Source organism: Pseudorasbora parva, chromosome 6 (genome assembly GCF_024679245.1).
Source record: "Pseudorasbora parva isolate DD20220531a chromosome 6, ASM2467924v1, whole genome shotgun sequence".
Taxonomy (NCBI): domain Eukaryota; kingdom Metazoa; phylum Chordata; class Actinopteri; order Cypriniformes; family Gobionidae; genus Pseudorasbora; species Pseudorasbora parva.
Window position 1 is genome coordinate 32,632,405 of NC_090177.1, and position 72,089 is coordinate 32,704,493.

The window sequence follows — 72,089 nt, forward strand, 5'->3', positions numbered from 1 at the left end:
GTGAGTAAACAACTAAGAGTTAACTACCCAAAGCATCCCCAAATAACAATTGAGTTTTTGAAAAACACTCTCCAGTTCACATCACATCCAGGCTAGAACCAGCTTAGTTTCGGTGGGGAGCCAGGATTTGGCCATGGGACGCTACAGTCGAACAGATGTGTTCTGGCTTGATAAAAATGGTCCATATGGATAGGTAGCAAATTCTGAGAGGTTCAAAATGCCCCTCAGAATGAGCTACCACCTGTATTGCATTACAGTGTACTCAAACTATAGCAACTCTCTCCCGCATATTCTGCTAGTGTAAAAACACCCTACTGGCCTCACTAAATAATCTTTCAATAACAATTGAGTTTTTTCAAAAAAGGTCTCACTTTCATGTAACTGCAATACAGGCCTGTGAGTAAACAACTAAGAGTTAACTACCCAAAGCATCCCATAATAACAATTGAGTTTTTGAAAAAACGCTCTCCAGTTCACATCACATTCAGGCAAGAACCAGCTTAGTTTCGGTGGGGAGCCAGGATTTGGCCATGGGACGCTACAGTAGAAGATATGTGTTCTGGCTTGATAAAATGGTCCATATGGATAGGTAGCAAATTCTGAGGGGCTCAAAATGCCCCTCAGAATGAGCTACCACCTGTATTGCATTACAGTGTACTCAAACTATAGCAACTTTATCCCACATATTCTGCTAGTGTGAAAACACCCTACTGGCCTCACTAAATAATCTTTCAATAACAATTGAGTTGTTTCCAAAAAGGTCTCACTTTCATGTAACTGCAATACAGGCCTGTGAGTAAAAACCTTAGACTTTCCTACATAACGCAACCTCTAATAACAATTGAGAGTTTGAATAAAAACATTATCAAGTTCACATTACATCAGGGCTAGAACCCGCTTAGTTTTGGTGGGGAGCTAGGATTTGGCCATGGGACGCTACAGTAGAACAGATGTGTTCTGGCTTGATAAAATGGTCTATATGGTGAGGCAGCAAATTCTGAGGGGCTCAAAATGCCCCTCAGAATGAGCTACCACCTGTATTGCATTACAGTGTACTCAAACTATAGCAACTCTATCCCACATATTCTGCTAGTGTGAAAACACCCTACTGGCCCCACTAAGTAATCTTTCAATAACAATTGAGTTTTTTCCAAAAAGGACTCACTTTCATGTAACTGCAATACAGGCCTGTGAGTAAACAACTAAGAGCTGACTACCTAAAGCATCCTCTAATAACAATTGAGTTTTTGAAAAAACTCTCTCCAGTTCACATTACATCAGGGCTAGAACCCGCTTAGTTTTGGTGGGAAGCAAGGATTTGGCCATGGGACGGTACAGTAGAACACATGTGTTCTGGCTTGATAAAATGGTCTATATGGTGAGGCAGCAAATCCTGAGGGGCTCAAAATGCCCCTAAGAATGAGCTACCACCTGTATTGCATTTCAGTGTACTCAAACTATAGCAACTCTCTCCCACATATTCTGCTAGTGTGAAAAAACCCTACTGGCCCCACTAAGTAATCTTTAAATAACAATTGAGTTTTTTCCAAAAAGGACTCACTTTCATGTAACTGCAATACAGGCCTGTGAGTAAACAACTAAGAGCTGACTACCTAAAGCATCCTCTAATAACAATTGAGTTTTTGAAAAAACTCTCTCCAGTTCACATTACATCAGGGCTAGAACCCGCTTAGTTTTGGTGGGAAGCAAGGATTTGGCCATGGGACGGTACAGTAGAACACATGTGTTCTGGCTTGATAAAATGGTCTATATGGTGAGGCAGCAAATCCTGAGGGGCTCAAAATGCCCCTAAGAATGAGCTACCACCTGTATTGCATTACAGTGTACTCAAACTATAGCAACTCTCTCCCGCATATTCTGCTAGTGTAAAAACACCCTACTGGCCTCACTAAATAATCTTTCAATAACAATTGAGTTTTTTCAAAAAAGGTCTCACTTTCATGTAACTGCAATACAGGCCTGTGAGTAAACAACTAAGAGTTAACTACCCAAAGCATCCCATAATAACAATTGAGTCTTTGAAAAAACGCTCTCCAGTTCACATCACATTCAGGCAAGAACCAGCTTAGTTTCGGTGGGGAGCCAGGATTTGGCCATGGGACGCTACAGTAGAAGATATGTGTTCTGGCTTGATAAAATGGTCTATATGGTGAGGCAGCAAATCCTGAGGGGCTCAAAATGCCCCTAAGAATGAGCTACCACCTGTATTGCATTTCAGTGTACTCAAACTATAGCAACTCTCTCCCACATATTCTGCTAGTGTGAAAACACCCTACTGGCCTCACTAAATAATCTTTCAATAACAATTGAGTTGTTTCCAAAAAGGTCTCACTTTCATGTAACTGCAATACAGGCCTGTGAGTAAAAACCTTAGACTTTCCTACATAACGCAACCTCTAATAACAATTGAGTGTTTGAATAAAAACATTATCAAGTTCACATTACATCAGGGCTAGAACCCGCTTAGTTTTGGTGGGGAGCTAGGATTTGGCCATGGGACGCTACCGTAGAACAGATGTGTTCTGGCTTGATAAAATGGTCTATATGGTGAGGCAGCAAATTCTGAGGGGCTCAAAATGCCCCTCAGAATGAGCTACCACCTGTATTGCATTTCAGTGTACTCAAACTATAGCAACTCTCTCCCACATATTCTGCTAGTGTGAAAGCACCCTACTGGCCTCACTAAATAATCTTTCAATAACAATTGAGTTTTTTCAAAAAAGGTTTCACTTTCATGTAACTGCAATAGAGGCCTGTGAGTAAACAACTAAGAGTTAACTACCCAAAGCATCCCCTAATAACAATTGAGTTTTTGAAAAAACACTCTCCAGTTCACATCACATCAAGGCTAGAACCAGCTTAGTTTCGGTGGGGAGCCAGGATTTGGCCATGGGACGCTACAGTCGAACAGATGTGTTCTGGCTTGATAAAAATGGTCCATATGGATAGGTAGCAAATTCTGAGGGGCTCAAAATGCCCCTCAGAATGAGCTACCACCTGTATTGCATTACAGTGTACTCAAACTATAGCAACTCTATCCCACATATTCTGCTAGTGTGAAAACACCCTACTGGCCCCACTAAGTAATCTTTCAATAACAATTGAGTTTTTTCCAAAAAGGACTCACTTTCATGTAACTGCAATACAGGCCTGTGAGTAAACAACTAAGAGTTGACTACCTAAAGCATCCTCTAATAACAATTGAGTTTTTGAAAAAACACTCTCCAGTTCACATTACATCCAGGTTAGAACCCGCAATGTTTCGGTGGGGAGTCAGGCTTCGGCCATGGGACGCTGCAGCAGAACAGATGTGTTCTGGCTTGATAAAATGGTCTATATGGTGAGGCAGCAAATTCTGAGGGGCTCAAAATGCCCCTCAGAATGAGCTACCACCTGTATTGCATTTCAGTGTACTCAAACTATAGCAACTCTATCCCACATATTCTGCTAGTGTGAAAACACCCTACTGGCCCCACTAAGTAATCTTTCAATAACAATTGAGTTTTTTCCAAAAAGGTCTCACTTTCATGTAACTGCAATACAGGCCTGTGAGTAAACAACTAAGAGTTAACTACCCAAAGCATCCCTTAATAACAATTGAGTTTTTGAAAAAACACTCTACAGTTCACACCACATCCAGGCTAGAACCAGCTTAGTTTCAGTGGGGAGCCAGGATTTGGCCATGGGACGCTACAGTAGAAGATATGTGTTCTGGCTTGATAAAATGGTTCATATGGATAGGTAGCAAATTCTGAGGGAATCAAAATGCCCCTCAGAATGAGCTACCACCTGTATTGCATTACAGTGTACTCAAACTATAGCAACTTTATCCCACATATTCTTCTACTGTGAAAACACCCTACTGGCCTCACTAAATAATCTTTCAATAACAATTAAGTTTTTTCAAAAAAGGTCTCACTTTCATGTAACTGCAATAAAGGCCTGTGAGTAAACAACTAAGAGATAACTACCCAAAGCATCCTCTAATAACAATTGAGTTTTTGAAAAAAACACTCTCCAGTTCACTTTACATCCAGGCTAGAACCCGCAATGTTTCGGTGGGGAGTCAGGCTTCGGCCATGGGACGCTACAGTAGAACACGTGTTCTGGCTTGATAAAATGGTCTATATGGTGAGGCAGCAAATTCTGAGGGGCTCAAAATGCCCCTAAGAATGAGCTACCACCTGTATTGCATTTCAGTGTACTCAAACTATAGCAACTCTCTCCCACATATTCTGCTAGTGTGAAAACACCCTACTGGCCTCACTAAATAATCTTTCAATAACAATTGAGTTGTTTCCAAAAAGGTCTCACTTTCATGTAACTGCAATACAGGCCTGTGAGTAAAAACCTAAGACTTTCCTACATAACGCAACCTCTAATAACAATTGAGTGTTTGAATAAAAACATTATCAAGTTCACATTACATCAGGGCTAGAACCCGCTTAGCTTTGGTGGGGAGCTAGGATTTGGCCATGGGACGCTACAGTAGAACAGATGTGTTCTGGCTTGATAAAATGGTCTATATGGAGAGGCAGCAAATTCTGAGGGGCTCAAAATGCCCCTCAGAATGAGCTACCACCTGTATTGCATTACAGTGTACTCAAACTATAGCAACGCTATCCCACATATTCTGCTAGTGTGAAAACACCCTACTGGCCCCACTAAGTAATCTTTCAATAACAATTGAGTTTTTTCCAAAAAGGACTCACTTTCATGTAACTGCAATACAGGCCTGTGAGTAAACAACTAAGAGTTGACTACCTAAAGCATCCTCTAATAACAATTGAGTTTTTGAAAAAACACTCTCCAGTTCACATTACATACAGGTTAGTACCCGCAATGTTTCGGTGGGGAGTCAGGCTTCGGCCATGGGACGCTACAGTAAACCAGATGTGTTCTGGCTTGATAAAATGGTCTTTATGGAGAGGCAGCAAATTCTGAGGGGCTCAAAATGCCCCTCAGAATGAGCTACCACCTGTATTGTATTACAGTGTACTCAAACTATAGCAACTCTATCCCACATATTCTGCTAGTGTGAAAACACCCTACTGGCCTCACTAAATAATCTTTCAATAACAATTGAGTTTTTTCAAAAAAGGTCTCACTTTCATGTAACTGCAATACAGGCCTGTGAGTAAACAACTAAGAGTTAACTACCCAAAGCATCCCTTAATAACAATTGAGTTTTTGAAAAAACACTCTCCAGTTCACATCACATCCAGGCTAGAACCCGCAATGTTTCGGTGGGGAGTCAGGCTTCGGCCATGGGATGCTACAGTAGAACACATGTGTTCTGGCTTGATAAAATGGTCTATATGGTGAGGCAGCAAATTCTGAGGGGCTCAAAATGCCCCTAAGAATGAGCTACCACCTGTATTGCATTTCATTTCATGTAACTGCAATACAGGCCTGTGAGTAAAAACCTAAGACTTTCCTACATAACGCAACCTCTAATAACAATTGAGTGTTTGAATAAAAACATTATCAAGTTCACATTACATCAGGGCTAGAACCCGCTTAGTTTTGGTGGGGAGCTAGGATTTGGCAATGGGACGCTACAGTAGAACTGATATGTTCTGGCTTGATAAAATGGTCTATATGGTGAGGCAGCAAATTCTGAGGGGCTCAAAATGCCCCTCAGAATGAGCTACCACCTGTATTGCATTTCAGTGTACTCAAACTATAGCAACTCTCTCCCACATTTTCTGCTAGTGTGAAAACACCCTACTGGCCTCACTAAATAATCTTTCAATAACAATTGAGTTGTTTCCAAAAAGGTCTTACTTTCATGTAACTGCAATACAGGCCTGTGAGTAAAAACCTAAGACTTTCAGACTCAACGCAACCTCTAATAACAATTGAGTGTTTCAATAAAAACATTATCAAGTTCACATTACATCAGGGCTAGAACCCGCTTAGTTTCGGTGGGTAGCCAGGATTTGGCCATGGGACACTACAGTAGAACAGATGTGTTCTGGCTTGATAAAAAGGGTCCATATGGATAGGCAGCAAATTCTGAGGGGCTCAAAATGCCCCTCAGAATGAGCTACCACCTGTATTGCATTTCAGTGTACTCAAACTATAGCAACTCTCTCCCACATATTCTGCTAGTGTGAAAACACCCTACTGGCCTCACTAAATAATCTTTCAATAACAATTGAGTTGTTTCCAAAAAGGTCTCACTTTCATGTAACTACAATACAGGCCTGTGAGTAAAAACCTAAGACATTCCTACATAACGCAACCTCTAAAAACAATTGAGTGTTTGAATAAAAACACTATCAAGTTCACATTACATCAGGGCTAGAACCCGCTTAGTTTTGGTTGGGAGTTAGGATTTGGCCATGGGACGCTACAGTAGAACAGATGTGTTCTGGCTTGATAAAATGGTCTATATGGTGATGCAGAAAATTCTGAGGGGCTCAAAATGCCCCTCAGAATGAGCTACCACCTGTATTGAATTACTTTGTACTCAAACTATAGCAACTCTATCCCATATATTCTGCTAGTGTGAAAACACCCTACTGGCCTCACTAAATAATCTTTCAATAACAATTGAGTTGTTTCCAAAAAGGTCTCAGTTTCATGTAACTGCAATACAGGCCTGTGAGTAAACAACTAAGAGTTGACTACCTAAAGCATCCCCTAATAACAATTGAGTTTTTGAAAAAACACTCTCCAGTTCACATTACATCAGGGCTAGAACCCGCTTAGTTACGATGGGAAGCCAGGATTTGGCCATGGGACACTACAGTAGAACAGATGTGTTCTGGCTTGATAAAATGGTCTATATGGATAGGCAGCAATTCTGAGGGGCTCAAATTGCCCCTCAGAATGAGCTACCACCTGTATTGCATATCAGTGTACTCAAACTATAACAACTCTCTCCCACATATTCTGCTAGTGTGAAAACTTTACCAGTGGCCCCTTTGGGGACTTTGGGAAACTGAGGAAAAAATGAGCTGGGTCCAAATGGGGGCTCTTCTGCTCGTCCACTCGTCCTTTAACTTTTGATAATTCCTGTTATTTGTGGACATGATTTGGAAGCGTTTTTGATGCGTTTGGTTATTTTGTAATGAATTTAGGTGCAATCATTTACTGAACGGAAAACCGGATGAATGTTGTTTGGTTAATGCTATTGCTTGGGATGTTTTATTCGTCGTTTGGAAGGAGATACGCATCGCATTTATTTGTTTGGACGTGTTGCTGTATAGTTAGCTGCTCAATGCTGTTTCTAAGAGGAAAGTGACTTTGCAAATCTTATCGCTGGGAGAATTGTGTTTATGTTCCCTTGTTAGGTGTAGCTGCTTGGTACCTTTTCGAACAAGTGGTTAATGTATTTTTGTTAATTTTGTGTGGTGACTGTGAGTAGAGCAGTCGTCTCGGGAGCATGGCCATGGTATAAGTGAATCACCAGTGTGCTGGTTGCTTTTCCTGTACCAGCAGTAGTTGGTTAATGTAATTTTGTTATTTTTGTGTGGTGACTGTGAGTAGAGCTGTCGTCTCGGGAGCATGGCCGTGGAATAAGTGAGTCACCAGCGTGCTGGTTGCTTTTCCTGTACCAGCAGTAGTTGGTGCTTAAAATACCCCTCGCCAGTATCCACACTAAGATTAGGGGTGATTTAGTTGGTTGATTTTTCTATAGTTAGGGAAAGGGGAACCTTTTATTGCTCCCACATGAGGTTTGTGAATCACATTATTGTAATGGGTATTTTAGGGGAAGTATGTCTAATCTCGAAGATTGTATTATTTCTCCTTCTGAAGCGTTACTTGAATCGTTTGCAAAAGATCAGTTGTTGGAAATTACGGATCATTATGAAATCAAACTTGTAGATAAGAGGTCGAACTTTACAATTAGAGAGACAATTAAAACAAATTTGATATAAAAAGCTATATTAGTTGAAATGTCTGATACAGCTACTGCCAGTCAATCTAAACCATATGTTGGCTCTTTAACTTTCGAACAACAAGAGAGGTTGTTGCTGTTACAGTTTGCACATGAGCATGAATTAGAAACAGAGCGTGAAAAAACTAGAACTAAACAGACAAAAATAAAGCTGCAGAAATACCGCTTGGACATAAGAGAAGGCAGAATAAATTATGGTTTAGAGGATTCATTTCAGGGTGCTTCTAAAATGTTTGACACTGCGGGAAACTTGCACTTAATGCCTAATGAACGGGATCTGGATACATTTTTTATATTGTTTGAACAGATTGCGGAAGTGAGAGGTTGGCCCAGTAAGGAACGTACACTGCTTTTACCATGTGTGTGTAACCCGACGATGGTAGTTCTGCTTATAGGCAGGCTAAGAACCTATTGTAGGAGTTATCTAAATCTAGATTCAATGAGGAGGTTGGTTATGTACTGAACATATGGTCAAAAGACTCGTAAATTCCACTCCAAAGGAAGCACAGGACAACAGATTAAAGTTTGAATAGAGTTCTTATTCAAAATTCAATATTCAATTCTCACAGCATTAGTACCATTGATGTTAACAAATCAACGACACTTTTGAGATCTCAAAACAAAAAAATGGAAATTCTTCTCAAATTCTTCCTCTTTATCATAAAGAGGAAGATCTGACAAAGAAGACCTAAGACAGTTGAGCTACTAGAAGCCTGTATTAGACAAGAATGGGACAACAGTCCTATTCCTAAACTTGAGCAACTTATCTCCTCAGTCCTCAGACATTTGCGGACTGGTATAAAAAGAAGAGGGGATGCCACACAGTGGTAAACATTGCCAACAACTTTTTTGAGATGTGTTGATGCCATGAAATTTAAAATCAACTTTTTTTCCTTTAAAATTATACATTTTCTCAGGTTAAACATTTTATATGTCATCTATGTTGTATTCTGGATAAAATATTGAAATTTGAAATGTATACATTCTGTTTTTATTCACAAACTTTTTTGGAATAGGGTTTGGATTTTATATTATATTTGATTTATTTTATATGTACAGTCTTGTTCAAAATAATAGCAGTAAAATGTGACTAACCAGAATAATCAAGGTTTTTAGTATATTTTTTATTGCTACGTGGCAAACAAGTTACCAGTAGGTTCAGTAGATTCTCAGAAAACAAACAAGACCCAGCATTCATGATATGCACGCTCTTAAGGCTGTGCAATTGGGCAATTAGTTGAAAGGGGTGTGTTCAAAAAAATAGCAGTGTCTACCTTTGACTGTACAAACTCAAAACTATTTTGTACAAACATTTTTTTTTTTTCTGGGATTTAGCAATCCTGTGAATCACTAAACTAATATTTAGTTGTATGACCACAGTTTTTTAAAACTGCTTGACACCTGTGTGGCATGGAGTCAACCAACTTGTGGCACCTCTCAGCTGTTATTCCACTCCATGATTCTTTAACAACATTCCACAATTCGTTCACATTTCTTGGTTTTGCTTCAGAAACAGCATTTTTGATATCACCCCACAAGTTCTCAATTGGATTAAGGTCTGGAGATTGGGCTGGCCACTCCATAACATTAATTTTGTTGGTTTGGAACCAAGACTTTGCCCGTTTACTAGTGTGTTTTGGGTCATTGTCTTGTTGAAACAACCGTTTCAAGGGCATGTCCTCTTCAGCATAGGGCAACATGACCTCTTCAAGTATTTTAACATATGCAAACTGATCCATGATCCCTGGTATGCGATAAATAGGCCCAACACCATAGTAGGAGAAACATGCCCATATCATGATGCTTGCACCTCCATGCTTCACTGTCTTCACTGTGTACTGTGGCTTGAATTCAGAGTTTGGGGGTCGTCTCACAAACTGCCTGTGGCCCTTGGACCCAAAAAGAACAATTTTACTCTCATCAGTCCACAAAATGTTCCTCCATTTCTCTTTAGGCCAGTTGATGTGTTCTTTGGCAAATTGTAACCTCTTCTGCACATGCCTTTTTTTTAACAGAGGGACTTTGCGGGGGATTCTTGAAAATAGATTAGCTTCACACAGACGTCTTCTAACTGTCACAGTACTTACAGGTAACTCCAGACTGTCTTTGATCATCCTGGAGGTGATCATTGGCTGAGCCTTTGCCATTCTGGTTATTCTTCTATCCATTTTGATGGTTGTCTTCCGTTTTCTTCCACGTCTCTCTGGTTTTGCTCTCCATTTTAAGGCATTGGAGATCATTTTAGCTGAACAGCCTATCATTTTTTGCACCTCTTTATAGGTTTTCCCCTCTCTAATCAACTTTTTAATCAAAGTACGCTGTTCTTCTGAACAATGTCTTGAACGACCCATTTTCCTCAGCTTTCAAATGCATGTTCAACAAGTGTTGGCTTCATCCTTAAATAGGGGCCACCTGATTCACACCTGTTTCTTCACAAAATTGATGAGCTCAGTGATTGAATGCCACACTGCTATTTTTTTTTAACACACCCCTTTCAACTAATTCAACTAATTGCCCAATTGCACAGCCTTAAGAGTGTGCATATCTTGAATGCTGGTTCTCATTTGTTTTCTGAGAATCTACTGAACCTACTGGTAACTTGTTTGCCACGTAGCAATAAAAAAATATACGAAAAACCTTGATTAATCTGGTTAGTCACATTGTACTGCTATTATTTTGAACAAGACTGTATAAGCTTTTATTCATCTTCTTTCTCTAGAGAATCATCGTGAATAGTGTCTGTACATTTTACAGAAAGAAATAACATGTTATCAGTATGTTTTGGGAAGTTTCTGCTCAGAGCTGGAGCTTGACCAACTCCAAACTTGAAGCTGTGTATCTGTGTATGTGTGCTAGTATTTTATTTTACACATCAGTATTGTTGGACAGGTGGCATTCAACTTTGGACCTATTCACGACCTGGAATGTCACAAGTATTGTGAAAATGTATTGCAAGAGCCTACAAACTCCTAGTGAGACTTGAAGCTGGCTTCTGCACATACATGTGCAGAATGTATGTCAATCGGAATTTTGGATTTTTAAACCAAATTAAGGGGCAATGTGAATTATTCCGGCTTTTCCACATAATTAGAGGCCACCCATCATTTACTTTTTTGCCTACATTACTGATCCACAGGGCTCTATACAGTAGTGTTCCACTTCAGCACTATGATTTGGGAATGCAAATAAGATTTCTAGTGTTCCACTAAACACAATCACTTGGGAATTGTAGAGCAGTAATCAGACAAACTCCAAACGATGCCTTTGAGTATGCTTTAATCACAGCCAGGAGGACCTCATATCAATCACAGAGAATCTCACCAGAATACAAGTTTTTATAGGATAGGTACATGGCAAAGGTAACATGACTCAGTACATAATTTTTCTTTAATATGATTTGTTCTACATATGTGCAATACAGCAACAACCCGGCAATTTTTTTTTTTTTTTAGGTCATGGGGTAATTATATTTAGTTAGCCAACTAGCCATGTTCATATTCTTCTGTTATTTCAACACACTCATTTTGGCTAAAGTATTTGTACATTTTGTTCTCAAAAGCATATAAATGTTAAGCCTGCAAGAAAAATAAATGAAACACTGAATTGATTTAAGTAAAAAACTCAAATATGTTTTATTATGCACAATTATTCGCACAACTGTTTCCAGTGGTTGAATCAGCACGGTTCACTGCATGTGTGACCACAGGTGGTTGGGAAACATTTCTGTCCGGCAGGGCACTGACAATTATGGGAACAGAATTCGGAACACGTTGGAGTCCTCTTCAGTTGTGTACATAGACTGCATGGATAGAGTTTCAGAATTAGTGGCATTAAGTGTCAGATGTACAGCACAAAACACTCAAATTCACTTTTACCTACAGAGTGAATTGCATCATATATATTACTTATTATCTTTATTCATTTTGTAAAGCCACCCAGTGCATGAAACTTAAAGTCAGGTGCTTAGAGACATTTTTAGAATTTTATAAATGTCAGTGTCATTGGCCCTCATTTATCAATCTTGCGTAGAAACGGGTGTATATGTTGGCGTAAGATTATGCTTACACTCCTCTCATCGCCTGATTTATGAAGCTGTGCGTACCTCTGCAATCCAGGTGTACGCAATACTTGCCCTTAATAAATGTGGCGGCTGAAACCGATCGTCATTAGAATAACACGCCCCTATATATTCAAGTCTCCTCCTCCCCCACGCCCTCATTTTACGCCATGGACAAACAGAAGACGGCAAAGAAGCGAAACTGCTCCGACGTGGAGATCGGGCGCGCTCAATCATCTCACTAGTTCACTAGTCAGGGCACTGACTAGGACATAAGTCAATGGGCTGACTCCCTGATCAGTGTCCTGACTACTGAACTAGTGAGATGATTGAGACGAGACATCGAGACCATCACCAGGGAAGTGGAAAAAAAAACAAAATTGTTTTATTTGGGAGTTTAAAGAGTGGGATTAAAGGCACCTACAAAAACAAAATATGGACCCAAATTACGAGTAGCTACTGTTAATAGAGTGGAGGTTGAAGCGCACTCCAGCAGTTTAAATAGCTGTTTGGATGATAAATTACCATCACTGCATTATTTTACAGCACGTTTTGAAACAATTAGCATTTAATTTCGTATCACGGCACATGTATTGGGGTGTACAATAGTGATGATGATGTGATGTGGAGTAATTCATTCACATTAATAATTACATGACAATTTGTAAGATTCTTCTTCTTATTATTATGATTATTATTCTTAATGACGCTTGTTATTTAGAAGAAGATTATTATTATTATTATTATTATTTAAAAGAAGAAGGTCATTTTTATTATTTTGTCGGTCTGAATTATTTTAGTCCCAGTCCGTGCGCAGCTGTCGGGCCTAACCCTGAACCGTCAGATAAAGCGCACAGGCTCGCGACTGGAGGAATACATATGCCTACAAATCAAACGCTTTGGTAAAGTCACACAAATTAAACATTGACGTTCATGTTGCACAAAAATAAACACTGAATGTTGTGGTTGTGGTTTTTTAACAGTAGGTCATAATATCGCATATCTTGGTCAGTGCGTTTTGTGGTGTTAGGAATTGTTTTTCTGTGCATTTTCCCACTAACTCAAATGTGCGTACACCACCTCCTGAGCTGGCGTAGGAGTTGAGCGTGCACCGTACGCCAACGTCCATATTGATAAATCTCAAAGTCACCGTGGGTTTGGGTGTACGCAAGGTGTACGCTGGAAATTTGGTGTACGCACTTTTGATAAATGAGGGCGATTGTGTTTTTTAATTTTTTTAATTATTTTAAAGTTGTAGGCTGTAAGGACCTTTGAAATAACTGAAATAATTTTGCGAAATGAAATGGACATGTAATGCGGTCAAGAACTGCCTAGAACTACTTTAGCCACGAATTGCCATTAAAATAACTGCACTCTTTAGAGCGTTCATCAACCAATCTGATTCAAGCATTCAATAGTCCCTAAATTATAAATATAATATAATATAATATAATATAATATAATATAATATAATATAATATAATATAATATAATATAATATAATATAATATAATATAATATAATACAGGGATTATATTGATTGAATCTGATTGGCTGATGAGCGCTCTAAGGCATGCAGTTATTTCGAGGGAAACGTACTAAAAAATGTAGTTCCAGACAGGTGTTTACCGCATTACAGTTCCATATCATTTCGCAAAATGATTTCAATTATTTCAGAGGTCCTTACAGCCTACAACAGCAAAACCCACAATGACATTGACCAAACAAATAAATATAGAAAACAAACGCATATACTCTCTTTCTCCTGCAACATACATACCAGGGGCCTTTCCTCCGTGTATTTGAGGTGGGCAGTGTTTCTTCATAATAAACTGGAGGAGAAAATAATCTATATATGAAAGGAAAAAAAACACAAATATTACAAAATGTTACATTGAACAGTGTAAAAGTCACACGTTATTATAAAATAACGGTCTCCACCAACAACACCCGCAGGTGAAGTTACAGAGGGAGGCATGCTTCCTCTGTCCCCTTTCACTTAAATCATATAATACCATAATACACGCAGTGAGTTTTGTGCAGGGTATTGAATGAATGGGGAAAAGTCACGTGAGAGTAACTCCATCCAGGACAGCCAGGAACCTTGGAGTTGTGATTGATGACCATTTAAACTTCACTGACCACATTACTGCAACAGCCCGGTCCTGCAGATTTGCCTTATACAACATTAGAAAGATTAGACCCTTCCTATCAGAACAGGCTGCACACCTCCTGGTCCAAGCTCTTGTTCTCTCCAGACTGGACTATTCTAATGCTCTTCTAGCTGGCCTTCCAGCATGCACTATCAAACCCTTGCAGCTGATCCAGAATGCAGCGGCGAGAGTGGTCTTTAATGAGCCGAAGAGAGCGCATGTTACGCCTCTCTTCATCAGACTGCACTGGTTGCCAATGGCTGCTCGCATCAAATTCAAGGCACTGGTTCTCGCCTACAAAGCAACCACTGGCTCTGACCCAATATACCTAGACTCGCTTGCTAAAACTTACACACCCTCCAGAAGCTTGCGTTCTGTGAGTGAATGGCGCCTCGCATCGCATTTATTATCCCAAAGGGGCATGTAATCGCTCTCACGGACATTTTCCTGGACCGTTCCCACCTGGTGGAATGACCTGCCCATCTCAATTCGTGCTGCTGAGTCTGTAGCCATTTTTAAAAAACATCTTAAGACACATCTTTTCCAATTGCACCTGACCAATAAAGACTTAACTATCCAATTAAATTTTCTGTTTGTTTGTCAAAAAAAAAAAAAGTTTGTGTACTGTGCTCGATTAACTGAGAATTCTTACAGCTCTTGCAGGTTGTTGGCCTTGTCTGTTTCGTTGCTTATATTGCTCTCCCCTTTTTTGTAAGTCACTTTGGATAAAAGCGTCTGCTAAATGATTAAATGTAAATGTAAATGATTAAATGAGAGGAGGCAATGGCCTTATCGCTCTATGATTGGATATGATTGGTTTTTGCGATACATGTATCACACATACACTACAGAGTATGGACACACACTCACACAGAATGTTATCAGTAAAATTGTTTTGCAAAAATATATATCTCACTAGCGAAATAATAAAGGCACTGTTTTTACTGTTCCATATTAGTACGCTTCTGACAAACACTGTTGAGAGAGATGCACAGACTGAGCCTGAGGTGATTCACATTCTCTCTCTCTCTCTCTCTCTCTCTCTCTCTCTCTCTCTCTCTCTCTCTCTCTCTCTCTCTCTCTCTCTCTCTCTCTCTCTCTCTCTCAACTACATTAATAACTGCATTAGTCTGCTATCAATGGCTCAAGACTCCGTTACTAGCTCTAAAATTACATTTTGGAATTAGCAACCGAGGCTTGGGTTAAGATGCGTAAGAAATTAGTCCTGCACACAAGTTTTAAAGACAAAACCTGACAAATGTCTTGAAATAAATCAGATGTTTTGAGGTAACCGTAGTGTAAGCAGAATAACTGACTCCGGGGCAAAATAATTCAACGGCTCATCATCAATTATTATAATATAATATAATATAATATAATATAATATAATATAATATAATATAATATAATATAATATAATATAATATAATATAATATAATATAATATAATATAATATAATATAATACCTGGAATTGGAACCATACACTGAAGTCCACATCCATTGCTGCAGCATTTCTCATTCTTGGCACATTTACTGTCATCGGCACATGGCACAAAACGTATCCGTTCACACTCTTCTGCTGTATAACGTTTGATTGGACACACTCCTGGCTTTACTGTTATACAGGCACAAGACAGAGAAAAACATATCACTGAATGCTGAATATTTATCATGGTAAAACTGTATAATATTGGAATATTTTTTTTTACAAGAAATAATTATTTCAGTCGTTTACTACCATAAAATGTAATTTTATTGGTCATGGATTTTGACCAATCAGATACAAGCATTCAACAACAACTTGTATATAATATAATATAATATAATATAATATAATATAATATAATATAATATAATATAATATAATATGATTTGTCATTATTTTCTATATTCAGGAAAGTAAACAATCAGATTGAAGTGTGATTCTCATAAAACTGTATTTTCTGCAAACTTCAAGGATCATTGAAGACTACAAAAAGACACCAAATAACCAAATATAAAGAGTATAATTCTAGTATATAATAAATTTCTATCACACATAAGCATCCATGAAAAAAATAAACCTTATAGAAAAAACGTTACAGAATTCACAGTGTATATAGTATGCATACAGAGCAACAGCAATGAGACTGTTTTCATTTTAGATGAGTTAAGCAGCAATACCAAACAGGACCACAAGGAGACTCTTAAATTCAAGTGTTTTGACTGCATTAAAGGGTTACTTCAGTGATTTAGCACAGCGTTTCCCAACCGGGGTGCTGCTGCCATGTAAAAGGTGCTGGTACGCACTTGCACCCCGGTTCATCTCACATCTGATGATGACGCATATTTAATATGGGTTGTAACTTGAAAATAAAGCTTTTATGTATGTTTCTGTCGATGGATACACGTGCTGGCTCCTCAGTGATAGGCCTACACTACAACAGCAATAATAAAAGAAAAACTGGCAAAACGGTCTCTCTTTGTAAAGTGTGTTCAACGCATGCGAGTGCTGCCGGACCAGTCATTTCGCTGTTATCACCCGGGTATATTCGCCAGAAGACGCGAATGAGAGCGTGCGCACACGCTGTGTGAAGATCTACCTCTGCACTCATCCAAAAGCACGCACACGTCTCACAATGTGCAAATATTGAGTTCTCTTTCAAGTCTTGCGCTTGAATGGACAAACTCACACAAAAAGTATGTCAACATGTCCATCAAGTTGAGTATCCAAGCAGAGAAGCACGATCATTCGAATATACTCCAGGGTTTCTACCGATACAAAGCCATATGCTAATCGCTGAAGTAACCCTTTAACCTACGATTACTAATCACAACAACATACACATAAAAAATGTGTCTGTACATGAATGCGCCGTATGATCATGTGCTATGCGCCATCTCTACACCCCTACAGCTCCATTGGGCTCCTCCATCCCTTAGGCTTCACTAGGGTCCGCAGTCACACCAGCGTCAACTTGGTCCTTCAGCCCTTTGGTTCCATCTCGGCCACTAATTCATCGGCGCCATGATCTCTCCCACCAGCTCCTCCATGGCGGCTACCACCATCTGCTCCTCCCTGGTAATCTTTATCTGTATGTCTGCCTAAATTTACCAGCCTTCTGCCTGCCTCTTTCACCAGCCCTTTGCCTTCTCCTCGCTCACCTCCCAAACCACCAACCATTCCTCCCTCATCTCTTCTGTTTTGGCGCGAGACCACACCTTTTGGGATGAGGCGTAATGTCACATACATGTTTTGTCTCTTTCATTATCATGGCCTTTTCATTTGCATTTGTCAGTAACCTGTGTCACGTCTCCTTTTTTCCAGTTTCCCACCATTATTCTGTTGTAACACACACTCATTAATCATCACAGCTGTTTGTTGTTTTCTTATCACTGTGCATTTAAGTATCTCAATGTGGACACTTCAGTGTCCAGTATTGTTTGTGTTATGTTGCAAGCTGTTTCGCATGATGGCTTTGAATCAGTCTAATAAAACCCTATATATTATATTCATCTTCTTCTTTGCAACCTTAGCGTTAGAATAATATAATATAATATAGTACCTGTAACTGGAGCCATACACTGAAATCCACATCCATTGCCGCAGCATTTCTCATTCTTGGCACAGTCACTGTCATCGACACACGGCACAAAACGTATCCGGACACACTCTTCTGCTGAATAACGTCTGCTTGGACACACTCCTGGATTTACTGTTAACAGACATATGACACAGAAAACATATCACTGAATGCTGAATATCTTTAACTCTAAAAAAATAAGAGTGTTTTTGTAATTCATACCTATATATTATTGGAATATGTTTTACAATAATGAACCATTTCAGTCTTTCTACTTTAAAATGTCATGTTTTATTTGTCATGGAGTATGACCAAACTGATTCAATCATTCAATATAATATAATATAATATAATATAAAATAATATAAAATAATATAATATAATATAATATAATATAATATAATATAATATAATATAATATAATATAATATAATATAATATAATATAATATAATATAATATAATATATTATAATATAATACCTGTAACTGGAGCCATACACTGAGGTCCACATCCATTGCTGCAGCATTTCTCATTCATGGCACAGTCACTGTCATCAGCACACGTCACAAAACTTATCCAGGCACACTCATCTGCTGAATATCGACTGCTTGGACACACTCCTGGATGTTCGGCTATATAGACAAATGACAGAGGATACATATCACTTGATGCTGAATGTCTTTCACTGTCAAAAAGATTTTTTGTGAGTTGTACCTATACATTATTAGAATATGTTTCAAAAGAAATAACTATTTCAGCCTTTTTAAACGCCATGTTTAACTTGTCCTGGGTTTTGACCAATCAGATTCAAGCATTCAACACCAATATAATATAATATAATATAATATAATATAATATAATATAATATAATATAATATAATATAATATAATATAATATAATATAATATAATATAATATAATATAATATAATATAATACCTATAGCTGGAGCCATACACTGAGGTCCACATCCATTGCTGCAGCATTTCTCATTCTTGGCACAGTTACTGTCATCGACACACGACACAAAACTTATCCGGGCACACTCTTCTGCTGAATAAAGTCTGCTTGGACACACTCCTGGATTTTCTGCTATACAGACACATGACAGAGAAAACATATCACTGGATGCTGAATGTCTTTCACTGTAAAAAAAGTATGTTTTCGTAAGTTGTACCTATATATTATTGGAATATGTTTTACAAGAAAGAACCATTTCAGTCTTTCTACCTTAAATTGTCATGTTTTATTTGTCACAGTTTATAACCAGATATATAATAATTATAATCAGATTCAAGCATGTAACAGCAATATAATATAATATAATATAATATAATATAATATAATATAATATAATATAATATAATATAATATAATATAATATATAATATAATATAATATAATATAATATAATATAATATAATATAATATAATATAATATAATATAATATAAAATAATATAATATAATATAATATAATATAATATAATATAATATAATATAATATAATATAATATAATACCTATAGCTGGAGCCATACACTGAGGTCCACATCCATTGCTGCAGCATTTCTCATTCATGGCACAGTCACTGTCATCGGCACACGACACAAAACTTATCCAGGGACACTCTTCTGCTATATAACGTTTGATTGGACACACTCCTGGATGTACTGTTATACAGACACATGACAGAGAAAACATATCACTGAATGCTGAATGTCTTTTACATTGTAATTTATTTTTGTTTTTTGTGTGTAAGTTTTACCTATATGTAATTGGAATATGTTTTACAAGAAAGAACCATTTCAGACTTTCTACTTTAAAATGTAGTTTTATTTGTCATAAGTTTTAATCAATAAGATTCAAGCATTCAACAGTAATATAATATAATATAATATAATATAATATAATATAATATAATATAATATAATATAATATAATATAATATAATATAATATAATATAATATAATATAATATAATATAATATAATATAATACCTGTAGCTGGAGCTATACACTGAGTTCCACATCCATTGCTGCAGCATTTCTCATTCTTGGCACAATCACCGTCATCAGCACACGACACAAATTTTATCCAGGCACACTGTTCTGCTGTATAACGTTTGATTGGACACACTCCTGGATTTACTGTTATACAGACACATGACAGAGAAAACATATCACTGAATGCTGAATGTCTTTCACTGTAAAAAATATATTTTTTTGTAAGTTGTACCTATGTATAACTGGAATATGTTTTACAAGAAATAACCTTTTCACTCTTTCTACTTTAAAATGTCATGTTTTAAATGTCATGGGTTAAATAAAATGAATAAAATAAAATAAAATACCTATAGCTGGAGCCATACACTGAAGTCCACATCCATTGCTGCAGCATTTCTCATTCTTGGCACAGTTACTGTCATCAGCACATGGCACAAAACGTATCTGTTCACATTCGTCTGCTGAATAACGTTTGATTGGACACACTCCTGGATTTACTGTTATACAGACACATGACAGAGAAAACATATCAATGAATGCTCTAATATAATTAATAGAATAGAATAGAATAGAATAGAATAGAATAGAATAGAATAGAATAGAATAGAATAGAATAGAATAGAATAGAATAGAATAGAATAGAATAGAATAGAATAGAATAGAAATAGAATAAATAGAATAAACCCCGACAGAGTGATCAGGATTTTTCTTGCATCACTCTGAAGGGGTTTATTCTGCGATAACAACCGGCTGGGTGTACTTTATCTCGCTTATTACACGGCTACTAGTCTCAAATAAATTAGACACAAAATATTGTCCTGAGATTAAATATTTTATTAGCTCTTACGCAAAGCTTTCGCGAAGAAAAACAGTTCCAAACTGCTTTAAGCCTTTATCTATTGCTGCTAAATGTTGAAAATGAATGCTGAAAGGGTTAGTTCACCCAAAAATGAAACCAAGCCTATGATTTACTCACCCTCAAATTATCATAGGTGTATATGACATTCTTCTTTCAGACAAATACAATCGGAGTTATTTTATTTATTTTTTTATAGCTGTTTTTGAAGTCAAATAAAAAATGCAGCTGTCTGCCAAATAACGTGCTCCACACGGCTCCGATGGGTTAATAGAGCCTTCTGATTCGAATTGATGCATTTGTGTAAGAAAAATATCCATATTTAAAACTTTATAAAGGAAACCTGCCTTGAAGTCTTCCAATGTAGCCATGGCTGTTTAAGTATTTAACAGTCACAAGATGGTGCCAGCGTTAAGCATAGAAGTAGTACCGGTCAAGATAACTCATATTACCCAGATGAGCAGTTATTATCTGGAAATAACATACCGCTGGAATGCCCGATTGACCAATCAGAATCAAGTATTTCACAGAGCCATGTAATAATATAATATAATTAATATAATATAATATAATATAATATAATATAATATAATATAATATAATATAATATAATATAATATAATATAATATAATATAATATAATACCTGTGGCTGGAGCTGGAGCCATACACTGAGAACCACATCCATTGCTGCAGCATTTCTCATTCATGGCACAGTCACTGTCATCGGCACACGACACAAAACGTATCCAGGCACAGTCTTTTGCTGGATATAGTCTGCTTGGACACACTCCTGGATGTTCTGCTATACAGACAAAAGACAGAGAAAACATATCACTGAATGCTGAAATAATTTCAGTTGTACCTATATATTATTGGAATATGTTTTACAAGAAAAAAACATTTCAGTCTTTCTGTCTCAGTTTAATAATACTATTAACATTAATGTAATAATTATAAACTATCAATTATAAACTAGCTCAGTTGTGCTAGCCTGACAAGCCAGACCCACATCAAGATGTTTGGTCTGGAAACTCACCATTGACAGGGCTCAATCCGAGGGGCGGGATAAACGGTTGTCTTTCAAACTCCCTCTGCACGCGATAGGATAGCGCTACACCAACCAGAGCAACGAAGGTGAAGCGGAGCTAGTTGACAGATTACATTTTCGCCTTATCTGGTCGGCAAAACTCCGACAACTTCTTCCCTTTTTAAGAACGACTTCAGTGCTGTTCTTTGTTCTTTTCTAAGAGAAAAGCTTAACTCCAAGTCTTTTAGAGTCGCAGTCAAAGCTGATTCGAAAGACCGCTGTTCGCCAGCTTCTGTGTTTACTATTAGCAAGCATTATTTGCATCATTATGTTAAGCCAAAGTTTGGCTTAAACAGCTCAGAAGGTATTGAGAGTTGCTAGATGACACTCACGGCAGATTAGATTTGCTGCCGCTAGGGCGCGTCTAGATTTCTAGGCTAGAGTTGTGCAGCTTTGTTTGACAAACGTTTCATTAAATGAATATTATATGTCTTCATTTGATTACCAGAAAATAAACAACACAGAATTTGCGGGAATTTTTTTCATAGAAAGAAGAAAAAATTATAATATGGTTGTTTTATGAATTCAATTAATTAAGTAGCTAGTAGTGCTGGAAAATATTACAGTGAATAAACTTCACAGACAATGGCAGACCAAGGCAGCTCTGGCATAATGTCAATAACTGACTATAACTCTAAATGACTTACAGTTTCTTTACAGTTATTAATGTATCTCTTAAGTACCGAAACAAAGGTACCGTTGGGTACTGGTACCAAATTGCTGGTACCAGTTCTGTTACCGCTACCGTTTAAAATGTGAACGGTACCCAACCCTAGTAAACACACACAAAAAGTGGTTTCATAATGCAGATATAACTTTGATGTGCTATTTCTATTTTATTTAACCCTTGATGTAATATATTTTTAAAGCATTTAATTCAGAAGTCAGTTTTTTTACAATGCTAACTGAACAAGTCTTCTTACTAAGAACAACTATTGAAAATCTCTTTATTCTTCTAAAAATCTGAAAATTATTTTAAAATTTTTACTTTTAAATGGCAAGGATCCCTAAACAATCCCCTTCAATTGTTTATTAGGCTTACAAAATAATATAATTATAACAGCCTATAATTACCAGGCCTAGACTTTATGCTATGTTTTGTTTACGTGTGTGCGCAGCAGTGATCTATGAGGGGCTGCAGCTTTTACTTTCATTTTGTTTTTATTTATTTATTAAAGTCTTTAAATGTTTGCCGGTTCCTGTCTCCTTCTTCCCATAAGAACAAACTATATTAAAATAATTAATATAATATAATATAATATAATATAATATAATATAATATAATATAATATAATATAATATAATATAATATAATATAATATAATATAATATAATATAATATACCTTTATATATAGTAACAACTGGAGCCTGAGCTGGAGCTGGAGCCATACACTGAAGTCCACATCCATTGCTGCAGCATATGTCATTCTTGGCACAGTTACTGTCATCAGCACATGGCACAAAACTTATCCGGGAACACTGGTCTGCTGTATAAAGACTGCTTGGACACACTCTTAGGTTTACTGTTATACAGGCACAAGACAGAGAAACAATATTTTTATATATCAACATATCACTGAATGATGAATATCTTTCACTTTAAAAACAGTTTTTTTGTAAGTTGTACCTATATATTATTGGAATATGTTTTACAAAAAAAGAAAATCTCAGTTACACGTTTCCCACGTTTCTTGATGGGACTGATGAAATGGGGGTTTCGCCGAGAAGCCAGTCGACTTCGAGATCTACAAAACAAACCAATGGCATGCAAATGCCATAGGTCTGCAGAATTTGCATAATGTAACTCCGCATTATGTGCGCCTCCCGAGGAGCCGAGGCTGAGCACCCCGCCCGTCCCAGCGGTACAGCGGTTGTGGTATTTAATACCTCCGTTCCCTTCCTTCGGGGAACAACGGTTACATACGTAACCGAGACATTCGGTCTGATTATTCATATGCACATATGGGCTGCATACGGACACACTCTGGAGTATCTAACCGCAGGTGGAATCTTTCAATCCTGGGGTGGCAAGGTGTCTTGCCAAGGGAAGACAGAGTTTTGAAAAGACTTACCGTGGAAATACACATGTGGGTGTTGGCCAACAGGGTAACCATACACATGGAGGCACCTAGCCTAACACGAGGGCTGACCAAGCAGCCATGTACTCTGGTGGCAGTGTCAAAAGTGCTGGAGGAACTCAGGGCTTACTGAGAAAGCCCTAAAGAAACTTACAAACTCCCTCACTGAGTTAATATGCGCACGCATCCAGTCCATGGAGTGGAATTTCGCAGCAAGTGAAGACACCTGAGCCTGTCTGGTTACTTGCCCCTTGGCGTGAGTACACGAGAGGAACTGGCTACACTCAGAGATTATGGCTTAATCTAGCGAATGTGTTGGGTGTCGGCCAGCCTGCAGCTCTAAGTCTGTTAATGAGGCGCCATGCGCTGATTCCAAGAGAAGGCAACACTCAGTGGAGTGTGCCACCCCTAGGGGGCATGACATGCCCTAAACCATAAGTTCAATGGCATGAAAACTTCTGCTTGGAGAGAGCCTTCCCTTTCTGCTGCTCTCCGTAACAGACAAGAACTGGTCTGAGATCCTGAATACTGTTACTGGTCTACATAAGTGACAAGGGCGCGTACTAGACAGTGCAGGCTGGGTCTGCCTCCTCCAAGGCAGTGCTTGTAGGTTCAGCACCTGGAGAGGTGGAAACCTTGGGCACATATGACAGTTAGTCAGCTCAAATTCCTGGCAAGCTTCATCACTGACAATGCTTGCAGGTCTTATACCCCCTTGATAGGAGCCGGGCAATCAAGTGTGTCACTTTTATCCAGAAACTTGAGGCAATTAACACTGTGTAGCCACTGGAGTCCTTTGTAGGAGCCCGTGGCAGCATGCCAATTGTGCATGGCACCCCAGCCTGTGACAGAAGCATTAGTATGCCAGAAACTTGTTCTAAGGGAACTTTAGCCCATAGAAAAATGCCCATGCCCATCTCGGGAGTTGATCATGAAGGCAGTGCTGAAGCGGTCTCATATGAAGCAACCCAAGCGTCATTACTAGGATGGCCATAGCATGCAAAGTAGATGCGGCCTGGCCCGCAGCTCCGTAAACCTCTTTCACTAAAGTACATTCACCACGTCAGGCGTATACACTCAAAGATACAGCTGCATTGCAACAGAGCGCTCCACTGAGGGAAATCACACTTACCCTTAGCCACGCCTCCATCAAGGGTAGTGGAGGTTGAGGTCGCACCAGAATGATTACAGGCAGTAAAAGGTGCCCTTCAAGAACTGGTTAATTCCTTATACAGCTCTGGGAAGAATGGCCCTGGGGGCAGTAGCAGGTGATCAGTGTGCGTCATGCCCAGGAACCAAACGTCCAGCCTTGAATACTTGGGCTGAGGTGGAGGGTTCCAGTCCAGCCCCATGTTCACAGCTACCCGGGAAAGCATGGCTGTCAGATCTGGATCAGACTCTGGCTTTTTTCCCTTCTTTTTTTCAGTGCTAGAACTCCTGAAGGAGACAGCACAGCCGAACCTTCGACACAGCCAAACCTTCATCTCCAGACCATAACCCTCAGATAACCCTGGCCATCAGCCAAAATAGGTCTTTTTGAAGAGGAAATAATTGGTGTATGACAGAGGGGACTTTACCCTTTCTGAGGTCTTGATCTAAACATTGCGATGGTCATGTTCCTTTAAAACATGACTAATCCGTGAGCACTGTGTCAGCGTCTATATAACTCAACATGCAAGACAGCGCTCGTGGCTGTCAGATGGAAAAATTACACAAAAGCAGCCAGAAACACACGGGCGATACATCTTTAAAAATATTTGCCCGTGTAGCTCTCTTAGAAGAGAAAAAACTCTGCAGCAGTGCCGAAGCGACCAGGGCTGGAGTTACATTATTCAACTTCTGCAGACCCATGGCAATTTCATGCCATTGGCTCATTTTGTAGGTCTTGAAGACGAATGGCTTCTAGGCGAAAACCCCATTTCGTTGGTACTGATGTAACTCATGTACTGACTGAGTGTACTGACTGAAAGGGAACTATTTCATTCTTTCTACTTGAAAATGTCATGTTTTATTTGCGATGGTTTTTGTAATAATAATAGAATATAATAATACCTGGAGCTGGAGCTGGAGCCATACACTGAGGTCCACATCCATTGCTGCAGCATTTCTCAGTCTTGGCACAGTCACTGTCATCGGCACACGACACAAAACTTATCCGGGAACACTGGTCTGCTGAATAACGCATGCTTGGACACTCTCCTGGATTTACTGTTATACAGACACATGACAGAGAAAACATATCACTGAATGCTGAATGTCTTTCACTGTATTTTTTTTTAAATTTGTACCTATATGTTATTGGAATATGTTTTACAAGAAAGAACCATTTCAGTCGTTTTACTTTATTTAAAACGTCATGTCTTATTTGTTGTGGGTTTTAACCAATCAGATTCAAGCATTCCACACCAATACCTATAGCTGGAGCCATACACTGAGGTCCACATCCATTGCTGCAGCATTTCTCATTGTTGGCACAGTCACCGTCAACGACACATGACACTAAACGTATCCGGGCACACTCGTCTGCTGAATAACGTTTGTTTGGACACACTCCTGGATTTACTGTTATACAGACACATGACAGAGAAAACATATCACTGAATGCTGAATGAATTTCACTGTAAAAAAAAAAAAAAAAGGTTTGTACAGGTTGTACAAGAAAGAACCATTTCAGTCTTTCTACTTTAAATTTCATGTTTTATTTGTCATGGGTTTTGGTTATTTTGCTCTTGTAGGCTGTAAGGAAATAACTGAAATCATTTTGCGTCATTTGGTTCATTTGGGTCAAGACCTGCCTAGAACTACTTTAGCCTTTACTTTAGCTGCGTTTCCATAAAAAATAACTGCAACCCTTAGTCTCAGCGTTCATCAACCTGCATAACTGCATGTGTGCTTGCCTGGGCACCGTTGCTATAGAGATCGATTTGAGGGATGTAGCTCCTGGTGCGAGGAGAGAGGGAGACGGGGACAGGAGGGCTTCGGCCAGTTACGATATTGACATTACTTTCACTTCAAATAAACATGTGCACTTTTTTACTGTCCAGTGATAATTTGGAAAGAAAACAGAATGGACGCCTACATGTTAATTTAGCAATGAATGAGCAACCTTAATTGTGCAGAGAGGGGCAATTAAATGCCACAAAGGATGTTTTTATTTTTTATTCCATTGCGCTACTTTTCTTTAGTTTTTAATGTAAACATTACCGTAGACCGTTTGACTGTTGCGCTTGCATTTCTTCAATAAGTTTGCATAGTATCATGCATGACGCATGCTTTGCATTTTAAACACTTAGCTACATTATGTTCTAGCTCTGTCCATACAATAAATGCATGTTCATAAATGAGCGAGTTTTCAACTTTATCTGCAAGATTTGGCCTTGAATCACATTCATTCTCACTCTTAAACAAAAAGTGAACTTTATTTTTATATTTTTCATTGACCACTTAATTTTTTTGTTCATATGTGCCACGAATCTAATAAAAAGCTGCTTTTTCTCTCAGGAGAAGAGTTTTGTTCTCATGTTTCCCAAAGCCTGTGCTTTGAAACTTGTATGTTGACATTTTAAAATGACCCCATTATAGCCTCCTTTATCCTGTTGTTTGTGGATTTTACATGAGGCTTATTTCTTGGTGCAGACAGGGATTTTGTTCTTTCATATGGTTTTACATGCTATTTTGTAAACATTTATACAATAAACACTATTCTGACAGGCTAATATGTGATGATAGTGCTATGATGTTTGTACATAGGGCTGGGCGATATGGCCAAAATTTCATATCCCGATATAGCTCATTTGATATCCCAATAACGATATACTAACAATATAGCAATTTTTCTGTTAATTCAGTTTATGAATAGTCTATACAAAATTGCAATGTGGAAATGCAGTTTGAAATGATGTACAAAACAAATAATGGTAGTATGGACTACATTTTTATTTTATTTAGAAACTTTTTTTCAAGCAAGACTGTTGGTAAAGTTAACACCTGCCTAGGGATGTTAACCGATGACCGTTTGACCGATGGTTGACCATATCAACGTTAACCGATCAAAGTTGTCAGTTTAAAAAAAAAAAAAGTGATCTCTAAATTAGGCTATTATACAGTGGACTAAACGCTACTACAGTTAGCCATCTCATTCCAAAATCTTTCTGTGTGAAGTGAACATATCCCTCGCACTCAATTTTTCATAACTCGCCTGTTTGTACTTAATAAACCAATAAAAACATTTGACGCGAGGTCACAGCGTTTGGGTTTGCGCGCTCACAAGGTTTGCAAAAAGTAAACAGGCTAAAACACTCGAGGTTAGAGCCAGAGCAGACGACAGTATGAAGCGTGCTCATTTCTTAAATGAGCCGCGGCAATGTTTCAAATGAGCTTCTTACGCTAGACAAATACCTTTATTTTCAACGCGATCACCTTATACCCAAACCATTTCGAAACTAAGGCGGCGCGTTTGTGGGACTCGTGTTTCGCGCTGTGGGGGATTTAAAAAAAGTGACATGAGTGGAAGGGAGGCGGCAGCGCTAGGACAGTATGTGTGTGTGTGTGTGAGAGAGAGAGAGAAAGAGAGAGAGAAAGAGAGAGAGAGAGAGAGAGAGGAGAGAGAGAGAGAGAGAGAGAGAGAGAGAGAGAGAGAGAGAGAGAGAGAGAGAGAGAGAGAGAGAGAGAGAGAGAGAGAGGAGCGCGGCTCGCGGCTGTTATTTCAAATAGCGCAGCATATTTTAAACTAATCGGTTAACCGGTTTCAACCGGCTAATGAGGCTCGGTGGTCGGTCAAAAAAAATGTTTAGTTTTCGCCATCCCTACACCTGCCATTAAAATATTTCAATATATGGCTATATGGTGTGCCACGCGTAAAAGCCCGTTGCAGCGTCTGTGTCTGAAGTTTGTTTTGAGCGCTTATGCCACTATTCTGGCATAATTACTCTGAGAATTACCCTGGTCTGAACCTACTACCGTCTTCCTCCATGTTTGTTTATGTATTGCAGCGTGCATGGGCATGCTGTGGCGTGAGGTGCATCTTGACGTAAAATTCTGCCGTAAACGCCTTATCGTGGCGTAAGCGATAGAGCCTAATCTAAAACGATAGACATTTTCTATCGTCCAGACGATATATTTCGTCATATCGCCCAGCCCTATTTGTACATGTATCTAAACTCTAAATTAAGAAACGGGAAAGTTACGTAATAAGTAGTGAAGTTACTATTTTAAATGCAGTAACTAGTAAAGTAATCTCATTACAATTTACAGAAGTAGCTAGTAACTAGTAACTAATTGCTTTTTTTGAGTAACTACCCCCACATTGAATTTAGGGTGTGGCAATAAATCGGTATTGGCGATAACCACGATATTTAAAATGAAATATTGCCACGGAAAATAACTCGCGGAAAAAAACGCAGATTTGGCAACACAATGCAATTTGAGTTCTGTTGACATTTGACAACTAACGTTATGCGTTGCTTCGTTGCTCTAATTTGTTGTAGGTCTATCTAATTGATGTCTTTCCTGGTTCGGTTGAAACATACCCCATAATTACAGCCCAATGGAGCAGTAACAGACTCGTATTGTGACTAGAATTGAGTATGACCACGTCAGGCTAATAATATAATATAATATAATATAATATAATATAATATAATATAATATAATATAATATAATATAATATAATATAATATAATATAATATAATATAATATAATATAATATAATATAATATAATATAATATAATACCTGGAGCTGGAGCTGGAGCCAAACACTGAAGTCCACATCCATTGCTGCAGCATATCTCATTCTTGGCACAGTTACTGTCATCGGCACACGACACAAAACTTATCCGGGCACACTGGTCTGCTGAATAAAGACTGCTTGGACACACTCCTGGATTTACTGTTATACAGACACATGACAGAGAAAACATATCACTGAATGCTGAATGTCTTTTACTGTATTTTTTTTATTTTTTATTTTATTTTTTAAGTTGTATCTACTACATATTATTGGAATATGTTTAACAAGAAAGAACCATTTCAGTCTTTTTACTTTAAAATGTCATGTCTTATTTGTCATGGGGTTTAACCGATCAGATTCAAGCATTCAACAACAATATAATATAATATAATATAATATAATATAATATAATATAATATAATATAATATAATATAATATAATATAATATAATATAATATAATATAATATAATATAATATAATACCTGTAGCTGGAGCTATACACTGAGATCCACATCCATTGCTGCAGCATTTCTCATTGTTGGCACAGTCACTGTCATCGGCACACGACACAAAACGTATCTGGGCACACTGGTCTGCTGTATAACGTCTGCCTGGACACACACCTGGATTTACTGTAATAAAGACACATGACAGAGAAAACACGTCACTGAAAGTTGAATATCTTTCACTGTTTTTATTGTTGTTGTGTTTTTATAAGTTGTACCTATATATTATTGGAATATGTTTTACAAGAAATAACTATTTCAGTTTTTCTAGTTTAAATTTCATGTTTTATTTGTTGCGGGTTTTAACCAATCAGATTCAAGCATTCAACAGCAAAATAATATAATATAATATAATATAATATAATATAATATAATTCATATAATATAATATAATATAATATAATATAATATAATATAATATAATATAATATAATATAATATAATATAATATAATATAATATAATATAATATAATATAATATAATATAATATAATACCTATAGCTGGAGCCATACACTGAGGTCCACATCCATTGCTGCAGCATTTCTCATTCATGGCACAGTTACTGTCATCGACACACGACACAAAACGTATCCGGGCACACTGGTCTGCTGTATAACGTTTGTTTGGACACACTCCTGGATTTACTGTTATACAGACACATGACAGAGAAAACATATCACTGAATGCTGAATGTCAAATGTCAAAAGTTTTTATTTTTTGTAAGTTGTACCTATATATTTTTGGAATATGTTTTACAAGAAAGAACCATTTCAGTCTTTCTACTTTAAACTTCGTGTTTTATTTGCTGTGGGTTTCGGTTCTTTTGCTGTTGTAGGCTGTAAGGACCTTTGAAATAACTGAAATCATTTGGCGTCATTTTGTTCAACTGGGTCAAGACCTATAATGATACTATTGTTGTTGGTGATCTGAACTGGGACTGGCTAAGGCCGATATCTGATGCTTTTAAAGAGCAGTGTAGCATTTTAAATTTGACTCAATTAATTAACACTCCTACATGGTCAAATCCTAAATGGCGGAATAAATCATCACTCATTGATTTAATCCAGACAAATGCCCCTTTTAAGTTTTCTGAAATAAGTGTTCCCTATCTTGAGGGAACTTCGAGCTGCGTCGAAACGCTAGGGGATGCCTCTGCGTACCATGTCATGAAGCACTTGTGTAATCAGTCCAATAGCGGGACGATACGTCACGGGCGGGTGACGTCATCGACCAGGAAGCTATAAAGCATACCCGGACCGAACAGTCACTAGCTTCTGTGTCTTCACAAAGCGCTCTGTGTGATATTGTATGTCCATTTATTGTGTGTGTGTCAAAAAAAGAGAAAAGAGAATGTCTAGTCAGTTCAGGCGATGTGTTACTCCCTGCCCTCGTTACATCACGGGTGGGCATACACACGACCTGTGTGTAATGTGTTTGGGGCTTGAGCATGGGGCTTAGTCAGCTCTCGAGGGGGTTGGCTGTGAGCATTGCGAGAGTCTCCCAATGTAAACACTGAGATCACGCCGGGCACTCTTCGAGGAGAGTGCTTTGGCTCACGGTCCTCAGGGCTCGGGTCCCGCTGTTGCCGAGGCGCAGCGAAGGCTCGCGTCCTGGGGATCGCAGTTAGATCTAGTGGCGGGGTTAGAGACGGGTGATCCCCTATCTCTGCCCTTACCCGCTGGATCTCAAGCCTCAGCTCGCGAGTTGGAAGCACGCTCTGCCGTTTCTTCCGCCCGCGCTGAGGCACAAGATCAGTTGCAGCACTCCAGTTCCGAGGAACTGGATGTTGTAAGCATAAATGAAACTGACGGGTTACTTCCACCATTACACACGCACGCACAGGAGGAGCTTATGGAGGTTGTCACTCGCGCTGTTGCCAGATTAAGTTTAGACTGGCCGGCCGAGCGCTCTGAGTCACATAAACATACAAGCAGGCTAGACGAGAGATTTTTACCGTCATATACACAACCTCCTAGGCGGGGCTTGCCATTTTTCCCGGACCCAGAGGTCCTGGGCTAGACCAGCATCAGCCAGAGTCTTTAACCCGTCCACATCTGAAAATTCCAATATAAACGGGTTGAAGGCTCATGGTTATGCGGCGATGCCGCGGGTGGAAGAAACGCTCGCGAGCTATCTCTCCCCCGAGTCTGCATCGTCGCTGCAAGCCCCGCAGCTGCCCACCAAGCCCGTGAGAACAACATCAGCGCTGGTGGGCAGGGCGTACTCGGCTGCAGGGCAGGCGGTCGCCTGTTTACATACGGTGGCCGTCCTGCAAGCATATCAAGCTGATCTGTTGGGGGATATTAATGAAGAAACAGAGGAAGTGGGGAGAGAAACGATCGCCGCAATTAGGCGGGCGGCAGATTTGTCTCTTCGTGCCACATTTATGGTTAAATTTGTCAGATATTAAAGAATGTGACAAAAAGTTCCTTATGGATTTTCCGTCTCGCCGACTGGCCTCTTTGGTGACGCTGTAACAACAGTCGTCGACCGTTACCAGGAGGCCAGGAAGCAGGCAGCGGCATTTCAAAAATTTCTGGCGCCCGCTCTTTCCCGGAGCCATCGGGGGGGCGGTCTGCCAACCCTGCCACCATTGGAGCTTCAGAGCGCGGCGGTCCCCGGCAAACACATATCTCCATGTCCGCCCGGAAACGTGGCGGCTTGGGGATGTTCGCGCCCTCTCGGGAGGGCCCCTGGACGGTCAGTTCGGTTGCTACCTGCCGGTTATCCGTTACAGGACACCGGGCTGACCACACAGTAAAATACATAGACCAGCCTCGAGAGACTGGTTCCCTTAGTAGATTTTCTGGCAGCGTGGAAACTTCTGCCGAATGTCTCAGAATGGGTCCTGCGTACAATAGAAAAAGGGTACAGAATTCAATTCGGGTTACACCCGCCCGTGTTCAACGGGGTTACTGCCACGGTAGTAAGCCCCGAGCAGGCTCTGGTAATGGAACAAGAGGAACAGACTCTTCTGCGAAAAGAGGCTATAGAACGGGTCCCTCCCCACTGCAGAGAGTCGGGGTTATACAGCCGGTAATTCATAGTTCCAAAGAAGGATGGGGGGTTAACCCTCTTGGCGCCACGGTCGAGTTTACTCGACAAGATGCGTCACTGAATAAAACGGCCGATTTTGTCAATTAGGGTGTCAAATTTCATTCAACCTCCCCTCCACTAGATGGTAGACATGTTGTACTTCATCCCTGACTCATACAAACATCATGATTCTATACAAAATATACGAGCAAGAGCACATTGAATCAGTGTAAACAAAAGCGGAGCTGACGTGCGAGTGAGCTGTTTTATCAAAGCATTGTCAACGTCAGCGAGTATTTGCATTAGATTATTATTACTATTATTATTTTCTAATGGCATCAATAAAGCTTACCCACAATGAAGTGTTGGGTCTTCTATTCGCGGACCCTGATTCTGAAGGGAAATATGAGATGACGGTGATTCTGAAAGTGAAACTAAACCTAATGTTACACTAAGCACAAACGGTGAATCATTTGCCCAATGTAGATGGTCCTTTGCCCAATGTCAGTGGTGGGAATAATGTTTCCCGGGGTCCGAGTGTTCATCACGAAGTTAGCAGGTGTGTAAGTGTTGGGAATGAGGCGGCCGCGGGAGATTTTTGCCGCGCTCACCATGAAGCGCGCGTCTTCTCACCTCGCGCATCTCCGCGATCGCGGCGAAAGTATTGTGGTGGAGACTTTATCTAACGCCACTGGGTATGTTAGAAGAGGTCGAAGTATTCATAAGCAAGTTCGAGGGCAACGTGGAGGCAGGGTGGGGAGTCAAAATGATAATAAGAGTGGCTGTAGATGTGCAGACTCGGCGGCCGCGTGAGGCAGATTTGGACGCGAGCAGACGCGCTGTGACACAGGACAGGGGGGCTATTATGCATAATATATAATATACAATATATATGTGCCCTATATATGGAATCAGAGTGCTTACTGTATGTAGTAAATGGAAAATATCTACAGCAAAAGGCAAACCGCTACATTCATTCGGTTTGTTTCTACCATTTATTAGTAATGATTTACACAGTTTGTTTACTGTTTACTATTTACTATTTACCTGAACATTCAGTATTGTGCAATATAGCACACAGAAGGTGAGGGACATTTTGGGGGGAAAGAAGTGCTGCATTTTATCATTTAAACGTGGCTTTTCATGAAAATTCTATAATCCAAGATGGCCCCTACGTTATGACGTCATGATATGTAAATTAGATGGGAAAATGTAACCTCTACATAAACGTATGGTCCTCCTTAATATTTCTCTAATTTACAGAAAGTTTCTATCGTTTATTACTTTTAAGATATAGCCTTTTGAAATTAAGATGTCAAAATCGAACGTTTTAGGAAAAAAACACTGGCGCCTAAAGGGTTAAGGCCTCTCTTAGATCTGGGTCATCTAAACAGAGCAGTAAAAAGATTAAAATTCAAAATGCTCACGATAAAACAGATCGTGTGTCACATCAGGTCCGAGGACTGGTGCGTCACGATAGACTTAAAAGATGCGTACTTCCACATCTCCATCCTTCCGCAGCACAGACAGTTCCTCAGGTTCGCTTTTGGGGGAAAAGCTTACCAATATCGAGTGCTGCCATTCGGTCTAGCTTTATCGCCCCGCACTTTCACGAAGTGCGTGGATGCAGCTCTGGCTCCGTTGCGACTCCAGGGCATCCGCGTGCTAAATTACATCGACGGTTGGCTAGTATTAGCACAATCGAAACAACTGGCGGTTCAGCATCGAGATGCTGTTCTCGCCCACATGAGGGTGTTGGGGCTAAGGTTGAACGAAAAGAAAAGTATGTTGGCACCACAGCAGAGCATTACTTTTCCGGGGGTAGTTTGGGACACGAGAACAATGTCGGCTCGGCTATCTCCGCCCAGGGTAAAAACGATCCTGAATACCGTCAACCAGATAAAGCTAGGCCAGTCACTCACTGTCAAACACTTTCAAAGAGTGTTGGGTTTGATGGCAGCAGCGTCCAACGTGATACCTTTTGGCCTGCTGTACATGAGACCCTTACAGTGGTGGCTCAGGACAAAGGGGTTCTCCCCGAGGGGAAACCCTTTTTGCTTAATCAAGGTCATGCGGCGCTGCCTACGTGCCTTGGTGAAGTGGAAAGATCCTTAGTTCCTTTCCCAAGGCTCCTTCTCGTCGCATAATGCTAACGACGGATGCCTCCCTAACTGGCTGGGGAGCGGTCATAAGTGGCCGCTCGGCCAAAGGTCTGTGGAAGGGGCCATCAGCTTTCCTGGCACATAAACCAGCTGGAGCTGATGGCTGTGTTTCAAGCACTCAAACACTTCCTCCCAGACCTGCGGGGCCGCCATGTGTTAGTTCGGTCAGACAACACTTCGGTGGTCTCGTATATAAATCACCAGGGGGGATTGAGATCGCGTCGGTTGTGGAAGCTCACGCATCACATGCTAATATGGGCCCATGGCAAGATGCTCTCGCTCAGGGCGATGTACATCCCGGGGGTCCTGAATGTAGCGGCAGACTCCCTGTCGAGGCAGGGAGTGGTGCCAGGGGAATGGAGGCTCCACCCCGAGGTGGTGGAGGAGCTGTGGATCCGCTTTGGGCGAGCCCAGGTGGATCTGTTTGCGTCTCGAAAGACGACACACTGTCCAGCATACTTGTCCCTCACACATCCAGCCCCGCTGGGGCTGGACGCAATGGTACAGATATGGCCGAGGCTGCGTCTGTATGCCTTTCCCCCTCTGGCGTTGCTCCCAGGAGTGCTGGAGAGAGTCCGCCGGGACGGGGTTCAGCTCTTATTGGTAGCCCCGTTCTGGCCGGACCGAGTATGGCTCCCAGACATCATGTCTCTCCTAGAGGGTCCTCCCTGGGAAATCCCAGTCAGGAGGGATCTTCTTTCGCAGGCCGGGGGGTCAGTACTGCACCCGCGCCCGGAACTGTGGAAACTGTGGGCTTGGCCCCTGAGGGGGCCCAGTTCATAAACACGGGTCTATCGACTGAGGTGATAGAGACCATGTTGCACTCCAGAGCACCATCCACAAGGAAACTTTACGCACTCAAATGGAGAGTTTTTGTCGCCTGGTGTACGCACCAGACTTTGGACCCTGTTAACTGCCTGGTCGGTTCAGTTCTCGAGTTCTTACAAGAAAAATTCTCCGCAGGGTTATCCCCGTCGACTCTGAAAGTGTATGTGTCGGTGATATCTGCGTATCATAATCCATTAGATAATGCATCATTAGGGAGACACCCGTGGGTCACGCGTTTCCTCCGTGGTACCTTGAGGCTCAGACCTGCGGCACGCTCGAGGGTGCCGACCTGGTCCTCGAGCAAGGGTCAATCGGCTTCAAAGCTGACGCTTAGCAAGTGGATAGTCGAGGCTATTTCGCTCGCTTATGAGTCGGCCGGACATCCTTCACCTATGAGGGTCCGCGCCCACTCCACTAGGAGTATGGCTGCCTCTATGGCTCTTATTTCGGGAGTTTCACTGTCAGAGGTTTGTGATGCGGCTGGGTGGTCCTCTCCGCATACATTTGTGAGGTTTTACAATCTAGACGTAGCCTCTACTCCGGGGTCCCAGGTGTTTCTGGGTTGAATCACACATACAGACATTTGGGACTCTGGCGGCGTGGGTATTGAGGTCCCCTAGCGTTTCGACACAGCTCGAAGTTCCCTCGAGATAGGGAACGTCTCAGGTTACGTATGTAACCATGGTTCCCTGAGAGGGAACGAGACGCTGCGTCGCGATGCCATACTCCCGGCATGCCTGTGATCGATTTGTTCAGCTTTTCCAGAAGCTAGTGACTGTTTGGTCCGGGTATGCTTTATAGCTTCCTGGTCGATGACGTCACCCCCCCGTGACGTATCGTCCCGCTATTGGACTGATTACACAAGTGCTTCATGACATGGTACGCAGAAGGCGTCCCCTAGCGTTTCGACGCAGCGTCTCGTTCCCTCTCAGGGAACCATGGTTACATACGTAACCTGAGACATTTTTGCAAATGATGTAAGTGATCACTGTGTGATTGCTGCTGTTAAAGATACTAAGGTGCACCTCATATTGTTGAAAGACGAAATATTAAAATATTTGTTGAGCAGGGTTTTTTATATGATTTGTTTTATTTTGACTGGAGTAAAATTGCCTAGATTGAAGATGTAGAATTAGCCCTGACTTATTTTCAAAACAGTTTTCTTGATATTCTGAACAGACATGCACCTATTTGTAAATGTAGAATTAAGGGTAGGGATAATCCCTGGTTTACTTTTAAGATTTCTAATTTGCTAAGATTTCTAATTTTCACAAGAGAAATGTAGCCTGGGCAAAAGCAAGGAGATCAGATACTGATGCTTATAGGTTTGTTTTTAGACGGTTGCAACAGTTTTTTTTTTTTTTTTTCAATTTGTTTTTCGTTGTTTAACACATTCCTATACCATGAGCTACATGATGTAATCTCTCTTTCATTGGTTCAAATCATGTTGCACACTTTGTATTCAATGTATATAACCTATGCTTTCCTAAATAAAGGAGAGACTTTTAGGGTGCTTTCACACCTGCCTCATTTAGTTCGGTTGATTCGTACTAGAGTTTGTTTCCCTCTTTGGTGTGGTTCGTTTGGTCAGGTCTAAAAGCAGCAAACGCACTCGGGTGTGCACCAAAAGCGGACCAAACAAGCGTACCGAGACCTCCTTGAAGAGGTGGTCTCGGTATGCTTTCAAACGAACTCTGGAGCGGTTAGTTTGTGGTGAGAACGTGATCCGACCTCGAACAGAACCAACTGCAAAAGTACTGATCATTTTTGGAATAAACCGGCTGCCGTAGTTAGCTGCGCTGACATTGTGTGCATGACATAATTACCTGATAGATCGTTGGAAATATTTTCGGGAAGATGAGCATGTCAGTTAAGAATAATTAATGCACGCCTCCGCTTGAAGTGACGAGTGATGCGCGCTCGCCATCTGCAGTGCATTAGAATGTTGTTTTCACGTTGCATCCGCGCTTCATTATAGAAATGTATTGTTTGCATAAAGTAACAAGCAAGCGGCAAGCCAGTCCAGTAATGCCAACGGACAGTGAGTTAACCACGTTTGATCAATTTAGCCTCTCAAATCAACACTGGACTTGTCTTTCCTATAATAAAATCCATAGATATAAAACACCTAAAGCTTATCACAATGTTAGTTTAAATGTGTACGATCACCACCACAGTAAAAACACATTTTTGACAAGCTGAGGCTAGCTAATGCTGCTTGAAACGAAACGGGCTACACAATCTAGAGGAATAAACAAAATAAAATAAATTAAAACATGCAGTATGACTTTTTTATGTAAAAACCATACCAACAATATAAGTATACTCAAGGAAACATTACAAAATAATTGGTAGAAATCTAGTCCATGACCCCTTTAAGAAAAAAATGTAAAAAATAAATAAATACAGACATCAGTAATGGTATTGGTATCAGTGAAACTGGCCTTCATTCATAAAAAGATGCCATTAAACAAATATATAAAATATCAGATACTGTCTTTATGCTGTTTCTACATTAATTTGGAGATTAAATGTGAAATTATTACAATATAATAATATATAAAGAACTTTAGTGTTAGGTGTGAATAATTACCGAAAAATGTGCAATTAATTCGTTTTTTTTTATGGATTGATAAAACAAAAAATTATATCATATAATAAACATAACATAACACATAACAAAATATAATATAATATAATATAATATAATATAATATAATATAATATAATATAATATAATATAATATAATATAATATAATATAATATAATATAATATAATATAATATAATATAATATAATATAATATAATACCTGGAGCTGGAGCTGGAGCCATACACTGAAGTCCACATCCATTGGTGCAGCATATCTCATTCTTGGCACAGTTACTGTCATCGGCACACGACACAAAACTTATCCGGGAACACTGGTCTGCTGAATAACGCATGCTTGGACACTCTCCTGGATTTACTGTTATACAGACACATGACAGAGAAAACATATCACTGAATGCTGAATATCTTTCAGTTTAATAATTAATTTATTAAGTTGTACCTACATATTATTGGAATATGTTTTTCAAGAAAGAACCATTTCAGTCTTTTTACTTTAAAAATTAATGTCTTATTTGGCATGGGGTTTAACCAATCAGATTCAAGCATTCAACAACAATTAGGCCTATCACAATAACAAATTTTGCTGGACAATAAGTTGGCCAAAACATTATTACGATACACGATAATATTGTCGTTCTGAGACCATTTTCATCTAAAATAATGATTATGGCATAATAATGCAGGTACCTAACAATAATATAATATAATATAATATAATATAATATAATATAATATAATATAATATAATATAATATAATATAATATAATATAATATAATATAATATAATATAATATAATATAATATAATATAATATAATACCTGTAGCTGGAGCTATACACTGAAATCCACATCCATTGCTGCAGCATTTCTCATTCATGGCACAGTCACTGTCATCAGCACACGACACAAAACTTATCCGGGAACACTGGTCTGCTGTATAACGTCTGCCTGGACACACTCCTGGATTTACTGTTATATAGACACATGACAGAGAAAACATATCACTGAATGCTGAATGTCTTTCACTGTATTTTTATTTCATTTTGTAAGTTGTACCTATATATTATTGGAATATGTTCTACAAGAAATAACTATTTCAGTCTTTCTACTTCAAATTTCATATTTTATTTGTTGTGGATTTTAACCAATAAGATTAAAGCATTCAACAGCAATATAATATAATATAATATAATATAATATAATATAATATAATATAATATAATATAATATAATATAATATAATATAATATAATATAATATAATATAATATAATATAATATAATATAATATAATACCTGTAGCTGGAGCCATACACTGAGGTCCACATCCATTGCTGCAGCATTTCTCATTCATGGCACAGTCACTGTCATCGACACACGACACAAAACGTATCCGGGCACACTGGTCTGCTGTATAACGTTTGTTTGGACACACTCCTGGATTTACTGTTATACAGACACATGACAGAGAAAACATATCACTGAATGCTGAATGTCAAATGTCAAAAGTTTTTATTTTTTGTAAGTTGTACCTATATATTTTTGGAATATGTTTTACAAGAAAGAACCATTTCAGTCTTTCTACTTTAAACTTAGTGTTTTATTTGCTGTGGGTTTCGGTTCTTTTGCTGTTGTAGGCTGTAAGGACCTTTGAAATAACTGAAATCATTTGGCGTAATTTTGTTCAACTGGGTCAAGACCTATAATGATACTATTGTTGTTGGTGATCTGAACTGGGACTGGCTAAGGCCGATATCAGATGCTTTTAAAGAGCAGTGTAGCATTTTAAATTTGACTCAATTAATTAACACTCCTACATGGTCAAATCCTAAATGGCGGAATAAATCATCACTCATTGATTTAATCCAGACAAATGCCCCTTTTAAGTTTTCTGAAATAAGTGTTCCCTATCTCGAGGGAACTTCGAGCTGCGTCGAAACGCTAGGGGATGCCTCTGCGTACCATGTCATGAAGCACTTGTGTAATCATTCCAATAGCGGGACGATACGTCACGGGCGGGTGACGTCATCGACCAGGAAGCTATAAAGCATACCCGGACCAAACAGTCACTAGCTTCTGTGTCTTCACAAAGCGCTCTGTGTGATATTGTATGTCCATTTATTGTGTGTGTGTCAAAAAAAGAGAAAAGAGAATGTCTAGTCAGTTCAGGCGATGTGTTACTCCCTGCCCTCGTTACATCACGGGTGGGGATACACACGACCTGTGTGTAATGTGTTTGGGGCTTGAGCATGGGGCTTAGTCAGCTCTCGAGGGGGTTGGCTGTGAGCATTGCGAGAGTCTCCCAATGTGAACACTGAGATAACGCCGGGCACTCTTCGAGGAGAGTGCTTTGGCTTGCGGTCCTCAGGGCTCGGGTCCCGCTGTTGCCGAGGCGCAGCGAAGGCTCGCGTCCTGGGGATCGCAGTTAGATCTAGTGGCGGGGTTAGAGACGGGTGATCCCCTATCTCTGCCCTTACCCGCTGGATCTCAAGCCTCAGCTCGCGAGTTGGAAGCACGCTCTGCGGTTTCTTCCGCTCGCGCTGAGGCACAAGATCAGTTGCAGCACTCCAGTTCCGAGGAACTGGATGTTGTAAGCATAAATGAAACTGACGAGTTACTTCCACCATTACACACGCACGCACAGGAGGAGCTTATGGAGGTTGTCACTCGCGCCGTTGCCAGATTAAGTTTAGACTGGCCGGCCGAGCGCTCTGAGTCACACAAACATACAAGCAGGCTAGACGAGAGATTTTTACCGTCATGTACACAACCTCCTAGGCGGGGCTTGCCATTTTTCCCGGGCTAGACCAGCATCAGCCAGAGTCTTTAACCCGTCCACATCTGAATATTCCAATATAAACGGGTTGAAGGCTCATGGTTATGCGGCGATGCCGCGGGTGGAAAAGACGCTCGCGAGCTATCTCTCCCCCGAGCCTGCATCGTCGCTGCAAGCCCCGCAGCTGCCCACCAAGCCCGTGAGAACAACATCAGCGCTGGTGGGCAGGGCGTACTCGGCAGCATGGCAGGCGGCCGCCTGTTTACATACGGTGGCCGTCCTGCAAGCATATCAAGCTGATCTGTTGGGGGATATTAATGAAGAAACAGAGGAAGTGGGGAGAGAAACGATCGCCGAAATTAGGCGGGCGGCAGATTTGTCTCTTCGTGCCACCAGGGAGACCAGGGTGGCCACGGAGAGACATTTATGGTTAAATTTGTCAGATATTAAAGAACGTGACAAAAAGTTCCTTATGGATTCTCCGTCTCGCCGACTGGCCTCTTTGGTGACGCTGTAACAACAGTCGTCGACCGTTACCAGGAGGCCAGGAAGCAAGCGGCAGCATTTCAAAAATTTCTGCCGCCCGCTCTTTCCCAGTGCCATCGGGGGGCCAGTCTGCCAACCCTAGGGATGGGTATCGTTAAGGTTTTAACGGTATTACTACTCTTAACGATACTGCTTATCGGTCCGGTACTTTAACGGTATTCTTATCGGTACTTTTTGAGATTATATATATATATATATATATATATATATATATATACAGTCTTGTTCAAAATAATAGCAGTACAATGTGACTAACCAGAATAATCAAGGTTTTAAGTATATTTTTTATCGCTACGTGGCAAACAAGTTACCAGTAGGTTCAGTAGATTCGCAGAAAACAAATGAGACCCAGCATTCATGATATGCACGCTCTTAAGGCTGTGCAATTGGGCAATTAGTTGAAATGGGTGTGTTCAAAAAAATAGCAGTGTCTACCTTTGACTGTACAAACTCAAAACTATTTTGTACAAACATTTTTTTTTTCTGGGATTTAGCAATCCTGTGAATCACTAAACTAATATTTAGTTGTATGACCACAGTTTTTTAAAACTGCTTGACATCTGTGTGGCATGGAGTCAACCAACTTGTGGCACCTCTCAGCTGTTATTCCACTCCATGATTCTTTAACAACATTCCACAATTCATTCACATTTCTTGGTTTTGCTTCAGAAACAGCATTTTTGATATCACCCCACAAGTTCTCAATTGGATTAAGGTCTGGAGATTGGGCTGGCCACTCCATAACATTAATTTTGTTGGTTTGGAACCAAGACTTTGCCCGTTTACTAGTGTGTTTTGGGTCATTGTCTTGTTGAAACAACCGTTTCAAGGGCATGTCCTCTTCAGCATAGGGCAACATGACCTCTTCAAGTATTTTAACATATGCAAACTGATCCATGATCCCTGGTATGCGATAAATAGGCCCAACACCATAGTAGGAGAAACATGCCCATATCATGATGCTTGCACCTCCATGCTTCACTGTCTTCACTGTGTACTGTGGCTTGAATTCAGAGTTTGGGGGTCGTCTCACAAACTGCCTGTGGCCCTTGGACCCAAAAAGAACAATTTTACTCTCATCAGTCCACAAAATGTTCCTCCATTTCTCTTTAGGCCAGTTGATGTGTTCTTTGGCAAATTGTAACCTCTTCTGCACATGCCTTTTTTTTAACAGAGGGACTTTGCGGGGGATTCTTGAAAATAGATTAGCTTCACACAGACGTCTTCTAACTGTCACAGTACTTACAGGTAACTCCAGACTGTCTTTGATCATCCTGGAGGTGATCATTGGCTGAGCCTTTGCCATTCTGGTTATTCTTCTATCCATTTTGATGGTTGTCTTCCGTTTTCTTCCACGTCTCTCTGGTTTTGCTCTCCATTTTAAGGCATTGGAGATCATTTTAGCTGAACAGCCTATCATTTTTTGCACCTCTTTATAGGTTTTCCCCTCTCTAATCAACTTTTTAATCAAAGTACGCTGTTCTTCTGAACAATGTCTTGAACGACCCATTTTCCTCAGCTTTCAAATGCATGTTCAACAAGTGTTGGCTTCATCCTTAAATAGGGGCCACCTGATTCACACCTGTTTCTTCACAAAATTGATGACCTCGGTGATTGAATGCCACACTGCTATTTTTTTGAACACACCCCTTTCAACTAATTCAACTAATTGCCCAATTGCACAGCCTTAAGAGCGTGCATATCATGAATGCTGGGTCTCATTTGTTTTCTGAGAATCTACTGAACCTACTGGTAACTTGTTTGCCACGTAGCAATAAAAAATATACGAAAAACCTTGATTATTCTGGTTAGTCACATTGTACTGCTATTATTTTGAACAAGACTGTATATATATATATATATATATATATACACACACACACACACACACACACACACATACATATATATATATATATATACACACCACACACACACACACACACACACCCACACACACACACACACACACACACACACACACACACAATTAACAAAGATACACATTATATAGGCCTGCACAGTGCTTTAATTTCAGGAAGAATTCTAGTAGGCTAATCAAATGTAAAATAACACTGCATAGTTTATCATAGATAGGATAAATTAATGCTTATTAAAGCTGAAGTTATTCATTCAAGAGCTGTGAGGGATTTTCTCTTTGCATTTGGTTGTTTAATTCGCAGTAATTCATCAGCATGTTTATTTACACCGCTGCCTCTTTAAGACAGATGTGCAGCTCTATAGGCGACTGATAATAGGCAGATGCACTACATTTTCTCCCAACTATTCATAATAACAACATCCATTTTAGACACAAACTGTGTTGTGTTTAAGAGACTCTCCAAGCCGGTCATTTTGACATAGATGTTTGTGTACATTTGATCGTTTAGACGCGAGTGTGAAACCGAAAGTGTAATTTGCTCGTCTCGTTGCGGCTGTTTCGGAGCTCGCGCCGACTTGGGAACAATCCCTTGCACACATTTTTATGCTTTTAATCGCTCTTTTTATTATTAAACGCGTCCCACAATTTACCAACAGTAGCTAGACTGTATTTTACAACAATCACAGATCGTGCTGATTCTGTCATTACGTTTTGAGTTATAGGGAGAAATGACAGCGTAGGCAACTGCTGCAAGGGGAATTAAGTTGCGCTAGACATAAATATCAAAATTAGAATCTTTGCCAAAGAAGCCAAAATCTAAATAAAATCACATTATCAAAATCTAGTGTGAAGTGAAACTAGGCTATATTTGAATGTTTAGTTCTGTCCTCCGTGGGCTGTCGTTTTGCGCTCTCTCTCTCTCTCTCTCTCTCTCTCTCTCTCTCTCTCTCTCTCTCTCTCTCTCTCTCTCTCTCTCTCTCTCTCTCTCTCTCTCTCTCGTCACGTCACGTCACGTCACGTCACGTCACGTCACGTCACGTCACGTCACGTCACGTCACGTCACGTGCATTTTCAAAAGTACCGGAACCGATAACGTCCGAGCTTATCGATACAACGGTCTTTCAAAATTCAGCCCCGGGGCCCGTTTAATACCGGGTTTCGGTACCCATCCCTAGCCAACCCTGCCACCATTGGTGCTTCAGGGCGCGGCGGTCCCCAGCGAACACATATCTCCATGTCCGCCCGGAAACGTATCGGCTTGGGGATGTTCGCGCCCTCTCGGGAGGGCCCCTGGGCGGTCAGTTCGGTTGCTATCTGCCGGTTATCCGTTACAGGACACGACTGGCTCGGCTATCTCCGCCCAGGGTAAAAACGATCCTGAATACCATCAACCAGATAAAGCTAGGCCTAAAGCTAGGCATCCTTCACCTATGAGGGTCCGCGCCCACTCCACTAGGAGTATGGCTGCCTCTATGGCTCTTATTTCGGGAGTTTCACTGTCAGAGGTTTGTGATGCGGCTGGGTGGTCCTCTCCGCATAATTTTGTGAGGTTTTACAATCTAGACGTAGCCTCTACTCCGGGGTCCCAGGTGTTTCTGGGTTGAATCACACATACAGACATTTGGGACTCTGGCGGCGTGAGTATTGAGGTCCCCTAGCGTTTCGACACAGCTCGAAGTTCCCTCGAGATAGGGAACGTCTCAGGTTACGTATGTAACCATAGATCCCTGAGAGGGAACGAGACGCTGCGTCGCGTTGCCATACTCCCGGCATGCCTGTGATCGATTTGTTCAGCTTTTCCAGAAGCTAGTGACTGTTTGGTCCGGGTATGCTTTATAGCTTCCTGGTCGATGACGTCACCACTGATTACACAAGTGCTTCATGACATGGTACGCAGAGGCGTCCCCTAGCGTTTCGACGCAGCGTCTCGTTCCCTCTCAGGGAACCATGGTTACATTCGTAACCTGAGACGTTTTTGCTAATGATGTAAGTGATCACTGTGTGATTGCTGCTGTTAAAGATACTAAGGTGCACCTCGTATTGTTGAAAGACGAAATATTAAAATATTTGTTGAGCAGGGTTTTTTATATGATTTGTTTTATTTTGACTGGAGTAAAATTGCCTAGATTGAAGATGTAGAATTAGTCCTGACTTATTTTCAAAACAGTTTTCTTGATATTCTGAACAGACATGCACCTATTTGTAAATGTAGAATTAAGGGTAGGGATAATCCCTGGTTTACTTTTAAGATTTCTAATTTGCTAAGATTTCTAATTTTCACAAGAGAAATGTAGCCTGGGCAAAAGCAAGGAGATCAGATACTGATGCTTATAGGTTTGTTTTTAGACGGTTGCAACAGTTTTTTTTTTTTTTTTTTTTAAATTGTTTTTCGTTGTTTAACACATTCCTATACCATGAGCTACATGATGTAATCTCTCTTTCATTGGTTCAAATCATGTTGCACACTTTGTATTCAATGTATATAACCTATGCTTTCCTAAATAAAGGAGAGACTTTTAGGGTGCTTTCACACCTGCCTCATTTAGTTCGGTTGAATCGTACTAGAGTTTGTTTCCCTCTTTGGTGTGGTTCGTTTGGTCAGGTCTGAAAGCAGCAAACGCACTCGGGTGTGCACCAAAAGCGGACCAAACAAGCGTACCACCTCTTCAAGGAGGTCTCGGTACGCTTTCAAACGAACTCTGGAGCGGTTCGTTTGTGGTGAGAACGTGATCCGACCTCGAACAGAACCAACTGCAAAATTACTGATCATTTTTGGACTAAACCAGCTGCCGTAGTTAGCTGCGCTGACATTGTGTGCATGACATAATTACCTGATAGATCGTTGGAAATATTTTCGGGAAGATGAGCATGTCAGTTAAGAATAATTAATGCACGCCTCCGCTTGAAGTGACGAGTGATGCGCGCTCGCCATCTGCAGTGCATTAGAATGTTGTTTTCACGTTGCATCCGCGCTTCATTATAGAAATGTATTGTTTGCATAAAGTAACAAGCAAGCGGCAAGCCAGTCCAGTAATGCCAACGGACAGTGAGTTAACCACGTTTGATCAATTTAGCCTCTCAAATCAACACTGGACTTGTCTTTCCTATAATAAAATCCATAGATATAAAACACCTAAAGCTTATCACAATGTTAGTTTAAATGTGTACGATCACCACCACAGTAAAAACACATTTTTGACAAGCTAAAAAAAATTAAATACAGACATCAGTAATGGTATTGGTATCAGTGAAACTGGCCTTCATTCATAAAAAGATGCCATTAAACAAATATATAAAATATCAGATACTGTCTTTATGCTGTTTCTACATTAATTTGGAGATTAAATGTGAAATTATTACAATATAATAATATATAAAGAACTTAGTGTTAGGTGTGAATAATTACCGAAAAATGTGCAATTAATTCGGGTTTTTTTATGGATTGATAAAACAAAAAATTATATCATATAATAAACATAACATAACACATAACAAAATATAATATAATATAATATAATATAATATAATATAATATAATATAATATAATATAATATAATATAATATAATATAATATAATATAATATAATACCTGGAGCTGGAGCTGGAGCCATACACTGAAGTCCACATCCATTGGTGCAGCATATCTCATTCTTGGCACAGTTACTGTCATCGACACACGACACAAAACTTATCCGGGAACACTGGTCTGCTGAATAACGCATGCTTGGACACTCTCCTGGATTTACTGTTATACAGACACATGACAGAGAAAACATATCACTGAATGCTGAATATCTTTCAGTTTATTAATTAATTTATGAAGTTGTACCTACATATTATTGGAATATGTTTTTCAAGAAAGAACCATTTCAGTCTTTTTACTTTAAAAATTAATGTCTTATTTGTCATGGGATTTAACCAATCAGATTCAAGCATTCAACAACAATTAGGCCTATCACAATAACAAATTTTGCTGGACAATAAGTTGGCCAAGACATTATTACGATACACGATAATAACATGAATATTGTCGTTTTGAGACCATTTTCATCTAAAATAATGATTATGGCATAATAATGCAGGAACCTAACAATAATATAATATAATATAATATAATATAATATAATATAATATAATATAATATAATATAATATAATATAATATAATATAATATAATATAATATAATATAATATAATATAATACCTGTAGCTGGAGCTATACACTGAAATCCACATCCATTGCTGCAGCATTTCTCATTCATGGCACAGTCACTGTCATCGGCACACGACACAAAACTTATCCGGGAACACTGGTCTGCTGAATAAAGTCTGCTTGGGCACACTCCTGGATTTACTGTTATACAGACACATGACAGAGAAAACACATCACTGAATGCTGAACGTCTTTCACTGTATTTTTATTTCATTTTGTAAGTTGTACCTATATATTATTGGAATATCTTCTACAAGAAATAACTATTTCAGTCTTTCTACTTCAAATTTCATATTTTATTTGTTGTGGATTTTAACCAATAAGATTAAAGCATTCAACAGCAATATAATATAATATAGTATAATATAATATAATATAATATAATATAATATAATATAATATAATATAATATAATATAATATAATATAATATAATATAATATAATATAATATAATATAATATAATATAATATAATACCTATAGCTGGAGCCATACACTGAGGTCCACATCCATTGTTGCAGCATTTCTCATTCATGGCACAGTCACTGTCAATGACACACGACACAAAACGTATCCGGGCACACTCGTCTGCTGTATAACGTTTGTTTGGACACACTCCTGGATTTACTGTTATACAGACACATGACAGAGAAAACATATCACTGAATGCTGAATGAATTTCACTGTAAAAAAAGTTTGTTAGTTGTACCTATATATTATTGGAATATGTTTTACAAGAAAGAACCATTTCAGTCTTTCTACTTTAAATTTCATGTTTTAATTGTTGTGGGATTTGGTTCTTTTGCTGTTGTAGGCTGTAAGGACCTTTGAAATAAATGGTTCATTTGAGTCAAGACCTGCCTAGAGCTACTTTAGCCGTGTGTTTCCATAAAAATAACTGCACACCTTCATCAACCAATCAACGTTCATCAACCAATGCATTCATCAACCAATCAGATTCAAGCATTCAACAGTTAAATTATTAAAAAAATTAGCACATTATAAATATTTAATGACAATTCATTTCCTGTCATCCTTCGATTAGGGCCTTCTGCTCTGCAGCCCCCAGTCTGTGGAATGCTCTCCCTGACCACCTGCGGACCCCACAGACTGTAAATGCTTTTAAGCGTGGTCTTAAAACCCACCTTTTTAGCAGAGCTTTTAATTGATTTGTTATTTCTTAATTTTTCAGTTTTATTTCTTTTATTTTATTTATTTATTGTTGTTGATTGTTTTTAATTCTGTAGCACTTTGAGATTTTGTTAAATATAAAGTGCATTATAAATAAAATGTATTATTATTATTATTTTTATTATTATTATTATTATTATCCTTTGGCTAGCTTTACAATATATTATCACGTTCTTATTCATGCAAATGATTTAAAACCATTTAAGTGCAATAAGACACAAAAGAGAACCCAGTGCTGTATTGGTGCACATCTATGAATTCCATCGGTGACACACACACACACACACACACACACACACACACACACACACACACACACACACACACACACACACACACACACACACACACACACACACACACACACACACACACACACACACACACACACAAAGCTGCTCCAGACAAGGCTTGAACAGACAAAACCACACATAATTATGCCAAAATGCATGTTTTGTCGAGTATCCTTGAGAGCAAAGTCTTAAATAAAGTCAAAATTAGTTTCACGTGCTGAACATACTTCAATCTGAATTCCCACACAAACATATTATGTATTCTAGGGGTGTTGCAATATACCGGTATTGGCGATAATTATTATATTTAAAGCACGGAATATCGGCATTGTGTTCATTTAGGGTGTGGCAATCAGTGTTGGGAATAACGCATTACAAAAGTAATACATTAAGGTAACGTATTACTTTTTGCTGTAACGCAGTAGTGTAAGGCATTACTAATGAATTTTCAGTAATATTTTACTCAGTACATTTTCAGTAACGCTTGCGTTACCCCCCCCCCACACACACACACAAAAAAAAAAAACGGAAAAGAAAAAGGAAAAAAAAAACAGCGATACATTAAGAAAAGAAAAATGTAAGTTATTACTTGTTTGTGGTCATTCCATATAGCCGCGTGTGGTGTCCAAGTTAGTAGATAAAGACTAAATGACAGCTTCTGATATATTTGTATAGCGATTTACTTCATTCATCTCCCTCTTGCTGGTGTACATTTGTAGCCTATATTGTGTGACATAGTCTAGTGAAGGCGTGTTTATTGCGGATTTTACAGAAGTGCCGCAGGAATGACTTCAGCCTCTGTGCTTGTGCTGGCCAGTGGAAAAGTGGCTAAAGAAGGTTTAAAGGCTCTGTTGTTTCAAAGAATAATACAACGGCAAGCGCGCCGAAAAACGGAGAGGCGTGCGCTGCTGAGCCAAACTAAAGTATAAACAACACTTGGGTGAAGATGACAGAATAAGACTACTGCACACAGTGACACTGTCGTTTTGATTTTTTTATAGTAATAAAGTAATTAAGTTCAGTTAGAGAACAGACCATTCAAATAAAAACTGAAGGTGTCTGCTAAGCATGATCCGAATGTGTCGCAGTAGCCAAACGCAGAATGAGTCAGATCTTGAGCTGACAGACAAGATGATTGCGGAAGATTTGGCGCCTATTAAAGGGAGTTTGTCATTGTGTTGTGTTTTTCATTAAGAATAATAGGCTAATTCTAAACCGAAACTAAAATATGCTTGGCAGCACAGAGCGCGCATTTACTGACGAGCTGTCATTTATGGTGTGCGCTCACTGGCGCGTTTTCAGTTCATCCATATGGAAGCTTAACTTTCATAGGAATTCATTGAAAGCACTCGCTTTGCATCCGCTCCCGTTATTAATGCCGAAGCGGCCGTGCGAATGTTCCTTTCGGTTAGATCGTGATTTAAAAGCCCAGATACCGTTATAACCGGTGTTGTCACATCACACTTTGATTAACCGGTGGGAAAATTTCCACACAGACACCGTCACATATACTGTACATTCGCGAGATGGATGCACATTGCTTAGAGTTTATTACATTTACATTTAATCATTTAGCAGACGCTTTTATCCAAAGCGACTTACAAAAAAGGGGAGAGCAATAGAAGCAACGAAACAAACAAGGCCAACAACCTGTAAGAGCTCTAAGAAGTCTCAATTAATTAGCACAGTACACAATTATTATTATTTATTTTTTTATAGCCATCTACAATAGCCATCTACAACAAAAACTCACGTACGCGAACGTAGGCTAGTCAAATGCAACCTTTGTCTAAAACCGAAAGAACTATCGATGTCGCAACAATAAGAAAAGAACAAATGCGCATATTGTCATAACATAAAATTGTGTTGACAAAACTGTTGTGTCTATGAACAGTCCTAAAATATTCCCAGATATTGCCAGATAATCTTTACCTCTACAATACTTATAACAGAATTGGTTCATTTGTGATTCTGTCTGTCATGACTTCTTGCAGCTCTCAATTTGCTTTCACTTTTTTCTCTATTGTTAGCCTGGATAGCCCACAGTAATTATGCTTCATCATATTTCCTTCTACTGGATGTAAAATGCTCTCTGGTAGCCTATATTTTAGAATGTTAAGAGCTACTTCTGTAGTTATTTTGGTGAAAGTAACTCAAAAGTAATACAGGAGTAATGTAACACATTACAATTCTGAGACAGTAATATTGTAATGTAAAGAATTACTTTTAAATAGCAGTAATAAGTAATCTATAATATATTACAGTTTGGAAGTAACTTGCACAACACTGGTGGCAATATACCGGTATTTGCGATAACCACAATATTTAAAATGAATAGGACTTTTATGATAAAATGACATGTAAATACCCCAGTGTCCCATGTTTTTTCTCTCTCTCCCTATTACACACAGTTGCAGCCATAAAATAGTTTAGCTTTGTTTTTAATGTCAAATTAGTTATATTTTGTTTTGTTTCTTTATTACGTTAATTTAGGGGAAAAAATGTGGAGTATTTTTTGTTTGTTAAATTAAAGTTTTTGTTTTTTAAAGTAACAAGCAAGCAGCCATTGTTTGAACAATTTAGCCTCTCAAATCAACACTGTTAACAGGAAAGAAAAGTCTTTCCTGTTATAAAATCCATAGATATAAAACACCTAAAGCTTATCACAATGTTAGTTTAAATGTGTACGATCAGCACCACAGTAAAAACACATTTTTGACAAGCTGAGGCTAGCTGATGCTGCTCGAAACGGCACTCTTAAACGAAACGGGCTACACAATCTAAACTAATAAACAAAATAAAATAAAATAAAACATGCAGTATGGCATTTTTTTATGTAAAAACCATACTAACAATATAAGTACAATCAAGGAAACATTACAAAATAATTTGTAAAAATCTACTTTAAGACCCCTTGCAGAGAGGCAAGAGACCGTGAGAGCGGGCTGGTGATGAGTGCTAATGAGTGCCAGCTGTGCGCCACACCGGTCTCGTCTCACGGCGGAGTGATGGGAGTATGAAAAGAGGAGCGAAGACAGTGAAAGACGAGAGAGGACCAGGCCTGGATTTATGTTATGTTTTGTTGTGTGTGTGCAGGCAGCCGTCCGTTAGGGGCTGCCCGTGTTTTATTATGTGTGTGTGGGCAGTCGTCCGTGAAGGGGCTGCCCGCGTTACTTTTGTTTTGTTTATTTTTATTTGATTAAAAGTCTTAGAATGTTCGTCAGTTCCCACCTCCTTCCTTCCCATCTACGAACCCCGTTAATATAATATAATATAATATAATATAATATAATATAATATAATATAATATAATATAATATAATATAATATAATATAATATAATATAATATAATATAATATAATACCTGTAGCTGGAGCTGGAGCCATACACTGAAGTCCACATCCATTGCTGCAGCATATCTCATTCTTGGCACAGTTACTGTCATCAGCACACGACACAAAACTTATCCGGGAACACTGGTCTGTTGAATAACGCATGCTTGGACACTCTCCTGGATTTACTGTTATACAGACACATGACAGAGAAAACATATCACTAAATGCTGAATGTCTTTCACTGTAATTTTTTTTTAAATGTATTTATTTTTTAAGTTGTACCTATATATTATTGGAATATGTTTTACAAGAAAGAGCCATTTCAGTCTTTTTACTTTAAAGGTGCCCTAGAATGAAAAATTGAATTAACCATTTCCATAGTAAAATAATAAGAGTTCAGTACATGGACATCACATACTGTGAGTCTCAAACACCGTATCCTCCTACTTCTTATGTAAATCTCGTAAATCAAAAACTCCACCGAAAAAAAGTGCTTCTCAACATAAACCCAAGCGTGACGCAAGCGTTGAGGATCGTTTATATGCACGCCCCCAACATTTGCATCTGTCCAAACATGTTTATTGTCAGGCAGAAATGATGGAGCCGAATCATCAAACGACACTTGAGGATAGCAAAAACGGCTCTCATGACACATGTCATGTTTAGGCTGTGCAGGGGACTGTTGTCATATGTCAACAGTCATGGTTAAGGTTTATTAGAATCAGATACCACAACAAATAATTTGTTTGTTCGGCCCATTTCAAGCAAGCTTCGTTCAGCGTCTTAAGGGGCAACATTCCTGAAGGAGGGAACGGAGACGTACGTCAGAACTGACGACGAATTGGGATCTGATCTCAGAGACCTATCTACTTCCACTGCATGAAAAGTGGGATTTTCGTCAGTAAGCGGCACTGTAGATTGTCGTGGAAGATCAGGTTTACGACTGTACACGGCAGTTTGCAGGCGACACCGAAAACTGCCGTGAATTGTCAGAAATTGACGTGGGCCTTGCTTGGCAGTTGTCCCCCCCAAGACCCCCCTTCCCTTAACTCCAGGGGAGGCTTTAACATGTAAATGAACATGCTGTGAGCTATACAAATGCAAATCAGGGTAGCAGGAGTTTTAACCCAAGTGACATTTTTCTAAAAGGTATTAACTTCCTTCTAAAAAAATCTCTTAGATAGATCAGGCTTAGTAGAGCCTAATTTTAAAATCTTACACTTAAGCTTGAATTTATATATTTGATGAAAGTATTCTAGATTATTTATTGTGTGTCATTTGCAATCAGTCCCCGTGAATTCAGTGCGACTCGCAATTTTGACCAATCACCGCAACTTTTACCAATCATTGCGGTCTCCTGCTAATAAGCGGCGTCATACATCAGCAAACTTTATATATCATATATCATTGCCTGTCAAAATTAACGTGTTAACGCAAATTAATTTTAACGGCACTACATATATATATATATATATATATATATATATATATATATATATATATATATATATATATACACATATTATACATTGACATTAACTTGTGGCTAGTGGTTTTCCAAAGTTACTAGCCACTCAGCATTTTCACTGGCCACAATTTTGCTGTTTAGAAATTACATTGTATATGTTTAAAGTTGACTTTGGCATATATAAATTACTTGATTTTGAATCATTTTACTTTATTTAGAAGATTTAAAACCCTTTCAAACTTTCAAATGCAGAATGACCCCCCAAATCTTGTATATCAGCTGGGATGTGCAGGTGGGCAAGGGGTGGGCAATATAATAGATTATAATAGAATATAATAGGCTAATATGAGAAAGGTAATATGACAGGCTATGAGTTATTTTAGTTAGGATATATATATATATATATATATATATATATATATATATATATATATATATATATATATATATATATATATATATATATATATATATATAAAATTTAAAAAATACCCTAAGCAAATTACAAAAACAATAGTTATTAAAAATAAAATAAAAATTCCGATACTAATACGACACAATGTAATTTATTGAATGTAATTGTCATTGGATACGACTTTCATCGAAAAGAATGTAACAAAATGTGGGCGTGGTCTGTGTTGTGAAATGAAACCACATTAAAAATTCCCTTAAACTGCGTTTGAAACATACAGCAAAGCAGCGACAGAGGAAAACACAGAGCCTGATATTATGCAAACATTTACCAATAATGTGGAAAGCGTTTTAAATCTGTTCAGTGGAAAATCCGCTGTGACGAATCTGTCCTCGTCTACCATCTGCTGTAAATCCAGGTAAAACTAGCTGCGTGCACGCGCCCGTCCCCAGATAACATGATCCCCAGTTGATCCGTAACACCGGCGGGAATAAACAGCTGAATGCAATCAGTGGGCTATCTCGTCAGCTTGCTCAGTTTGCTGCCGATTTTAACGAGCAGTTAACTTTAGTAATCTCCAGGTTGCTGTCCATAGATGATGGGTTGCTTGCTTTGGAGTCGAAAAACTGTGTGGAAGATACTAACTTTAAGAAGAGAAGACGAGTGCCTAAGAGAAGACCAGTCCTAAGATTGCGGTAAGACTGTTATCTAAGCTAAAGTAACCTAAAGCAAAGCTTTTTAAGTAGCACAAGCTGAAATTAGCCTTGTAAAAGAACAAATGTAAGTTGCTTTATAAAAGTGTTTTCTTTTTCTGGTCATTTTACAGGAAGCAGTACGACGTCTTCACAACTTCGTCATAACACTCATTTAATTGTTTTCCAGCTGCATGTAAGACATAGAGACAGTACGCAGGAGGTACAAACATCCAGTTCTTGCATCGCACGCAGAAGCTGTGAAGAGTTCAGCTCGGAGTCGATTGAGAAGAAAGAGGGTAAGATTTATTAGATTAGATCCGTTTTTGGTCAGTGTGACTATTTTTCAGGTGCATTTTACGCAGTACATCGCGCAATACTGATTGTCTTTATTGTTTGTTTTTACAGCTGCTTCAAGCAAGAAAGAGTGTGTTAGCTGAGGATGAGGTGGGCCTTTGGAAGTGCGCTACCATAGACCTGATGTCTGATGAGGAAGACGGCATCGTTGGCGCGGTGTCTGGATGGACTGTTCGACCAGCCAGGAGCTCGCCGAGCTCTGTGCCACGCTGCAGTCGAGATTAGAGGCGATTCCAAAGAACAGGGCAACGCACGACAGACGTCTGAAAAATGGACTTAAAACAGACAGAATGGCGCTAGTTACCTACAGCTCTGAAGCGGAAAACAGAGACTTCATGGTGCTGTAGGATTTTGGGCTTCTCGTGAGCTTCCTATTGTTGTGTGGGCAGATCTCAAACGTTTTGCATTTGGTTGTGTGTTTGTGTTTGTTCTAATAAAGCTCTTTCTTTGAATAAACTGCACGTCCCTGGCATATTTTCCTTTCCTCAATAAATGAATGTCCTTGATGGTTATAATAGCGTAGTCCATAGGATAACAATGACATGAATATAAAACATAATAGCATATCACATGAATATGAATATATACAATTAAAAAATAATATGCAAATCATAATTTTATATATATATGTGTGTAAAATTATTATAATTCGGGGGTTTAAATTTATTAATTTATTACCCAGGTTGACCAATAGTAACAGATCTGCCAACCAATCATGAGTGATATTTCTTGTTTCAATGTAGTAGTTTCAACCAATACTGAGTGAGGAAATTCAAGCCATTCCGCTAAGGCGCTGCCCAGAGCTGCTATTCATATGCTAATTAGAGCCATTAGCGCCGGCGCCAGCATGCCTCCGCGAGCTCCACATACGTCATGGTTCGTTTCCGTCAATATGTGGCACAGACGAACGCGACGTTCACAGGCTGTAAACTGACGTTAATTGTCGAAAATCAGGGAGATTTCCGGCCGTTTACGGGGACGAAAATCCCACTTTTCATGCAGTGTTCGAGTATGTAAAAACGAGTCAATCGGAGATTGGCATGTGATCCGCACATTCCACACTCCGCCCCGCAGCGCTGGTAAATAGGAAGTGGGATGGCAGATCAATGCTTTTTTCTGCTGAGGAGCCGAATTAGTGACTGGGCTCCTAGCGGAAGCACAACACCTGGGGACAGGACGTACGTCTCCGTTCCCTCCTTCAGGGAACGAGGGTTACATACGTAACTGAGACATTTCCTTTCAGTCGGTCACGTTCGGCGTACGTCAGAACTGACCAACGAATTGGGATCCCTATTGAAAATGCCAGGAGGCTGGCCCTTCCAGCGTCTTGCTTAAGCGCACTGTACCGTTTAATATGGTATGGAAGTCAGGGCTCCAAGCATTTAAATTTAATAATTTAGCAGACGCTTTTATCCAAAGCGACTTACAAAAAAGGGTAGAGCAATAGAAGCAACGAAACAAACAAGGCCAACAACCTGTAAGAGCTGTAAGAAATCTCAATTAATTAGCACAATACAATATATATATATATATATATATATATATATATATATATATATATATATATATATATATATATATTTTAGCCAGCTACAACAAAAACTCACGTACGCAAAATACAGAACACTGGATTTTGATAGCTATGATAACAACCCATTAGGACTAAGGCTGATGCCCCAACTGTTGTCGTTAATGCAGATTCAGTGGCCCAATGGGTTGGTTTTTTATGGCATTCTAGCTAAACGTGCAGCAATAGCCATCGACAACAAAAACTCACGTACGCAAAATACAGAACACTGGATTTTGGTAGCTATGATAACTATGTTACAAACCCGCCTGAAGGCACAAATCCGGATGAGAGACGTAGATATGATCCAGGAGTGTGCGCTTTTTGGTCGTTGCTGTGGTGATCAGTAAGTGCTCCCAAGCAGGGAGGTCAGTCACTGCTGTTTCTGTAAAACCCACTCATTGTGACTACTGAACGCTGGGAAAGCGCGCCCGTCTCGGGAGAAGGTACGCTGCAGAGCCACTTCCTTCAGAGAAGGCCTGGTGGCGGAATACACATAAGGACTAACCTGGCAGGGTAGTGCAACATATGGCAGTCTCTGAGGGAACCGGGGAACACAACTGGAGACAATAGACGCACGTATCCGGCCCAGAGGGCAGGAATGGCATTGCAAGCTGACACTTAGAACGGGCACTTAGCGCTACTGACCACTAGGGGCGAGAATGCGGGAAGATACCGGCTCTACATGGAGGCTATAGAATCTAGCGAACGTGTTAGGTGTCGCCCAGCCCGCAGCTCTACACATGTCTGTCAGCGAGGCGCCTTGAGCCAGCGCCCAGGAGGAAGCTGAACTCCTTGTAGAGTGTACTCGCACGCCGAATGGGCAAGGCACGTCTAGGGACTAGTAAGCCAAGACAATAGCATCGACTGTCCAGTGGGCTAACCTCTGCCTGGAGACAGCCTTTCCCTTCTGCTGGCCTCCGTAACAGACGAAGAGTTGCTCTGAGGTCCGAAAGCTTTGAGTCCGGTCAATGTAAGCGTGAAGAGCGCGGACCGGACACAACAAAGCCAGGGCTGGGTCTGCCTCCTCCGAAGGCAGCGCTTGCAGGTTCACTAACTGATCCCGGAAGGGAGTGGTAGGAACCTTGGGCATGTATCCGGGCCGGGGTCTCAGTACAACGTGAGAGTTACCAGGCCCGAATTCTAGGCATTCGTTGACCGAACGGAGATCCCCCTACCCTCTTAATAGGGGCCAATGCGGTCGTGAGCACCGCCTTTATTGACAAAATTTTACGCTCAATTGACTCCAAAGGCTCAAAGGGAGGGCTCTGAAGTGCCCTGAGCACTAGAGCTAAGTCCCAAGAGGGTATCGAGTTTGGGTGAGGAGGATTTAGTCTCCTCGCACCTCTGAGGAAATAGGTCGTGCTTTCCTACGGACTTACCTTCAACCGTGGTACACCGCTATTGTGGTGACGTAAACTTTGAGGGTGCAGGGAGACAGCCTTCGCTCCAGGAAAGCACGACGCTAATCAAACACCTTCGGGGGGACTTCCCGGTGGGAAGAACACCACTCAATGAACAGGTTCCACTTCAGCGCATAGAGGTGCCTCGTAGAGGGGGCTCTAGCTGAAGAGATGGTACCTATGACTGCTTGTGGTAGTCCATCTAGAACCTCCGCGTCCCGTCCAGGGATCAGACATGAAGATTCCAGGGGTCTGGACGCGGGTGCCATAGAGTGCCCCGTCCCTGAGAAGGTCATTCCTCAGGGGAATGGGACAAGGAGGGGCTGTCGCGAGGAGAGTTAGTTCTGGGAACCAGGTCCGGTTGGGGCAGTAGGGCGCAACTAACAAGACCTGCTCCTCGTCCTCCCTGACTTTGCACAAAGTCTGTGCAAGAAGGCTTACTGGGGGAAACGCATACTTGCGTAGGCCCCGGGGCCAGCTGTGCGCCAGTGCATCTGTGCAGAGGGTACACCCGGTCAGGGAATAGCACCACTGGCAATGGGTCAAGTCCGGAGAGGCAAACAGGTCTAACTGTGCGGCTCCGAACTGGTCCCATATCAGCTGGACTGCCTGAGGGTAGAGTTGCCACTCCCCTGGAGGTGCTGGCTGCCGAGAGAGCTCGTCGGCTGTCCGGTTGAGCGCAACTGGGACAAGAATGGCCCGAAGCGACCTCAGCTGCTTCTGACTCCACAGGAGCAGGTGGCGGGCAAGTTGGAACATGTGACGGGAGCGTAGACCACCCTGACGGTTGATGTACGCAACGGCCTCCATGTTGTCCGTACGGACCAGGTCATGTTTGCCACGTAGCGGCCCCTTGAGGCGGCGCAGTGCCAATATACTGCCAGCACCTCGAGGCAATTGATATGCCAATGCAATTGGGTTCCCGTCCACAGACCCGCAACTGCATGCCCATTGTACGTGGCCCCCCAGCCTATGACAGAGGCATCCGTGAACAGCACAGCATACCTGGATACATCCTCAGTGCCCACTCTGCTACCTGCTGCCCAGAGGCAGAGTGTGGGTAAGAAGGCCCGGATTGAAAATGTGGGTACCGCTGGACTCCGGAGAGCCAGTGGCAGAAACGTTAAACCAGTCAGGCCCATCATGCGAACATCTCCCCCCCGAGCAGCTCCTGTTCTCTCTAGCCTGTCCTCCCTAGACTGACGTGGTCATGTTCTCATGAGCGAACCCGAACCACCCACGAACAGAGTCTCAGCATGCTTTTGATGCGATAGAGGAGTGGGGGCCCGAGGGGATATACCCGGCGGGGAATTCATACTGTAATCCTCAGGCCACCAGCACTTATGAGCCAAAGTAGCCCTTTTCCAGTAGCACCAGAAAATGAACTAGATCGGGGGATAGGCGAAGGGACTAGACCCCATCTGAGGTTTCATAGTCTCGACCACGCATCTAGAGGGCCGACTGGCGCGTGCTGGTTGCTGTGACAACCACCACTGTCAGCCGGCCGCTCGACGGCACACGGCATGCTGAACACTCAAGTCTTTACGAGAAGGGTGAGACAAACAACGCGCCGATGTGACCACGTTCTCCCTGAGAGAACATGAATTCCCCACGTTCGCAATCTCACATGTCTACATGCGAGAGCGATCGTGGCCGTCAACGAGGACAGGAAACAGTTGCATTCCAGGAATACACGGTTTGAATGACATCTTGAAAAAGACGCAGGGTCAAACCGTGTTGCTCTTTTAGAATGGAAAATCTGCTCTTTTATTAGTGCTGAAGCACTCAGGGAGATGACCGCGGCTGCACACAGTCCGGTAATGCAAGCCTGTGTGAGCACTCAACAAAAGGGGAATACGCCCAGCGAACCAACAATTGTTTTCTTTTGTGAAAGTCGATCTCTCGCTGACGCACCATCACACCCGCACTGGCAGTTCTTCCTTCTCTCACGAGACTCAAGTTTACACACTCTTCGTAGAAACAGTACACACTGTTCGGCTCCGAAGTAGAAAGCATTGATCTGCCATTCCACTTCCTATTTATACACGCGCTGCGGGGCGGAGAGTGGAATACGCGGATCACATGCCAATCTCCGATTGGCTCGTTTTTACATACTCAAAGTAGATAGGTCTGTGAGATCAGATCCCAATTCGTCTGTCAGTTCCGACGTACGTCCAACGTGACCGACTGAAAGGGAACTCCAAGTACCATACAAAAATAAATAGTGTGTCTAATGACAAAGGTTAATATTATTTTGTATTACAAAATACAATTGTAGATACGTTGCTTACAGATCATTCACTCGATTCTTCTAGCAAAAGTCACCTTTTCCACCATATAAGTTAAAACGATAGTCAATGGAGATTGCAGAAATGCAGCTTACTTGTTTATTGGTGTTTTCAGATAATCCGCGAGAGAGAGAGAGAGAGAGAGAGAGAGAAGGCTCGCGTGCATATGGTTGCCAGATTGGACGTTTAGGTAAAACACCGGATAGTATACAGGTTTTTTTTCACAGAAAAGCTCTGTTTGGGGGTTTTAATTACTGAAATCTGGCAACCTGAAAACACCAATAAACAAGTAAGCTGCATTTTTATCAATCTCCATTTGAGATGTTTTGCTTAGTGTTATTCAGTCTGTCTGTGTTCTGTCAGGATGGTCAGGACTCACGAGCTGAACAGCTGAACTGCTGTGAGCTGCTGAAATAAGCCAATCAGAGTAGAGCTCAACATTAATATTCATGACTCTTCCAAAGAAGGCAAAAACAGAGCATTACATGCTAGGGACAATTTATAGGGTTGTAAATGGACCTGTAAAACTGTATCTGGAAAATGTTTGCCCTTAAATAAGCCACACACCCTTTATGTAGATATCAGAGAACAATTTAACATTGTTTCAAATCATTCTAGGCCACCTTTAAAAATGTCATGTCTTATTTGTCATGGGGTTTAACCAATCAGATTCAAGCATTCAACAACAATATAATATAATATAATATAATATAATATAATATAATATAATATAATATAATATAATATAATATAATATAATATAATATAATACCTGAAGCTGGAGCTATACACTGAGGTCCACATCCATTGCTGCAGCATTTCTCATTCATGGCACAGTCACTGTCATCGGCACACGACACAAAACTTATCCGGGAACACTGGTCTGCTGTATAACGTCTGCCTGGACACACTCCTGGATTTACTGTTATACAGACACATGACAGAGAAAACATATCACTGAATGCTGAATGTCTTTACAGTTTTTTTTTTTTTTTTTTTTTTTTTTGTAAGTTGTACCTATATATTATTGGAACGTGTTCTACAAGAAATTACTATTTCAGTCTTTATACTTTAAATTTCATGTTTTATTTGTTGTGGGATTTAACCAATCAGACTCAAGCATTCAACAGCAAAATAATATAATATGATATGATATGATATAATATAATATAATATAATATAATATAATATAATATAATATAATATAATATAATATAATATAATATAATATAATACCTATAGCTGGAGCCATACACTGAGGTCCACATCCATTGCTGCAGCATTTCTCATTCATGGCACAGTCACTGTCATCGACACACGACACAAAACTTATTCGGGCACACTGGTCTGCTGTATAACGTTTGTTTGGACACACTCCTGGATTTACTGTTATACAGACACATGACAGAGAAAACATATCACTGAATAATGCTGAATGAATTTCACTGTAAAAAAAAGTTTTTTTTGTAAGTTGTACCTATATATTATTGGAATATGTTTTACAAGAAAGAACCATTTCAGTCTTTCTACTTAAAATTTCATGTCATGGGTTTTGGTTCTTTTGCTGTTGTAGGCTGTAAGGACCTTTGAAAAAACTGAAATCATTTGGCATCATTTGGTTAATTTGGGTCAAGACCTGCATAGAACTACTTTAGCGGTGCGTCCATAAAAATAACTGCACACCTTCATCAACCAATCAGCGTTCATCAACCAATGCATTCATCAACCAATCAGATTCAAGCATTCAACAGTTAAAATATACATTTTTTTTTAAAGTATTATAAATATTTAATGACAATTAATTTCCTTTCATCCTTCGGTTAGCTTTACAATATATGATAACGGTCTTATTCATGCAAATGCTTTAAAACCATGTAGGGGGGGGGGGGGACTTAGTTGAATGACTATAATTGAAGGCATATACAAACAAAAATCCACTTTTTCTTCAAAGCTAAATTTTATTTTTATTATAAAATGAATTAGTAAACATTACATTAGGATCTTCTCTCACTTAAACAACCCTCAAAAAATGTGTTCTGTGCCAGGATAATCAGTTATTCAGTGAAAATCAGTTGCTTTATAAAAAAAAACATTGCAAATGGACCTTTTTTTCTCTTTTTTACTTGTCTTACAAAAGTCAAAAGATCCTATGAATGAACAAAACTGAAGTGTACAATACTCCTCCAAATAATAGTTCAGTAATTGGGTAATAAATGTTGCCAGCTAGGGATGTCACGGTACCAAAATTCCAGTAGTTGTTACCAATACCATAACATTTTTGGTACTGTACCAATTTCAGTACCACAGCTAAATGTTTTTTTTTTCTATATATTTTTTTATTTAACCATTTAAAAAATGTATTATGTTTATTATTTATGATGATAATCATTATAAGTAAATAATACATAAACATTTAAAGGCTGTATGCTGTATAAAAGTAAACATTGTTTATTAAAAAAGAAAAATAATCAACCATCAAAATTATTATTATTACTAGGCTAGTGACATATTATTATTACATAGAGATGTAACTAGGTGATCTATAGTGATCGACCGATATATCAGATTCCCGATATTTAATTATTTTCCCATAATCGGGTATCAGTTTTGTAACATTGGATTTCCCGATAAATGGCGCCATCTTGTGGACGTTTTGATAATTGCATACAAGCGCGCCATTAACGGACTGTCTGAGGGGAGATGAGTAAACAACGGTGTTCAAAGGTAAAATAACCTGCATCCCTTAATTAATAAACTTTGTTTAACATTACATTAATGCACAATTGAGATATGCACAAATAAGATGTTATGAGATGATATTATGTAGTTTAAAATTGGCGCTGTAGAGCTCACTGACGGAGTCGTCAGGTTATCCGTCATGTCACAATAAAGACGTAACTTCACATGAATGAAACAAAACAGCCATAAATGAGAGCATGTTGGAAGTAAAAGCACCGAATTTCTTTCTTTCTATGTGTTTATGCTCAGTCGCATTCAGCCGTTCACTCACCGAGTTGTAAACAAGACCGACTCGTTTAAAACTCCTTAAATTATATTAACATCTGCTATATAACATTTATATAATAAACATCTTATTAATTACAGCTCTGTGAAAATGAATTATTAGGCCACCATGAATGAGAGCATGTTGGAAAGCGCAAAACTTATTTCTCTCTCTGTGTTGTTTATGCTCTGTCACCCGTTCTCTCACTGAGGCCTAGTCCACAGCTCCACACGTACACGGGTATTTTTATTACCGGAGTTTTTCCTCTGTTTTAAAAAACAATCGCGTCCACATGAGCACGGTTTAAAAAAAAAAAAAACTATCTGTCCACATGAGAACGCAAAACTACGCTATGATTGGCTGCCTGATTTCCACATGGATCCCATCCACAGCACCGATGCACATTGCACTGACTGAGGGATGCCATGGGCTCAGTGAAACCCTTCTACAAGTTCCTTTACTTTGGACTCAGTGACAGGTAACTGTATATACGGTACACAGGTGCAGGGCTGAAGTGGACTGTAATAGCTTCACACACCTTCCTTTACTATTTTGTATTATTGCATTCTGGCGCCTTTGTTATGCAATACAATGAAATAACTGAACATGTATCTGGCTATACATGTAATAAGCGCTGTTAGTAGAGTCCACTGCATAGACTCGACTTACATAAATCAAAAGGAGATAACATGGAAAATCTGACGTCAAACAAAGGAGCGAACGGCGCGCACTCCAACTTAAAAAGCCAAAATCTCCGGTTTCACCCTCTACACGTCAACGCTGTAACCGGAATTTCTTAAAATCTTCACCCTGGCCGGAGTTGTCAAAAAAGTCAGGTTTCAGTAACCGGATACAGCGTTTGCGTGTGGACGAACAGCGAAACCGTGTAGAAAAAGCTGCGGTTTTGAAAATACCCGTGTTCGTGTGGACAGGGCCTGAGTTGCTGCTCCAGCATATAGGCTAGTCACCAGGGGCGTAACTACAGACAGTGCAGGCAGTGCAGTCGCACTGGGGCCCGTGCAGCAGGGGGGCCCGCAGCGCACATGGGCCCATGCCCACATTGCAAACAGGCCCATGACCCTCACATTTCAAATGAAAAGCACTGGTTTCAGATTTGAAATCAAACGGCTGTCGCGCTTTACCGTCACACTTAGGATACTGAGCACCTTTTTCATCCGAGCATTTGAGCGGAGCACAGTTGCGTGAGGCTCCGCTGGATATTCCGCTCTATGCCAGTGATCTTCACAATTTACTATAAAATGTGAATTATTTGATTTAAATCTAGCGATCTCAAGCTTTCTTTAGACGTATGTTTCATGTTTATGTCATGTATTCACCGAGTTTCAGATTCTCGCAGATAGAAAGCGCACCTTTTTGTATTTATTTTACTAAAGCACAAAGTTTTGTTGTTATGTGAGTGTACACAAATAAAAGTAGACAATTAATAGTTTATAATTATGTCTCACATTTATCTGTATGGCCAAAAATTACAGAGTATTGCGATTTATATCCCCGTGAGGGGGAGAAAACATCAGAACTCGCCGGTGCGTTCTTCAGCCAGAGGGTTAAAGAAACAGTAGCCTATTTAGTTTCATATTTATGTTTAAATAATAGCCCATAATATAATTTATTATTATTATTATTAATAATTATTTTAATTAGGGATGCACCAAATATTTGGCCGAAAATGGACCATGTGCATTCTCGGTGCATTCTTGGCCGAAAGACTTTCATCACCAAAACAATACGTCCGAAATGTGATGGCGCGAACAGAAACCGCGACCTGCGTGCTTGTCTAACGATGTGGTTTATCTCAAATCTGATGACGTATCTATGGGTTGTAACTTGAAAACAATACTTTGTTTATGTTTCTCTTGATGGATACACGCACTGGCTCCTCAGTGATACACTAACACCAGTGATTATAAAAGAAAAACGTGGGCAAAACGGTCTCTCTTTAAACTTTGTTCAATGCATGCGAGTGCAGCCGTAGGTTCGAATATGGACAGTCATTTTCACCATCATCACCCGCGTGTAGTGCCAGAAGACGCGAATGAGAACATCTGTCTCTGTGCACTCATCCGAAAGCGCGCAGTCTCACAGAGCGCAAATATTGAATTCTCTTTCAAGTCTTGCGTTTGAATGGACAAACTCAGACAAAAAGTAGCCTATGTCAACATGTCCATCTTGATGATTCTCTAGTAATATTGTTATCTACTTTTTTGGCCTTCAGAATATCTTAAAATGCACATATGTAGATCCTAGAAATCTAAATTTTCTCGGGGGAGCATGCCCCCGAACCCCCCTAAATAACTCACATTTGGAATCTTACTAATTATAAAAGACTGTCTTTTTTTACGATTAAGGGATGTAGGCCCTACATTATGGTGACACAGAATAAGCCATTAATATTTGATTTGTAAATAATAATAAACAACTGATATCCTGATATAGAAATGAAACCTAAACCTAAAGTGTTACATAGGGTAGGTTAGGGTGCAGCCCAGGGGGGCAATAGCCTGCACTGGGGCCCATCATAAGTTACGCCACTGCTAGTCACCGTATGTAAACAAGACCGACTCGTTTAAAACTCCTAATTATATTAACGTCGTCTGCTATATAATATTAATATAATAAATATCTAATAAATTACAGATCCGTGAAAAATTATTATTAGGCCTATCTCCGCGAGACATGTAAGTTAAACAGAGATGAAAACAGCGCTGTCGTCAGCATTTCATAGACATACACAAACATTTAAGGGGGGGGTGAAACACTCAGTTTCAGTCAATCTCATGTCAATCTTGAGTACCTATAGAGGTAAATAAACATTATTTACCTCTATAGGTTTACAAAATGATTTGAAAAAAATCTAGTTCAAGACCCTTTCAATAAAAAAAGTATTTCATAGAGACATCAGTAATGGTATTGGTATCAGTGATACTGGCCTTTATTTATAAAAAGATGCCATTAAACTAATATTTAAAATATCAGATACTGTCTTTATGAAGTTTCTACATTAATTTTCAGATTAAATGTGAAATTATTACAATATAATAATATATAAAGAACTTTAATGTTAGGTGCGAATAATTACCGAAAAATGTGCGATTAATTAGGTTTTTTTTTAATAGATTGATAGAACAAAAAATTATATAATATGATATAATATAATATAATATAATATAATATAATATAATATAATATAATATAATATAATTAATATAATATAATATAATATAATATAACATAACATAATATAATATAATACCTGGAGCTGGAGCTGGAGCCAAACACTGAAGTCCACATCCATTGCTGCAGCATATCTCATTCTTGGCACAGTTACTGTCATCAGCACACGGCACAAAACGTATCCGGGCACACTCGTCTGCTGTATAACGCATGCTTGGACACTCTCCTGGATTTACTGACAGACACATGACAGAGAAAACCTTTTTTTAAATGTATTTATTTTTTAAGTTGTATCTACATATTATTGGAATATGTTATACAAGAAATAACCATTTCAGTCTTTTTACTTTAAAATTTCATGTCTTATTTGTCATGGGATATAATCAGATTTAAGCATTTAACAACAATATAATATAATATAATATAATATAATATAATATAATATAATATAATATAATATAATATAATATAATATAATATAATATAATATAATATAATATAATATAATACCTGTGGCTGGAGCAATACACTGAGTTCCACATCCATTGCTGCAGCATTTCGTATTCGTGGCACAGTCACTGTCATCGGCACACGACACAAAACTTAACCGGGAACACTCGTCTGCTGTATAACGTCTGCCTGGACACACTCCTGGATTTACTGTTATACAGACACATGACAGAGAAAACATATCACTGAATGCTGAATATCTTTCACTGTAAAAAAAGTTTAATATTTTGTAAGTTGTACCTATATTTTATTGGAATATGTTTTACAAAAATAACAATTTCAGTCTGTCTACTTTAAATTTCATGTTCCCTATATCGAGGGAACTCAACACTGCGTCGTCGAGTGACGACACTCTGGGAACGCCCCCAGCGTGACGGCTCTGAAGTATGAATGAAATCAGCCACCAATCCGATTGGTGCAACGTCGTGACGTAACCGGCGACGGCGTACACGGAAGCTATAAGAAGGCGCCGCCCCAAACAACAGACAGTCTTTGCTCTTCAGCGAGGCGCTCTGTGTGAATATTGTTTGTCTATTTACTGTTGTCTGTCTGAATATCAGTCCCTTTTTCGAACAAGCATGGCAAGCGAGCAATTTAGAAGGTGTGTTCATCCGTGCCCGCGCTTCATTACGGGCTCGGACACACACCAGCTGTGTGTGCAGTGTCTCGGAGCGCAGCACGCTCAGGCGGCGCTTGAGGGTGCCGCCTGCAGCGAGTGTGAGAGGCTGCCGCTCCGGGTGCTGCGCTCACAGCTGGCCGTCTTCACCGAAGGCGGTCAGGCTCGCGAGCCCCGTGGGTCTGGTCCCGCGTCTGTTGAGGCAGCGCGGCGGCGTAGATCCTGGGGCTCACAACTGGATCTCGCGACGGGAGGCGGGCATGCTGAGGCATCTTCCCAATCCTCGTCCGATGATTCAGACGCTCTTCCACCTCGTGAGGAAGCCCGCGCTGCGGCTTCTTCCCACGAGGTCGATAACCCAGTGCTGATGCTGTCTGATTCCGAGGGATCAGATCAGTTCAGCCTGGAGGCGGGCGGAGTGCAGGTGAATTCACCTCTTCACTCTCCCGCTCAAGAAGAGCTGGTGGACGTGCTGACACGTGCTGTGGCCAAACTCAGTATCGACTGGCCACAGGAAGAGGTGGAAGTCCAGCCTGTGAGCTCGATGAGGGAGAGGGTCCGTCTCCGGACGATATTACAGAGCTGCGGAAAGCTACCGACTTGTCTCTCCGCGTCACCAAAGAGACGGCCCGTGCTGTCGGCCGCTCTATGGCTGGCATGGTGTGCGTGGAGAGGCACCTTTGGTTAAACCTGTCCGGGATGAAGGAGAAGGAGAAATCCTTCCTTCTGGATTCCCCGATAGCTCCTGTGGGTCTCTTCGGCGACGCAGTCAATAGCGTTGTCGAGAGATTCCAGGAGGTGAGGAAACAGTCGGCGGCTTTCCGGCAGTATCTCCCTCGCCGCCAGGGGCCTCCTGTAGCCAGCAGGGAGGTCTCTGGTGGCCAGTCCCGGCCCTCCACCAGCGCCCACAGACAGGCGCAAAAGGAGAGCGTCGCTTCCCGCGCCCCTCCCGATGGAGCCTGGCAAAGGAGGCGACGTTCTCGCCAGAAGTCTTCTAAGCCGAAGGGCGACTTGAGGGAAGTCCTTCAGGCGAAGAAGGCTTCTGGCAAGCGGTCCTAGCTGCGGCGGGATCGCTCAGAGCTGGCCCTCCCGGGGGCGGACGACCGAGGTCGTTCCGAGCCCGCAGCTCTGGGGAAATCGATGTTGTGTTCCCGCCGTTAACAACGCTTCGGGCCTCATCGTTTTCCCGCGGACGTGCGCCGTCCCAGCCGCCTCGAAATCGACCTGCGGCGGGGCAGCGAATGTGTGCGCACACCGAAAATCCTCCCCGACTAAGCTCTGCCGGGTGGCCGCTTCAGGGGGTCGGGCAGGGGGTTCGGTGGGTACCAGAGACCAGCCTCGAGAGGCTGGTTCCCCTAGTAGAATATATCGGCGCATGGATGTGCCTCCCGAATATTTCTGCTTGGGTCCTGAGTACAGTGGGAAGGGGGTACAGATTGCAGTTCAGAGTTCCACCACCGAAGTTCAGCGGGGTGGTCTGGACTGTGGTCCCCCCGGCCCAGAGGCAGGTTATGGAACAAGAAGTGCAGTCTCTGCTGGTCAAGGGGGCGATAGAAAAAATCCCTCCGCCAGACAGGGAGTCGGGCTTTTACAGCCGTTATTTCATTGTTCCCAAAAAGGGTGGAGGCTTACGTCCAATATTAGATCTGAGGTACTTGAATCGGTCTCTGAGGAGATTCAGGTTCAAGATGCTCACAATTCAAATGATCGTGAATCTGATCCAGTTCGAGGACTGGTTCGTCACGATAGATCTAAAGGACGCATATTTTCATGTCTCCATCCTTCCTGCCCACAGGAAGTTCCTGAGGTTCGCTTTCGGGGGCGAAGCGTACCAATATCGGGTGCTTCCTTTCGGTCTAGCTCTTTCCCCTCGCACCTTCACGAAGTGCATGGATGCAGCTCTGGCCCCTATGAGGCTGCAGGGCATCCGTGTGCTGAATTACATCGACGACTGGCTCATTATGGCAAAGTCGCGCGAGATGGCGATTCGGCATCGAGATGTCGTTTTAGCCCATCTCAGATGCTTGGGGCTGAGACTGAACACGGCCAAGAACGTGTTGATACCCGCCCAGAGGACCACGTTCCTCGGGGTGGTATGGGACTCAACCTCGATGCGAGCGAGCATGTCTCCCGCACGGGTGGGTTCTATACTGGCGGAGGTCTCAGGGGTGAAGCTAGGCCACAGCCGCACTGTGAAGCAGTTTCAGAGACTGCTGGGACTCATGGCAGCAGCATCCAACGTAATTCCGTTGGGTCTGCTATACATGAGGCCCCTCCAGTGGTGGCTAGGAACCAAGGGGTTTTCCTCGAGGGGAAAACCTTTCCGTATGATCAGGGTAACGCGCAGATGCCTTCGTTCCCTCGTTATATGGAAGGATCCGAGGTTCCTGTCCCAAGGGCCTGTGTTAGGAGCGTTATGTTGCAGGAAGATCCTTTCAACAGACGCCTCCCTCACGGGCTGGGGCGCGGTCATGGAAGGCCGGTTCATGAGGGGTTCGTGGGGACCCCAACATTCCTCCTGGCACATAAATTGCTTGGAAATGTTGGCGGTTTACAAAGCTTTGAGGAGCTTTCTCCCAGACCTTCACGGCCACCATGTCCTGATACGATCCGACAATACGTCGGTGGTATCGTATCTCAATCACCAGGGGGGTCTGAGGTCACGCCCACTATGCAGGTTGGCGCTTCAGATCCTCCTGTGGTCCCAGGGGAAACTGTCGTCTCTCAGAGCGATGTATGTCCCAGGGGACCAGAACCAGGGAGCGGATGTCCTGTCAAGGCAGGGGCTGAGGCCCAGGGAGTGGCGGCTCCACCCAGAGGTGGTGGAGGCCATGTGCAAGAGGTTCGGCCCAGTGGAAGTGGATCTGTTTGCTTCCGTAGAAACGACCCACTGCCCACTGTGGTCCGTTGGGGCTGGATGCCATGACACAGACGTGGCCGAGGCAGCGTCTGTACGCATTTCCCCCGATCATTCTGCTCCCGGGAGTTCTAGATCGAGTCCGCCGGGAGGGCATCAGCCTCCTATTAGTGGCACCCCAGTGGCCGTCCCGAGCTTGGTTCTCCGACATTGTGGCACTTCTAGACGGAACCCCGTGGCAGGTCCCTCTGAGGAGGGACTTGCTGTCTCAGGCAGGGGGTGTGATTTTCCACCCTAGGCCAGAGTTGTGGGGGCACAGTACCTAGAGGAGGGTCTGCCACAAGAGGTCGTTGAGACCATTCTCAGCTCTAGGGCTCCCTCTACGAGGAAACTGTATAGCCTAAAGTGGAATGTCTACACTAGCTGGTGTAGAGAAAGGGGGGTGGACCCAGTTGACTGCGCAGTCGCTTCAGTACTGGAGTTCCTCCAAGACCGTTTCTCCGCTGGTTTGACCCCATCCACTCTGAAGGTGTATGTGGCAGCCATAGGGGCTTTCCACTCGCCTTTGGAAGGGGGCCCTTTGGGTAGACACCACTTGGTTGTGCGTTTTCTCCGTGGGGCTAGGAGATTGAGGCCTGCGGCTCATCCCAGAGTCCCGGCTTGGGACCTGGCAGTGGTTCTGGAAGGGTTGGCTGAGGCCCCCTTCGAACCATTGGAGTCGGCTGAGGCGAGAAATCTGACCCTGAAGGTAGCATTTCTCCTCGCCATCACTTCTCTGAGGAGAGTGGGGGACCTCCAGGCATTGGCGGTCACGCCTACTTGCTTGGAGTTTGCCCCGGGCGGGGTGAAAGCTATCTTGCATCCCAGACC

The 72,089-nt window shown here is 40.6% G+C and overlaps 1 protein-coding gene and 1 long non-coding RNA gene across 2 annotated transcripts; one reads left to right on the top strand and one right to left on the bottom strand.

Annotated features, from left to right (window-relative positions):
- Window positions 1–11,258: 11,258 nt before the first annotated feature.
- On the bottom strand, window positions 11,259–41,491 carry LOC137079118 (prestalk protein-like). The gene is made up of 19 exons (XM_067447080.1): window positions 41,455–41,491; window positions 39,912–40,061; window positions 39,436–39,585; window positions 38,815–38,970; window positions 30,471–30,620; window positions 29,951–30,100; window positions 29,470–29,625; window positions 26,148–26,297; window positions 25,788–25,943; window positions 23,001–23,180; window positions 21,213–21,371; window positions 20,059–20,208; window positions 19,706–19,855; window positions 18,646–18,798; window positions 18,187–18,339; window positions 17,688–17,837; window positions 15,608–15,757; window positions 13,768–13,836; window positions 11,259–11,729 (listed from the first exon to the last, which is right to left on the bottom strand). Exons 1-19 carry the CDS (start codon window positions 41,489–41,491, stop codon window positions 11,713–11,715), a joined length of 2,586 nt encoding a protein of 861 aa, XP_067303181.1. The 3' UTR covers window positions 11,259–11,712.
- A 13,471-nt stretch (window positions 41,492–54,962) lies between these two features.
- LOC137079382 (uncharacterized) lies at window positions 54,963–56,226 on the top strand. Its single transcript, XR_010905487.1, has 3 exons — window positions 54,963–55,428; window positions 55,616–55,724; window positions 55,834–56,226. It is a non-coding gene; the product is annotated as an uncharacterized lncRNA (long non-coding RNA).
- Window positions 56,227–72,089: the final 15,863 nt, after the last annotated feature.

What these genes read in the sequence shown, in the direction of transcription:
- LOC137079118 (XM_067447080.1), bottom strand. Translation starts at nt 41,491, where the DNA reads ATGAGCCTTCAACCCGTTTATATTGGAATATTCAGAT. An exon ending in GTGTATGGCTCCAGCTATAG is followed by an intron (nt 25,944 to 26,147) that starts GTATTGGTGTGG and finishes TCTGTATAACAG; the next exon opens with TAAATCCAGGAGAGTGTCCA. An exon ending in GGCTCCAGCTCCAGCTCCAG is followed by an intron (nt 23,181 to 25,787) that starts GTATTATTATAT and finishes CCTGTATAACAG; the next exon opens with TAAACCTAAGAGTGTGTCCA.